At 47.8% G+C, this 69,288-nt stretch overlaps 6 protein-coding genes and 1 pseudogene across 11 annotated transcripts; 5 read left to right on the top strand and 2 right to left on the bottom strand.

Annotated features, from left to right (window-relative positions):
- Positions 1–11,937: 11,937 nt before the first annotated feature.
- On the top strand, positions 11,938–13,520 carry LOC100191765 (glyoxylate reductase). 3 transcript variants are annotated; one of them, XM_008652584.1, is made up of 3 exons: positions 11,938–12,059; positions 12,135–12,626; positions 12,724–13,520. In XM_008652584.1, the coding sequence occupies exons 1-3, from the start codon at positions 12,030–12,032 to the stop codon at positions 13,249–13,251; spliced, it is 1,050 nt and encodes a 349-aa protein (XP_008650806.1). In that variant the 5' UTR covers positions 11,938–12,029; the 3' UTR covers positions 13,252–13,520. The 3 variants fall into 3 exon arrangements, with proteins under 3 accessions (XP_008650806.1, XP_035816245.1, NP_001130662.1); XM_035960352.1 differs by having other exon boundaries at positions 12,027–12,043; NM_001137190.1 differs by lacking the exon at positions 11,938–12,059 and having other exon boundaries at positions 12,155–12,626; positions 12,724–13,518.
- A 3,210-nt stretch (positions 13,521–16,730) lies between these two features.
- Positions 16,731–20,830, top strand: LOC100383773 (uncharacterized). 2 transcript variants are annotated; one of them, XM_035960678.1, is made up of 2 exons: positions 16,731–17,556; positions 17,774–20,830. In XM_035960678.1, exon 2 carries the CDS (start codon positions 17,838–17,840, stop codon positions 20,493–20,495), a length of 2,658 nt encoding a protein of 885 aa, XP_035816571.1. In that variant the 5' UTR covers positions 16,731–17,556; positions 17,774–17,837; the 3' UTR covers positions 20,496–20,830. The 2 variants fall into 2 exon arrangements, with proteins under 2 accessions (XP_035816571.1, NP_001354173.1); NM_001367244.1 differs by having other exon boundaries at positions 17,254–17,556; positions 17,770–20,617.
- A 3,511-nt stretch (positions 20,831–24,341) lies between these two features.
- On the top strand, positions 24,342–26,622 carry LOC109940758 (patatin-like protein 3). Its single transcript, XM_020540928.3, has 3 exons — positions 24,342–25,384; positions 25,614–25,676; positions 25,766–26,622. The coding sequence occupies exons 1-3, from the start codon at positions 24,449–24,451 to the stop codon at positions 26,165–26,167; spliced, it is 1,401 nt and encodes a 466-aa protein (XP_020396517.1). The 5' UTR covers positions 24,342–24,448; the 3' UTR covers positions 26,168–26,622.
- Positions 26,623–28,002: 1,380 nt separating this feature from the next.
- On the top strand, positions 28,003–31,682 carry LOC100281387 (nucleolar RNA helicase 2). Its single transcript, NM_001154305.2, has 7 exons — positions 28,003–28,439; positions 29,306–29,433; positions 29,525–29,933; positions 30,218–30,316; positions 30,403–30,627; positions 30,750–30,911; positions 31,017–31,682. The coding sequence occupies exons 1-7, from the start codon at positions 28,086–28,088 to the stop codon at positions 31,467–31,469; spliced, it is 1,830 nt and encodes a 609-aa protein (NP_001147777.2). The 5' UTR covers positions 28,003–28,085; the 3' UTR covers positions 31,470–31,682.
- A 517-nt stretch (positions 31,683–32,199) lies between these two features.
- Positions 32,200–33,887, top strand: LOC100191251 (uncharacterized). Of its 2 annotated transcripts, NM_001363777.1 has the most exons (3): positions 32,375–32,535; positions 32,649–32,910; positions 33,350–33,861. In NM_001363777.1, the coding sequence occupies exons 1-3, from the start codon at positions 32,431–32,433 to the stop codon at positions 33,610–33,612; spliced, it is 630 nt and encodes a 209-aa protein (NP_001350706.1). In that variant the 5' UTR covers positions 32,375–32,430; the 3' UTR covers positions 33,613–33,861. The 2 variants fall into 2 exon arrangements, with proteins under 2 accessions (NP_001130157.1, NP_001350706.1); NM_001136685.1 differs by having other exon boundaries at positions 32,200–32,910; positions 33,350–33,887.
- An 8,690-nt stretch (positions 33,888–42,577) lies between these two features.
- LOC100304409 (LOC103652691-like pseudogene) lies at positions 42,578–43,766 on the bottom strand (annotated as a pseudogene). Its single transcript, NR_159410.1, has 2 exons — positions 43,161–43,766; positions 42,578–42,781 (listed from the first exon to the last, which is right to left on the bottom strand). The product of NR_159410.1 is annotated as a protein-like pseudogene (transcript).
- On the bottom strand, positions 43,462–49,230 carry LOC113465274 (uncharacterized). The gene is made up of 5 exons (NM_001366749.1): positions 49,127–49,230; positions 48,959–49,041; positions 47,903–48,155; positions 47,325–47,767; positions 43,462–45,239 (listed from the first exon to the last, which is right to left on the bottom strand). The coding sequence occupies exons 3-5, from the start codon at positions 48,116–48,118 to the stop codon at positions 43,706–43,708; spliced, it is 2,193 nt and encodes a 730-aa protein (NP_001353678.1). The 5' UTR covers positions 48,119–48,155; positions 48,959–49,041; positions 49,127–49,230; the 3' UTR covers positions 43,462–43,705.
- Positions 49,231–69,288: the final 20,058 nt, after the last annotated feature.

The following is a 69,288-nucleotide window of genomic DNA, read 5'->3' as shown; positions in this document are numbered from 1 at the left end:
AGTTGCCTAGAAAGAAAACTCCTAGTGCATCAAATAATAATAGCATTTCATTTAAAACTTTTGATGCATCATATGTGCTTACTAACAAATCCGGCAAGGTAGTTGCCAAGTTTGTTGGGGGCAAACACAAGGGCTCCAAGACTTGTGTTTGGGTACCCAAAGTTCTTGTTTCTAATGCCAAAGGACCCAAAACCGTTTGGGTACCTAAAGTCAAGAACTAAACTTGTTTTGTAGGTTTATGCATCCGGGGGCTCAAGTTGGATCATCGACAGCGGGTGCACAAACCACATGACAGGGGAGAAGAAGATGTTCTCCTCCTACGAGAAAAACCAAGGTCCCCAACGAGCTATTACATTCGGGGATGGAAACCAAGGTTTGGTCAAAGGTTTGGGTAAAATAGCTATATCTCCTGACCATTCCATTTCCAATGTTTTTCTTGTAGATTCTTTAGATTACAATTTGCTTTCCGTTTCACAATTATGTCAAATGGGCTACAACTGTCTATTTACTGATGTAGGTGTCACTGTCTTTAGAAGAAGTGATGATTCAATAGCATTTAAGGGAGTGTTAGAGGGTCAGCTATACTTGGTAGATTTTGATAGAGCTGAACTCGACACTTGCTTAATTGCTAAGACTAACATGGGTTGGCTCTGGCACCGCCGACTAGCTCATGTTGGAATGAAGAATCTTCATAAGCTTCCAAAGGGAGAGCACATTTTAGGACTAACAAATGTTCATTTTGAGAAAGACAGGATTTGTAGTGCATGCCAAGCCGGGAAGCAAGTTGGCACTCATCATCCACACAAAAACATCATGACAAGTGACAGGCCACTGGAGCTCCTACACATGGACCTATTCGGCCCGATCGCTTACATAAGCATCGACGGGAGTAAGTACTGTCTAGTTATTGTGGATGATTATTCTCGCTTCACTTGGGTGTTCTTTTTGCAGGAAAAATCTCATACCCAAGAGACCTTAAAGGGATTCTTGAGACGGGCTCAAAATGAGTTCGGCTTAAGGATCAAGAAAATTAGAAGCGACAATGGGACAGAGTTCAAGAACTCACAAATAGAAGGCTTCCTTGAGGAGGAGGGCATCAAGCATGAGTTCTCTTCTCCCTACACCCCACAACAAAATGGTGTAGTGGAGAGGAAGAATCGAACTTTACTGGACATGGCAAGAACCATGCTTGATGAGTACAAGACACCGGATCGGTTTTGGGCAGAGGCGGTCAACACCGCTTGCTACGCCAATAACCGGTTATATCTACACCGAATCCTCAAGAAGACATCATATGAACTCTTAACCGGTAAAAAGTCCAATATTTCATATTTTAGAGTTTTTGGTAGCAAATGCTTTATTCTTGTTAAAAGAGGTAGAAAATCTAAATTTGCTCCTAAAACTGTAGAAGGCTTTTTACTAGGATATGACTCAAACACAAGGGCATATAGAGTCTTTAATAAGTCCTCAGGATTTGTTGAAGTTTCTTGTGACGTTGTGTTTGATGAAACTAACGGCTCTCAAGTAGAGCAAGTTGATCTTGATGAGATAGGTGAAGAACAGGCTCCGTGCATCGCGCTAAGGAACATGTCCATTGGGGATGTGTGCCCTAAGGAATCCGAAGAGCCTCCACATGCACAAGATCAACCATCCTCCTCCACACAAGCATCTCCACCAACCCAAAATGAGGACGAGGCTCAAGTTGATGAAGGAGAAGATCAAAGAGATGAGCCACCTCAAGATGACGGCAATGATCAAGGGGGAGATGCAAACGATCAAGACAAGGAGGATGAAGAACCTAGGCCGCCACACCCAAGAGTCCACCAAGCAATCCAACGAGATCACCCCGTCGACACCATCCTCGGCGATATTCATAAGGGGGTAACTACTCGATCTCGTGTTGCACATTTTTGTGAGCATTACTCTTTTGTTTCCTCTATTGAGCCACACAGGGTAGAGGAAGCACTCCAAGATTCGGATTGGGTGATGGCGATGCAAGAGGAGCTCAACAACTTCACTCGGAATGAGGTATGGCATTTAGTTCCACGTCCTAATCAAAATGTTGTAGGAACCAAGTGGGTCTTCCGCAACAAGCAAGACGAGCATGGTGTGGTGACAAGGAACAAAGCTCGACTTGTGGCCAAGGGATACTCCCAAGTCGAAGGATTGGATTTCTGTGAAACCTATGCACCCGTAGCTAGGCTTGAATCAATTCGCATATTATTAGCCTATGCTACTTACCATGGCTTCAAGCTTTATCAAATGGATGTGAAGAGTGCCTTCCTCAATGGACCAATCAAGGAAGAGGTCTATGTTGAGCAATCTCCCGGCTTTGAAGATAGTGAGTACCCTAACCATGTATATAGGCTCTCTAAGGCGCTTTATGGGCTCAAGCAAGCCCCAAGAGCATGGTATGAATGCCTTAGAGACTTCCTTATTGCAAATGGCTTCAAAGTCGGCAAGGCCGATCCTACTTTATTTACTAAGACTCTTGGCAATGATTTGTTTGTATGCCAAATTTATGTTGATGATATCATATTTGGGTCTACTAACGAATCTACATGTGAAGAATTTAGTAGGATCATGACACAGAAATTCGAGATGTCTATGATGGGGGAGTTGAAGTATTTTCTAGGTTTCCAAGTCAAGCAACTCCAAGAGGGCACCTTCATTAGCCAAACAAAGTACACTCAAGACATTCTAACCAAGTTTGGAATGAAGGATGCCAAGCCCATCAAGACACCCATGGGAACCAATGGGCATCTCGACCTCGACACGGGAGGTAAATCCGTCGATCAAAAGGTATACCGGTCGATGATAGGTTCATTGCTTTATTTATGTGCATCTAGACCGGACATTATGCTTTCCGTATGCATGTGTGCAAGATTCCAAGCTGACCCTAAGGAATCTCACCTTACGGCCGTAAAACGAATCTTGAGATATTTGGCTTATAATCCTAAGTTTGGGCTTTGGTACCCTCAGGGATCCACATTTGATTTGATTGGTTATTCGGATGTCGATTGGGCGGGGTGTAAGATTAATAGAAAGAGCACATCGGGGACTTGCCAGTTCTTGGGAAGATCCTTGGTGTCTTGGGCTTCAAAGAAGCAAAATTCGGTCGCTCTTTCTACCGCCGAAGCCGAGTATATTGCCGCAGGCCATTGTTGCGCGCAATTGCTTTGGATGAGGCAAACCCTGTGGGACTATGGTTACAAATTAACCAAAGTTCCTCTTCTATGTGATAATGAGAGTGCAATCCGCATGGCGGATAATCCCGTTGAGCATAGCCGCACTAAACACATAGTCATTCGGTATCATTTTCTTAGGGATCACCAACAAAAGGGGGATATCGAGATTGCATATATTAATACTAAAGATCAATTAGCCAATATCTTTACCAAGCCACTAGATGAACAAACTTTTACCAAACTTAGGCATGAGCTCAATATTCTTGATTCTAGAAATTTCTTTTGCTAATTTGCACACATAGCTCATAAGTATACCTTTGATCATGTCTCTTTTATATATGCTATGACTAATGTGTTTTCAAGTGTATTTCAAACCAAGTCATAGGTATATTGAAAGGGAATTGGAGTCTTCGGCGAAGACAAAGGCTTCCACTCCACTCTACTACTCATCCTTCGCCGTCGCTCCGCATCACTCTCCGTCTTTGGTATAATCTTCACTCATATGTTTTATTTGCCAAAGGGGACATAGTAGTTAGAAAAGGGCTTATATCTCACTCAAAGTATCCGTTTTTGGCGATTCATGCCAAAGGGGGAGAAAGCATGAGCCCAAAGCAAAAGGACCGCACCACCACCCCAATTTTAAAATTACTGATTTTCAATTGGTAAATTTTAAATTAGTATCTCTTTGTGTTCTAAAGGGGGAGAAAGTAGTACTTTCAAAATTGATATCTTAAAACCCTCTTGAACACTAAGAGGAGAATTTATTTGAGGGGGAGTTTTGTTTAGTCAAAGGAAAGGCATTTGAAACAAGGGGAGAAAATTTCAAAACTTGAAAATGCTTCGCAAAATCTAACTCATTTACCTTTGACTATTTTGCAAAAGGACTTTGAAAAGGATTTACAAAAAGAATTTGCAAAAACAAAACATGTGGTGCAAGAGTGGTCCAAAATGTTAAAAATAAAGAAACAATCCATGCATATCTAGTAAGTGATAATTATTGGCTCAATTCTAAGTAACCTTTGCACTTACATTTTGCAAACTAGTTCAATTATGCACTTCTATACTTGCTTTGGTTTGTGTTGGCATCAATCACCAAAAAGGGGGAGATTGAAAGGGAATTAGGCTTACACCTATTTCCTAAACTATTTTTGGTGGTTGAATTGCCCAACACAAATAATTGGACTAACTAGTTTGCCCAAGTCTATAAGTTCTACAGGTACCAAAGGTTCACCATAAGCCAATAAAAATACCAAGAAAAAGGGTTCAAACAAAGGAGCAAAGGGACAATCGAAGGCACCCTGGTCTGGCGCACCGGACTGTCCGGTGCACCACCAATAGTGTCCGGTGCACCAGGGAAGACCGACTTCAAACTATTTACCTTCGGGAATTCTCAGAGCCGGCGCGCTATAATTCACCGGACTGTCCGGTGTTCCAAGAGGACACGACTCTGAACTCGCCAGTCTCGGGAATTCGCATCGGCTGCTCCGCTATAATTCACCGGACATGTCCGGTGTACACCGGACTGTCCGGTGTAACTGCGGGACAACGGCTACTTCAGGCGCCAACGGCTACCTGCAGCGCATTAAATGCGCGCCAGCGCGCGCAGAGGTCAGGCACGCCCATGCTGGCGCACCGGACACTCCACAGTGCATGTCCGGTGCACCACAGGACATCCAAGAGGGCCCAGCAGTCAGAGCTCCAACGGTCGGAACCCCCACGGCCTGGTGACGTGGCTGTCGCACCGGACTGTTCGGTGCACCATACGACAGACAGCCTCCACCAAACGGCTAGTTTGGTGGTTGGGGCTATAAATACCCCCAACCACCCCACATTCAAGTCATCCAAGTTTTCCACTTCTCAACCACTTACAAGAGCTAGCCATTCAATTCTAGACACACTCAAGTGATCAAATCCTCTCCAATTCCACACAAGGCTTTAGTGATTAGCGAGAGAGATTTGTCGTGTTCTTTTGAGCTCTTGCGCTTGGATTGCTTCTTTTCTTTCTCATTTGTTCTTGTGATCATAAACTCATCTGTAACCAAGGCAAGAGACACCAATCGTGTGGTGGTCCATTCGGGGAAGTTTTGTTCCCGGTTTGATTTGAGAAGAGAAGCTCACTCGGTCTGTGGGACCGTTTGAGAGAGGGTAAGGGTTGAAAGAGACCCGGCCTTTGTGGCCTCCTCAACGGGGAGTAGGTTTGCGAGAACCGAACCTCGATAAAACAAATCCACGTGTCACACTCTTCATTCACTTGCGATTTGTTTTGCGCCCTCCTTCGGACTCGCTATTATTTCTAATGCTAACCCGGCTTGTAGTTGTGATTTATTTTGTAAATTTCAGTTTCGCCCTATTCACCCCCACTCTAGGCGATTTTCAGTAACCCCCATCAGCACAAAGCTGCAAAGGCCTGATGGGTGCGATTAAGTCAAGGATCGGTCCATTCGAGAGACGCGATCACGCCTCGCCCGAGCTCAGCCTCGGGCAAGGGCAGCCGACCCCAGAGGACCTACGTCTCGCCCGAGGCCCCCCTCCAGCAACGGACACACCTTCGGCTCGCCCGAGGCCCAGTCTTCACCAATAAGGAACCTTGGCCATATCGCCACGCCGACCGACCAAATCGCAAGGGCATTTAATGCAAAGGTGGCCTGACACCTTTATCCTGACGCACGCCCTCCAGTCGACAGAGCCGAAGTGACCGCAGTCACTTCGCCGCTCCACTGACCGGTCTGACAAGAGGACAGCGTCGCCTGTGCCGCTCCGACTGCTGAGCCACTCGACAGAGTGAGGCTGACAGCAGCCAAGTCCGGCCTCAGGCGTCATAGGAAACTCCGCCTCGCCCGACCCCAGGGCTCGGACTCGGGCTCGGCCCGGGAAGACGACGAACTCCGCTCCGCCCGACCCAGGGCTCGGACTCGGGTTCAGCCTCGGAAGACGGCGAACTCCGCTCCGCCCGACCCCAGGGCTCGGACTCGGGCTCAGCCTCGGAAGACGACAAACTCCGCCTCGCCCGACCCTAGGGCTCGGACTCGGGCTCAGCCCCAGAAGACGACGAACTCCGCTTCGCCCGACCCCAGGGCTCGGACTCAGCCCTGGCCTCAGCCAACGGTCTCCGCCTCGTCCGACTCGGGGGCTCAGACTCGACCTCGACCTTGGAAGACAGACTCGACCTCGACCTCGACCTCGACCTCGGAGGAGCCTCCACCTCGCCCAACCTAGGGCGCGGACCAACCACGTCAACAGGAAGCGCCATCATTACCCTACCCGAGCTGACTCAGGCTACGGGGAACAAGACCGGCGTCCCATCTGGCTCGCTCCACTATACGAGTAATGATGGCGCCCCGCATGCCCTGTGACGACGGCGGCTCTCAGCCCCCTTACGGAAGCAAGAGGACGTCAGCAAGGACTCGACAGCCCCGACAGCTGTCCTTCCGCCAGGCTCCAGCGCTCCTCCGACGGCCACGACACCACACGAACTGGGTGCCAAAACCTCTCCAGCTGCCACGATGGCATGTACTTAGGGTGCTAGCTCTCCACCGCTAGACACGTTAGCACACTGCTACACCCCCATTGTACACCTGGATCCTCTCCTTACGCCTATAAAAGGGAGGTCCAGGGCCCTCTTACAGAGGGTTGGCCGCGCGGGGAAGGACGGGACGGCGCTCGCGCAAGGCCGCTCGCTCCCTCCCGCGTGGACGCTTGTAACCCCCTACTGCAAGCGCACCCGACCTGGGCGCGGGGCTAACACGAAGGCCGCAGGTTCCACCTCCCACGCATGTCTCCCTCCGGCTGCTTCACTCCCCCCTTCGTGTTCCGCCTCGCGCTGACCCATCTGGGCTGGGGCACGAGGCGACGATTTACTCGTCGGTCCAGGGACCCCCCCGGGTTTCGAAATACCGACAATACTTGACCGGATTAATAGGTTAGATAGCCATACTATTAAGAGGGGTCAATGACTTTGATATGTGTAAAACTTAGTCTCTCACACTCTTAGCTTGAGATTGCATTCCGGTGAGAGATTGAGTGTTCCTAGTGCATTTGCATCCATCGGTAATTCTTGAGGCACTAGGTGGTACACCGAGCAAGCATCATCGACATGTTACTCTTGGAGGTTGCCGTCTCCTAGACGGCTTGGTGATTGTCTCCGTCGAGCTCTCCAAGAAGATTATGGAGAAGCCGCGGTGTTGATTGTGAGGGGTTCGCGCCTACCTCGCCAGAGCGGCAAAGGTGACATTAGTGGAATCGACGTATTGAGTGATTTCTTGTCCACTTGGCTCAAAGATCAAGTCATGTCTTGATAGAGGAGCAAGTGAGAGCTTGAAGTCCACCTCAACGTGGATTAGGGGTCATCGGCAAATCACTGATACCACGGGATAAAATTCGGTGTCTTTACTTTCTTGCATTACTTATTGTTGTGCGTGTGATTACTATTTTGCACATTGTTCTTCAAGTATTCAATCTCCCTAGTTGATTCCCATAGATTGTTTACTTGTTATCACTAGAGAATTTATACCTCTTGTTATATTGATTAAATTTCCCTAGTGTTTTTTATTTTAGTCAAAACCGTCTATTCACCCCTCTCTAGTCGGTGTCCTTGATCCTACACAGGAGAATCATCCCAGGAAAGATTTCGGAAGGGATTGGACATAGTGAGGCTAGCACGTGGAATCTGTATCACCTCAAACACATACATAGATAGAACGTTGAGGCTACCCTCATCAATCAGGGCGTGCTTGAGTTTGAGGTTACTGATGGTGGGGGAGCACACAAGGAGAACCATAGCCCCAACCATGTTTTTTCAATCACCAGGGACTTGGGAACCTCTCCCGACCAGCTTGTAGCCACTACTATAAGCATCTAGGTGTATGTAATATAAGTCTCATCCCTCTCTAGTGGAAGTAGGGCTTTCTCTTGTCTGAACCAGGATAACGGCTTGCGTCTTCTTGCATCACCTATCTAGATTTGGGCACGCAGCACTAATTCACTAGTTGGTAGGACCCTCGGGTCAAAACACCAGCAATATTCAAATGAATACTCAAGATTTTATCAAACAATAAGTATATATATAGTGTATGATATATATCTTTACTACTTATTAAGGCGGTAAGGGGTAGGCTGCCATTCCGTGTTCTGCCATTCTCATTCCCCCCCTCCCCGCACTGTCTTTCTCATTCTCCCCTCCCCGTAAAGCCCATTCCCATTCTCGGCTGTCATTTCGTGTTCTGTCATTCTCATTCCCCCTCCCCGCACTGTCTTTCCCATTCCTCCCTCCCTGCAAAGCTCATTCTCATTCCCACGTGCATCCCACGCCTAGCTAAAATTAAATTAAAAAAACACAAATATAGCTCCAATGGGATTCAAACCTACGACCTCTCAAACAAATGTGCTCGTAGCTACCACTACACCACATGTGTGTTTATGTCAATATTTGTTACAGTAAAAATATCTACTACATCTCTCCCAAAGCCTACCTGCTACCTTTGCACAATGTGTAGTAGTAGATAATTATCAACGAGATTCCTAAATTATATTTTTGGATGGAGGGAGTAGTATTTAAAGAAGAGTCTTGCATGCAATTTCTTTTGTTTGAATAATGTTTTCAACTTAAATTCTTTTTTATATGTGTGACATTTATTCTCCGTAATTTTCCATAGATCTGACTTGTGAGTCGTTTTCATAAACCAACGCTAAAGATGAATCCTTGTTTCTTACTTGGAAATCCCGAACAAACACCACTGGCAGGAGGCGCTTGCGTTGGCGTCGCTCATCGACGACGAGAAGAAGCTTGGTGACTGCCAGTTCGACGTCTGGAAGCAGTACTACGTGGCCGCATGCGTCACTGTGTTCGGCAAGCTCCGCCGCAGCCGCCGCTTAGACACGGTCCAGAGCGGCTGCACCACGCTGTCCATCTCAAACAAGGGGACCTCATAGTCGTCACCAACGCTGACAACTCTTGGGTTGTTCTAGGCACCGCATCCGACAACGGCGCCGTCACACCATCCAGCTCATCATCACCTGAAGCTCAACCTGCCACGTAAGTCACTACTGACCGGCCATGAATCCTTGTGCGCTGGGACGACGGCTGTTGCTGACGTTGTGTGAGTGTTCTCGAATAAGATGTATGTAGAGGAGTAGCACATCCGGTGGTGCAACGACTAGGTGTACTACCTCGCTGATGAGATCGGGGTGTACTTCGTTTGGCAGCCCAACCAAGAATCATCGGTACTCACCATGTCGTGTGTGTTCGACGACTACTATATCAAGGACTATGACATCATCTTGGCGCTAGAGGTGACGCAGAGGAGGACCGATAGCAATGACCACTCGCCATCGTCGGGGTGGCTTTTTGTGTCGGCCTGCCTTTAATTCTCTTCGCAAACACATACACTTGCTTTTTTGTTTAAGCAAGCATATATAGTGGCGTGTACCTGATGACTGACAATGTACGAGGGAACTTCTACTGGTAGGTGTTAGGGGTGAAACGGGTCGGGTATACCCGTCGAGTACCGGATACAGGTAGTGCTAATACCCGTTTTTCGGATACGGATTCGGGTAATTTTATATTCGAGACGGATACGGATAATACCCGGATACTATAGCTTCGGATTCGGGTCGGATACGGAGCAAAAATTACCCGAAAATACCCGGATATTCGGGTCAGATACGGGTACCCGGAATTCGGGTACCCATTTTTCCTTTTTCTGCATAATATAGTTATAAAACCATAATTTTTACATATGAAATCAGATGAAGATAAAGTTTATACGAAAATTGTAGAGCTTGAAGAGATCTATAAGTTTGTAATACATCAATTTTTTGTTTAAACATATCTTTAGACCAAAATCATTGAAATAATGTCCAAATTTATATCAAATTAATAGACTTTACCATTTTTATGTGTGGGCTTAAAGTTATCTCCACATGGGAACTTAAGGTTATCTTTTTATTGACTATTTATTAGTATTGATAACTTATTTGTATTTTCGGTCGATACTACAATATTTTAAGGATTTAATTGTATTTTGATGATTTTCTATGACAAGAAATTAATAATACATAAATAGCCTCAAAAAATCGTGAAATTTTACGGAGACACAACATATGTCCATATATAACAATAAAAATGTTTGGATCATAAGATCTATAAGATGCCCGCGTTTATTCTATTTCACTTTCACTTATTTGTATGAGTTACATGTGAAATCAGTGTAAATATCCAAGTTTCAACATAATCAGTACTTTACTTTATCATTTTCATGAGGACTTGAGTTATCTTTGTATAAATTGTTTATTAGTTTTTGTAACTTATTTGCAAATTTTGAGTGAAATTAGAATATTTTATGAATTTTAAATATTGCGGTGTTGGTTCTACAATGTCCTTATGATAAGTAACTTTGAACTTTATGATGTCAATTTTATCGGTTTCCTTTCTTACATTTGATCCATCACATACATGATTATGTATTGCTTAACTTATGTGTTTGTTGGATGGTTGAACAATTAATATCATCGGACGAACTATCCGACAATTATCCGGTACCTACCTGAGTAGTGTCCGTTATCCGTTTCTTACCAGTCCGGATTATTACCCGGTCCTGTCATGTATCCGTCCCGAATCTTAACTACCCGTATCCGGTCCCGTATCCAAGAGAAATACATTAGGGTAGGATATGGGATGACCCTGTATCCGGCTGTATCCGTCCCGTTTTCATCCCTAGGCAGGTGTGGCACGTGCTCTTCAATGATGAGACCATGCAAATCGTGGCATATATCGAAGTCTGCATGATACCGATGGTTGCAATGTAGTAGTAAAACAGCTAAATTTAAATAACAAAAATTATGTATGGCTAGGATTACAAATGGATTATGAAACATTTTCTTATAACAATATAAGACACATTTTGTATATAAATTATTATATTATTATATGTTCCCGTTGCAACGCATGGGCACTCACCTAGTACTTTATTAATCACCTAGGTTGATGGACCACCTGGACCAAATGGCGTGCGCGCCTTGCCCGCTCGATCGCGTGCCCCTCCCGCGCAGCTCGTGCTCCGTGCAGCTTTGGCCCCGACCGACTGCCTTGCACGGCTTGCACCCCGCCACGGCTCCGCTCCTCGTGGCCCGCGCCCTACACGGCTCCGCCCCCCTGCCACATTAAGTCATTACAATCAACATTAAGTCATTCTAGTCAATATTAAGTCATTTTTTAGAAAACATTAGGTTATTTATAGTTTCCGGTCATTTTTGTGGGTTTTCTCAAACATTTCTTATGTTATTATTCAGTCATTCCAGATAATATTAAGTCATTTTACAAAACATTAAGTTATTATTGTTTAAGCCATTTTTCTGGGTTTTCTCATATATTTCTTATGTTATTGGTTCAGTCATCCCAGAAAATATTAAGTAATTTCAAGAAATATTAATTAATTCTTGTTTTCAGTCGTTCTTCGTGTTTTTTTCCAGACATTTTCTATTTTGGTTTAGTCATTGTAGACAACATTATGTCATTCCAACATATAGGCAACATCATGTTATTTTCATTTTCAAACACCGTTAATTTGTTGCATCCTGGATCGCATAAAGTTTCTCGCCTCCCCCTTAAGCTGGGCCCGTTTTCACTCTCGAACTAGGGCTTTAATTGGGCTGCGATTTGCATGTGGGTTGTCTATCTTTTCGAAGCCCAGACGAAGCCGTGCAGTTAAATGGTTCGTCGCAGCGACGCTGGCATAGTGCCATGCTGCCAGGGGCCAACACAGCACCGACACCTAAAAAAAATGGTCGTGCACAGGAGCGTTGCACTTGCAGCTGATCTCATCTGATCCGATCAATCAACGTGACATGATCTGCAGACGGTCGAATGATGCTTCAGTAAAATATTTTTATAAGTTTACGGTCGGTCCCTCAAATCATCATCATCACCAATATTATAATTGTTACCAACAGCTCGCCTGCCCACCAAATCGGCAAATCCTGGCGTACAGGAGGACGACCCAACCCAAGCGGCACACAAGATCCAAGAGGATGCCGCCGCCGCCGCCGCTCGTGCTGCTGGCGAAGCCGCTGTTCCCGAACTTCGCGGCGGCGCTGGAGGGCCGGTACCGCCTCGTCCTGGCCGGGGACGCCGACGCGGCCACGGCGGCGGAGGCCCGGGTCCTGCTCGTGCCGGGGCTCGTGGCCGTGACAGCCGAGCTCGTCGACCGGCTCCCGGCGCTGGAGCTCGTGGCCGCGACCTCCGTCGGGCTGGACCACGTGGACCTCCGTGCCTGCCGCCGCCGCGGGCTCGCCGTCACCAACGCCGGCGCGGCCTTCTCCGTCGACTCCGCCGACTACGCCGTCGGCCTCGTCGTCGCCGTGCTGCGCAGGGTCGCCGCCGCCGAGGCGCATCTCCGGCGCGGCGGGTGGGCTACCGATGGCGAGTACCCGCTCACCACCAAGGTATAGCAGCATACTGAGAATTGCCACCCAAAAAAAACAAACAAACAGAAGAACAGAATTCGACATGTCTCGGACTCTCGGTTGAATTAATTTGCAGGTGAGCGGCAAGCGGGTGGGGATCGTGGGGCTCGGCAGCATCGGCTCGCTGGTGGCGCGGCGCCTGGCCGCCATGGGGTGCCGCGTCGCCTACCACTCCCGCGCGCCGAAGCCGTCGTGCTCGTGCCCCTACGCCTTCTTCCCCACGGCGCGCGCCCTGGCCTTGGCCAGCGACGTGCTGGTGCTGTCGTGCGCGCTCACGGAGGAGACGCGGCGCGTGGTGGGCCGCGAGGTGCTGGAGGCGCTGGGACAGGGCGGCGTGCTGGTCAACGTCGGCCGCGGCGGCCTGGTCGACGAGCCGGAGCTGGTGCGGTGCCTGCGGGAGGGCGTCATCGGCGGCGCGGGGCTGGACGTGTTCGAGGACGAGCCCGACGTGCCCGCGGAGCTCCTCGCCATGGACAACGTCGTGCTGTCGCCCCACAGGGCCGTGCTCACGCCGGAGTCCATGCGCGGGTTGCTGGATGTCGTCGCGGGAAACCTCGACGCCTTCTTCGCCGGCAGGCCGCTGCTCAGCCCCGTGTCGCTGTGAATTCTGAACCACATGTAGGATAGATACGTCAAGTCGTCAAGTTCCATTCCATCCAAGAAGCATCAACCAGACAACCAGTGTGTGAGACTCACCACGAACAATACGGAAGAACACTCAGAATTGGTAGGGTGGTTCGGGTTTCTTACTTTCTGTTCCAAGTTCATCATCCAAAAGCCAAATTTCAAAATGACAACAGTTCGTCTTTTATACTTGCTACTGGAAAACCAAAACGAATTGGAATATATTACAGCCAGTTGGCTCCACCATAATTGGGATTCGCCTTCTTAGCTCTATCAGTCGGCTGGTTCCTGTAGTCGAATCGGCACGGTCCTTATGTAGTGCATTCTGTCTTGACAAGTTGCTGACATATTCCCCTCCTCGAGCTTGTCCCTAAACCCTAGTTGGTGCAAAAGAAAAGTGTTGTTTCACCGGTACTTCATCCTCCCATGTTGCTAGAGAATGATCACATACCGACCATTTGACCAAAACTTGAGACACCGCTTTACCCAACGCTAGATCAGACTTTTGTTTAGGATTAATCTGCACAAAAAACAGAGAATTCCAATCCACCCCCCTCCACTAGAGCATGTCAACCCTTTTCAATTTCGTATGAGATTTTAACCGTTTGTTGACTTACCTTAAATAGGTAGACTACGTGTCTGTGTCGGGCACCCTTGTTATTATCCACCTTTATCTACAACTCCTACTATTACACCCTTCCTTTATAGGAACATCTTACATGAACAAACGAACAAAAAACACACACACCTCTCTTCTCTATCGAATTGCATCTAAGTGACGGAGCTTTCCCGTCCTAATTATCTGTGTGCACGAAATATTGGGACAGCAGGCCTCTAAAAATATCATATGCATCTATGGCACCTGTTTGGGTGTGGGCGATGAAGTCTTGGAGAGTGTCTCTGCGGTTGCAGCTCGTCGATAGTCTTTTTCTCGGTCCTTTTGCTCACACTAGTACAGAGAAGCTATATAGGCGGTTGTGAATCCATTTGCACTAGGGTTTTTCAGAACCGCTAGTGCTAAGGGTCGGTAAAAAAAATTATTTATATAGACGGGTAACTGAGAACCGCCAACTAAAATCTTTTCCAGAAAACATAAAATATGTTTTAAAAATAACAAAAAAATATTTTAATTAGGGAAGGCCCTACCTGCCTCCATCAAAGTCACAAGTTGTGGTATTTGTCGCGTAAAAATTCGTAACTATGCGGGCGATGGAAATTGAACCCACAGCCACAAGTCCACAACCCTTCCTTCTCCCGCTAATCTATATACCGTACCAGTGCTCTCTCCAAACAAAACCACGCAACCCCAGCCCAAGCAACAGCAGTTCCACTTCAACCACGAGGCACGCGCGCGCACATGCATGTATTATGTATACGAGCCACATGCATGCGATGCGTGCATGGCATGGACGACCGTACCCGTGTTTTCTCTCCTCCCAGATCGCTTGTCGCGGCGCGTTGCCCATGCTCCGCTGCTAGGGGTGGGCAATCGGTTTAAACCGACTGTTCGGTTCGGTTTATACGGTGAGAGTGAAGTTCGGTTTTGAAAGTAGCACAAACCGATCGGTGCAAAGAAATAAGAGAAACCGGTGATTTTGGCGTGAGTTGATTCGGTTCGGTTTTCGGTTTCTACCGAATTACTAGAAGCAGGACCAATGTCATGACCTACACAGGAAGACAACGCCGCGCTGAGACCCAGGACGTGGTCGCGCAGGCGACGACGCACTGTGGCCGCGGGAGGCTGGGAGCGCCTCGACGTCCATGCGCAACGACGGGACGTGGTGGCAATGGTGCCATGGCGGCGGACGATGGCACAGTTGCACAGGTAGGGCTGTGCGTGTGGAGAAGGAGATGGCCTTAATGGGCTGCTGTAGTGTTGTGGGGGTTGTTGGGCTCAAGATTTAAGAATTGCTATAAGGATTTTGTGCTGAGCGTGTAGGTGACATTCATGGGCTGATTGGCCAGCGTACAGTGTCACATGGAATGAAGTGTTTGCTTCGGTGTTCGGTACTTCGGTGTCTTGAACATGTAAACCGAAGCCGAGTTTAGAATTTCAGCGTACAAAAAATGACAACCGATACCGCACCGAGAAACCGAAAAACCGACGCTTCGGTTCGATTTCGGCTCGGTTCGGTTCGGTTTTCGGTGGTCGGTATAAAAGTGCCCAGTCCTATCCGCTGCTATTATTGATGGCCCAAGGATTCCGCTCGTCACGTCACGCAACCAATTTCTAGCTGGACCTCCGATCCGTACACGCTGAGTGTGCTGGTGACACAGGTGCATGCAGTCGTGCAGCAGGTGCATCTCCCCTACCAAATCTTCTTTCAGTTTCGTCCCTCCCTCCCTGTCGACGATATACAATACTACAACCTCGCAAGCTTGGCTCCGAGTCCGACACTGACACACGAGCGCTTGATCGATCATGCATGAGCCGGCTAGATCACGGGACGCGCTCTCAGCAAGCACCTCTGTGTCCTCGATCTGGACGATCACCTCATAAACTTCAATCGAGTTCTTTGACATAGCGTCATTGCTCAGAGATATCTAGGTTGAGTAAGAAGCAAACATGCCGCCAATAGATCCCTATAGCGCCACTAATAAGTACAATCTATAAAAAAAACAAATATTTCGAATATCCGTATCTCATCCAAACGCGTTCTTGTTGCTGTGTTGCACAAATTGTATGCTGCATATTTTAAATGTGTCAAAAACACAAAACAAAACAAAAAACGCAAAAAAAAACCTAGCATGTTGTTTCCAAACCATTCTATTTCTTCGCCCCCCAGGCCCCAAATGGGAAAGCTAGCGGACCCTAGCGGCTACCGCCGTCAACGTTCGGAGGAAGGCGCCGCTGCGTGCGGGGCCCCCTCCCTCACCCTGAGACAGCGGCATGTGCTCACCTGCCCAGACATACGCTAGATCTTCCCGACAGCACAGTCATCCATACGTTCAGCTGCAATGGAGTAGATGCCGGAGCGTAGTGGTCAGTCAAGAATGAAGAATTTAGTTGTCGATCACAGTACCAGATAATATGGCTTTTCTCTCCGCTGCCTTCCATTTTGCCTGGTCCATTTAGCTGCTCCGTTGGAAGAAGGATTGCACTGCTACCCCAGTTTCAGGGCAGCTATTTTAGATTTGTCTGGCCGGATGGCTGCTCCGTTGGAGTGAGCCTTAGCAAACATGCAGCCAATAGATCCCTAGCGCCACTAATAAGCACAATCTATACAGAGCATATGTTCTTGGTGGGCTTAAGCTGATCAACGATCCCGTACAATCACTAGTTCGTCTTGGTGACGTCGTGACGATGATCACCCAGAGTAACATGTGCAGTAGAACCAGCCTAAACTCGTTCCAACAGTGGCACAAGATGCAAAAACACTACACGATGCATAAAATTCAGATTTCGAATATCCGTATCTCATCCAAACGCGCTCTTGTGGCTGTGTTGCACAAATTTTATGCCGAATATTTTAAATGTGTCAATAACACAAAACAGAAAAACGCAAATAAATAAATAAATAACCTAGCCTGTTGTTTCCAAACCATTCTATTTCTTCGCCCCCCAGGCCCCAAATGGGAAAGCGGACCCTAGCGGCTACCGCCGTCAACGTTCGGAGGAAGGCGCCGCTGCGTGCGGGGCCCCCTCCCTCACCCTGAGACAGCGGCATGTGCTCCCCCGCGGCCACGCTTTCCAGCTCCACCTTTTTCATCAATCGAACTAACAGCCTGCAACCAAACAGTACTGCCTCTCGGCGGCTAGCTAGAAATGACGACGACGACGACGACGACCACGAGGCATTGGCTGGAATCCCAGTTCCCACCGTCCCGTCCATGGTTCCGTCGTCCATCCAGCCAGCAACACCTCATGTGCGAACCCGGTTCAGCGGAATCGCCATCTCCAAATTCTCGATCCGCCGCGTGCGCTGCCTGCGGATATCTCCCTGTCCGTGTCCCGCTCCCGCCTTGCTTGCTGCTCCACCACCGCACTGTAGGTGCTGCCTGCCTGCCTCCTCCTGAATTATTCTTATTCGTTCGCTATTAATTATTAGCCACCGCTATATCCTTCCCTTCCTCGTCTTCCTCCTCGGAGTCGGAGAGGTCCGTCCATCTCGATCCGCGGCAAGTCTGAACGGACGACTCCGAAGCTTACTTGCCAGAGAGCCGCCGTTTAGGTGGCGGCGATCCTTCCGTGGTTCCTTCTCGGTTCTGCCTGCCTGCTGCTGCTTCTTCTTCTTCTGGCGGGGCCGAATCGAGAGCGTGTCCGCCGGAATCTCTCAGTCATCAGGTCAGTGAAACGAGGCTCCAAAAAAAAATCCCCTCTTTCTTCTTCACTCTCCCCCTATTCCATCCTTCCTGAGGATTTTCTTCTCTGCTTCATTTTCCGCCTCTTCGACGAGTCCTGTTCTTGTTCGTTCTTGCTCCTCAGTGAATGCGCTGCTTCCCATTTCTTCCCGAATCGCTTTCCCCTCAATGCTGATCCGATTACTCTCACTCACAGGCAGGCTGCAGCCTACGGCGGTCGATTCTACTGGGATTCTACACTACTCGCTCAAGAGTCGAGACTGCATGCGGCTCCAAGGGAAATTAATTAAGATGAGGTCTTTTCCCCACCTGCTGCTGATCCTGGCGCTCCTCTTGGTCCTGGAGAATGTCCGGGCGCAACCCAAGCCACTTCTCATCAACTGCGGCTCGGGTTCAAGCGCCGACGTCGACGGCAGGACGTGGGTCGGGGACGCCCATCCCGACGGCGGCGCCGGCTTCACGGTCACATTGGCAGGAGCCACTGCCACCCGAGCTCGAAAACCTGTCGACGAAGGAGGAGGAGGAGGGGACGCCGCGTACGGGGAGCTCTACAGGACCGCTCGCGTCTTCAACGCGTCGTCCGCCTACAGGTTCAGCGTCGCCGCCGGGAGCTACTTCCTCCGGCTCCACTTCAGCCGGCTCTTCAGCAGCAACCTCAGCGGCGACGCCACCGCCAAGGAAGCGGTCTTCGACGTCACGGCCAATGGCCTGAGGCTGCTGTCCAGGTTCAGCGTCGCCGGGGAGATCTACTGGAGGAACTCCAGGACCAACTCCACCAGCGATGTCGCCGTCAAGGAGTACCTCCTCAACGTCACCGCCGCGAGGCCGCTGGAGGTCGAGTTCGCGCCTGACGCCGGGTCGTTCGCCTTCGTCAACGCCATGGAGGTTGTCCCCGTCCCCGGCAACTCGATCTTCGGTTCGGTCAACAAGGTGGGCGGGGTGGGGCTGAAGGGCCCCTTCAGCCTCGGAGAGAGCGGGGTCGAGACCATGTACAGGGTGTGCGTGGGAGGCGGCAAGATCGAGAGGAAGGAGGACGACCCGCGCCTGTGGAGGAGGTGGGATTCCGACGAGCGCTACATCTTCTCCATGAACGCCGCTCACAGCATCCGGAACACGTCCAGCATCAGCTACGTGTCGCGCGACGGCGCCGACTCGGTCCCCGCGCCGCTGCGGCTGTACGAGACGGCCAGGGTGACGGAGGAGACCTTCGTGGTGGACAGGAAGTTCAACGTGTCCTGGCGGTTCGGCGTGGACCCCGGCTTCGAGTACCTGGTCAGGCTGCACTTCTGCGAGCTGGAGTACGGGAGCGCGGAGCAGCGCAGGTTCAAGATCTACATCAACGGCAAGACCGCCGCGGAGAACTACGACGTGGTCGCCAAGGCCGGGGGCAAGAACAAGGCGTTCCACGAGGACTTCCTTGACGACGACGACGCCGCCCCCGCGTCGGAGACCGACACGCTCTGGGTTCAGCTGGGCTCCGAGTCCTCCGCGACCAGCTCCGCGGCTAGCGACGCGCTCCTGAACGGCATGGAGATCTTCAAGGTCAGCCGGAACGGAAACCTTGGGCATCCGACGGTTAGGATCGGGGGCGTGAGTGGTGGCCTGGAGGACGACAGACGAAAGCGGAGCCCCAGGTGGGTGCTGGTCGGCGCTGCTGCGGGTGTGGTGATCTTCGTCTCGGTCGCTGCTGCTGTTTACCTCTGTTTCTATCTGCACCGGAAGAAAAACACAAACACTTCAGCTGCTAATAAGAAAACGAAGACGAAGACGAAGGACGACAACCTTCCGGCTACGACGACGGCCCCCGGTCTTCGCGCAGCTGGAACATTTGGCAGCTGCAGGATGGGCCGGCGGTTCAGCATCGCGGAGATCAAAGCGGCCACCATGGACTTCGACGAGTCCCTGGTGATCGGAGTCGGAGGCTTCGGCAAGGTGTACAGGGGCGAGACGGACACGGGCACTCCGGTGGCGGTGAAGCGGGGGCACGCAGAGTCTCAGCAGGGGGCGAAGGAGTTCGAGACGGAGATCGAGATGCTGTCGAGGCTGCGGCACCGGCACCTCGTCTCCCTGATCGGGTACTGCGACGAGCAGGACGAGATGATCCTGGTCTACGAGCACATGGCGAACGGCACGCTGCGAAGCCACCTCTACGGGAGCGAGAGCGAGAGCGACCACCTCCCCGCTCTGACGTGGAGGCAGAGGCTGGAGATCTGCATCGGCGCGGCGCGGGGGCTGCACTACCTCCACACGGGGCTGGACCGGGGCGGCGTCATCCACAGGGACGTGAAGACCACCAACATCCTGCTGGACGGCAGCCTCGTGGCGAAGGTGGCGGACTTCGGCATCTCGAAGCACGGCCCGCCGCTGGACCGCACCCACGTCAGCACCGCCGTGAAGGGCAGCTTCGGGTACCTGGACCCGGAGTACTTCATGAGGCAGCAGCTGACGCAGAGCTCCGACGTGTACTCGTTCGGCGTCGTCCTGCTGGAGGTCCTCTGCGCCCGGCCCGTCATCAACCCGGCCCTGCCGAGGGACCAGGTCAACCTCCCCGAGTGGGCTCTGGAGCGGAAGAGGCGGGGCCTGCTCGAGACCGTGGTCGACCGTCGGCTGGACGGAGGCTACGACCTGGAGTCCGTCAGGCAGTTGGCTGAGGTCGCCGAGAAGTGCGTCGCGGATGAGGGACGGGACCGGCCTTCCATCGGTCAGGTCCTGTGGCACCTCGAGACCGCTCTGCAGCTGCACCAAGCGCATCTGCAGAGCTCATCAGCCTCAGCTGCTGCGGGTGATCTGGAGCCCTCTGATGGCGCGTCTGCTAGCAACAGCATCAGGCGCGCCGAAGAGGCAGCAGAAACCGCTGGTGTGACCTATGGAGATGGACATGGAGATGGGGAAGCGGTGGAACTCAGAGTTGAGGTACTGTAAACGCTGTGTGTGTGTGGTTGCCCCAGCAAATATACTGAAATCCTTTTGGTTCTTCATTCCGTCGTACTCTGCAAAGAAAATGCAGTGTTGAGAGTTGCTATTCTTTCATCGATGTGCGAGAATTCACGCGTGTCGAAATTTTCCTGAGTTTTTAGTGTTTTTATACGGTCTTGGACTCTTGGTGCATCATCTACGTGGCACCACGGCCTTCGTAGCTGAAGCCACTAGCCGTAGGATAGGATTCTCTCGCTCGATCGCTGGATTTCTTCAGTCTGTCACACTGTACAGCACATAGCACAGCAACGTTGCTTATATATTATGGATTTTTTCGTTCACATATCCAACGGATCTGGGGACAGCTGGATACAGTGTACAGGTACATCTAAACTACGTGGCACTGCATGGTACATAGATTTCTTTTTCTTTTTTCCCTTGGAGCCAAGGCTTCAAGAATCAAGAAGGCCCGAGCTGGAATTCAGTTTATTGTCTATTTTAAGCAAAAATGATTAACAAATAATTATTATTATTTTGAATAAGTAACTTGGTTGATGATGTATTGTATGTTTTGTTGTCGCTTAATTGCTTATAGCTGAATTATTGTTTAACATAAACAGTAAGTTAAAGCTCAGGCAAGAAGTAAGATATCTAAATGTGCAACTAAGCTTTTTTATGTGGTACTCACTACCGAAATTTGGCTCTTTGCCGAGTGCCAAGTTCTTTGTGAGAGCACCTAGAGGGGGTGAATAGGCGATCCTGTAAAATTCAACAACTAATAGCCACAAAACTTGGTTATAAAGATCTTAGTGCTCAAAAGAACCAAGTGGCTATAAAGTGAGCTCTTGCGAATCACAATAGTCACAAAGAAATACAACACAAGAGACACAGTGATTTATCCCGTGGTTCGGCCAAGTATAACAATTGCCTACCTCCACGTTGTGGCGTCCCAATGGACGAGGGTTGCACTCAACCACTTTCAAGTGATCCAAAGATCAATTTGAATACCACGACTTTTCTTGCTTATATATTTTCCCGTTTGCAAGAAATCTCCACAAGTTGGAGCCTCTCGCTCTTACAACAAAAGATCACAATGAAAACACAAGAGTAAGGTTGGGAGCAACACACACAAATCCGCAGCACACACGCACACAAGCCAAGACTTGAGCTCAAATGAAGCACAGAGAGTTCACAGCTAGAATGGAGCTCAAATCACTAACACGATCGATCAAGTGCGTGGAGACGGAGTGTGGAGACTTAGAATTGCTTAGTGACTGCTTAGGTGACTCCTCCATGCGCCTAGGGGTCCCTTTTATAGCCCCAAGGCAGTTAGAAGCCGTTGGAGACCAACAAGGAAGGCAATTCTTGCCTTCTGTCGGGTGTCGCACCGGACAGTCTGGTGCACCACCGGACAGTCACTGTAGCATGTCTGATGCGGATCTCCTTCCTAATTTGGCGTAGCCGACCATTGCAACTCCGGGCTGGTTGGCGCACAGGACACTGTCCGATGCACACCGGACAGTCCGGTGCCCCAGCAGACCGTTGGCGCGGGCCACGCGTCGCCCGCGGATTGTGAGACACAATGTGTAGAAACCTAAGAGATCTACATTGAAACTCTATGATTTCATATGTAGTTCTCTTAGGTTTCTACACATTGTGTCTCACAACTTTCTCCAAACATTCTAAAATTTTTATCACAGTCTGTACATATGATATCATGACACGTGGACAAGTTTCATGATTTTCTGACTTTGTTTGTGTTTTATACAATTTTTAAACATGTGGATGACAAGTTCACGGCCATGTTTAGTGAGCATGTTGCTCGAAGTTTCCGGTACGCTCCTGGAATCGGTCGTAACTTATGGTAAGTAACATGAATATCATTTTTGCATGCACGGTTTTCCAAGTTTCGAGTGACCTACAGTTCAAATATGAATTTTCCGAAGAAATTCAAATAAACGAACTAAATCTACTAGATATTGCAAACACAGTTATAATTGTCCACAAATGATACATGTACGTCTACATAGTGTAGGAACATACCACAAAAAGTTTTGGAGACAAAATAAAAAAAATACAAATGTACTTTGCCTAGTGTCAGATGGTGACACTCGGTAAAGTATGCTTTGCCGAGTGCCGCCCAGGTAGGCACTCGGCAAAGAAGTGCAAAGTATACTTTGCCGAGTGTCACCTGGCCGACACTCGGCAAAGGAGTCTTTGTCGAGTGTCGCCGATCTCACACTCGGCAAAGCTTATTTTAAAAATAAAAAAAATCTTTGCCGAGTGCCAGATCGCGGGCACTCGGTAAAGAAGTAAAATATACTTCGCCCGAGTTCTTTCTTCTTCTTTCTCTCCTCTCACTCTCCCTGTTTAACCGCCGGCTCTCTTATGTGAGAGCTTGCGACGTTTGAGACTTATATTTGTGTTTGATACTTGTGTTGAACACTTATGTTTGTGATGGATATTTATGTTTGTGGTGACGGTTTTATGTTTGTGTTGGCTATTTATGTCTGTGATGATATCTGTGATGTATATATGTGATATCTTCTGTTTGTGTGGATGGAATACAAAAAACAAATAAAAAAGGTATATACTGGTCACTTTGCTGAGTGTAACACTCGGCAAAGAGGCACTTTGCCGAGTGTCAGGGTCATAACACTCGGCAAAGAGCTAAAACCTGGGCACCGGTTTAGGCGCTTTGCCGAGTGTTATGTCGCTGGCACTCGTCAAAGAGGCAGACTTTGCCGAGTGCCGCGCAGAGCACTCGGCAAAGAGCCTGACACAGGACCCTTCGTGGCGGGTTCTTTGCCGAGTGTCTCAGGTGGCACTCGGCAAAGGGGACGCCTTTGCCGAGTGTCGTCCTTGACACTCGGCAAAGAAACCGTCTCCGTTACCTCGTCGCCGTAACAACCACTTTTCTTTGCCGAGTGCTCCCTGACACTCGGCAAACCTTTTTGCCGAGTGCCCGAGAAAAGGTACTCGGCAAAGAAGGCTTTGCCGATGTACTGTTTGCCGATCCTTATTTGCCGAGTATCACAATCGGCAAAGCCTTTGCCGAGTGTTTCGGTTACTCGGCAAAAGGGCCCGTTTACGGTAGTGAGGCAACATAAACTGAGTCTGCGCCAGCTAATTGACAGGCCAGCCAGCATTGGCAGGCCGCCAGCATCCGATCAACACACGTCATCATGTTTTGTACAACAATAAATGGTGGTGGTGGATCAGTTGAGATCATCGTATTCACAGGATACCCAAAGGATCTCGATGCAAGATGCATGGCGAGAGACAGCCGGAGAGGGAGGGAGGACCGTACGACCACGCACGTGTGAGGGACCGTACGTCGTGCATCCTGCTCTGTTGTGCGCGACCGGCAGGCAGATCGGGATCGGGCCATGCCTGCCGCCGATGATCCCTAGTTGTGCCGTTTGCGCACGTGCCTGCAGCCATCTGCCGCGCATGCATGCACATACGCCACACGGGTCGGCCAACAGAGTCGATATTCATCGCGTCCCATGAAAATATGTTATTTCATCGAGGTAAACTGATAGATAGATAGATGCAAGAAAACCATCGTAAATTATGCGGGGGGAAAAAGTCCTCTAACTGCAGCGAAGCGCCGAAGCCTGTAATAAATAGAATTAAATTTCTGATGGAAACTTTTGACTCATCTGACGTTTCGCACGCTCACTAGACGGCGGTACACCTGCACGTACTGACGTGATCGATCGAACGGCACAATGCAAATTGCAAAGCTACCCACTCCCCCTACGGCCCTACGCGCGCGGGAGCGACGTGGCCGCTAACCTGCGCCGGCCGTTTTCTCTTCCTCCCTCCGTCGTCCGTCCGTCCTATAAAACGCGCGCTGTGGGCAGTCAGCTGTGGCGCCCAAAAGGTGAGCGCGCGCAAACGGCGCCCCAACGACCGGCCTGCCTAAGGCCTAAGCTAAGTGGATCGGAGCAGCCATGGAAGAAGCGGCGACGGACCGCGAGCAGGGCAAGGACGACGACGTCGACGCGGCGGCGGGCAGCCTGACCTACGAGATCTTCTCCCTGCTGGAGTCCAAGTTCCTGTTCGGCTGCGACGCCGTCCGCCCGAGCGGCCGCCGCCTCCTCCCTCCCGCCACCGCCTCCGCCAGCACGGGCAAGGTGTGCGTGCTGTCCATCGACGGCGGGGCGCGCGCGGCCGACGGGCTGCTGGCCGGCGCCGCGCTGGTGCGGCTGGAGGCCGCGCTGCGGCGGCGCTCCGGAAGCCCCGCCGCGCGGCTGGCCGACTTCTTCGACGTGGCGGCGGGGTCCGGCGCGGGAGGCGTGCTGGCGGCGCTGCTGTTCGCGCGCGGGCCGCCCATGTTCAGCGCCGACGACGCGCTGGCGTTCCTCCTCCGCCGCGCGCGCCGCCATCGTTTCGCGGGGGGGCTCGGGCTGCTGCGGCTGGCGCACCGCGGCCGCCCTTTCCCATCCTCCTCCTCCTCCTCCGCCGCGGCGGCTGCCTTCGGCAGGGCGCTCGGCGACCTCACGCTCCGCGACACGGTGCGGCCCGTGCTGGTCCCGTGCTACGACCTGGCGACGCGGGCGCCGTTCCTCTTCTCGCGCGCCGACGCCGCGGAGCGCGCCGCGCACGACTTCCGGCTGCGGGACGTGTGCGCCGCCACGTGCGCGGCCGGGGCCGGGCGCGTGGTGGAGGTCGCGTCCGTGGACGGCGCCACGCGGGTCCGCGCCGTCGGCGGCGGCGGCGCGCTGGGCAACCCCACGGCCGCCGCCATCACGCACGTGCTCAACAACCGGCGCGAGTTCCCCGGCGCGGCCAGCATCGACGACCTCCTCGTCTTGTCCATCGGCACGGGCGCCGGCGCCGGGGAGCCCGAGGCCGCCAGCATCGCCGCCGAGGGCGTCTCCGACATGGTACGTAACGTACGTACGTACGGCGGAACTAGTACAAACCGCGCGCGCGAGCGGCACCGAGCAAGCATAAATTTCCGTCATGTGACGCCGCGCCGCTGGCTGCGGTTACATTTCGTCGTACTAGGAACGCACCCGGCCGCGCACGTTTTGGTTAAATTTTCCTTGGATTCCGTAGCGTACGGTGCGTGATCCCATCTGGCGTGTGCGTGCTGCTTGCATTTTACTGTAGGTGGATCAAGCTGTCGCCATGGCGTTCGGACGAAGCAGGACGACCAATTACATCCGCATCCAGGTAAATAAAGGACATGCTATGCTATGCTATGCTAGTACTGGCAGTAGTCTCTTCAAGTCAAGATTAACAAATAACAACTGGGCACACAGGGCACGGGTGGGCGGTGCGGCGGCGGGCGAGCGCCGAGGGCGTGCGGCGGCGAGGCGAAGCAGCAGGCGGTGTGGAAGGCGGAGGCGATGCTGCTGCAGAGGGGCGTGGAGTCGGTGCTGTTCCAGGGCCGGAAGCTGTCCGGCGAGACCAACGCCGAGAAGGTGGAGCGGTTCGCGCGCGAGATGGCCAAGGAGCACGCCCGGAGGAAGAAGAAGAAGCAGCAGCAGCAGCAGATGGGCCCCTGCCTGCCCGTCGTCGCCGCCGCCACATCGGGCGCGGCAGCACCACCGAACAATGACAAGCAGCCGCCGCCGCCGCTGCCGACGACGACGACGGCGAATGCGGCGAAGAAGAAGCACACCCCAGCGACGTCGCGGCTGGACGGCGGCGGCACGCGGTAGACAGAGTGTGACACGCACACACACGCACGCGGGACGCCCGAGGCACGGTCTCGTCGGTCGCGGTGTCCGTGCAGCTGTGCAAGCTGCCAACAGCAAGCTATCGGACCGACGGATCATATATGTACTGTAAGGTTTACGTGTGCGAGCGAGTTTAAGATCATATATGCAGGCGTGCACGCACCACGCAGTGTGTGCGTGCAAGTGTGTTGTGTCATTCAAGGTGATGGATGCATCATGCATGCGTGATGGATAGATGGACATTTGGACAGACAGCAAACGCCTGATGAGGTGGACGACCGGACATGTGCACACACCGCATGCACCAGTAGCCGGCTCCCTCTCGGATCCGATCGGCCTCGGATTCTCCAATTCCATTCCATGCATGCAGGTCCAGGCGAGGTGGTAGTGAATGTCTACAGCAACAGCATCCAGAGCATTTTGCACTGATTATATTCCGTGCCTGCTTGTTGCCTTCTTGCTCTGCCCATCAACGTTCAGACGGAGACGTACGGAGTCAGCTGGTGTCACACGCGCAACAGTAACCATACTACGAGTAGGCTTCATATCTTTCTTTCTTTTTTGAAACGACTACACACATAGATAAACTTTATAGTAAAATTATAGGGTTCGACGAGATTCGGAACTTAATTTGTGTGGTTGCTGGATAAGTTTATTGTGTGGTGTGGCGGTAGGAGGATTTAATTGCTTGATGCAAGAGGTCTTGCTTCCTTATTAGCCCTTAAGGAACCCCTTGTACGACAGTCGACAGGGGAAAAAAAGGTTGAGGTTTGCAACACTGCAGCCAGAACCAGGCGATAGCCCAGTGGGCAAACAAAAAAATATATTTATATTGATAAAAGGTATGATGTTTGCTATCACCCCACAAAGCTTTTAACTGAAAACTCAAGAAACCAATAGGGCAGGTCTTATTAGATTGAACTAACAAAACTAATGAAGATGGATTGGGGGTGTATATGGAACAAAAGGCACACATGCCACAATTATGGGCTAGTAATTTGGACTTCTTGCCTTTTTATGCGCAAGAACATGAGGGGGGGGGGGGCGCAAATGCCCTTTAGAGGTTGTTTGGGAGTAAGAAAAATGAAAGAAGTTGGAGAGGCTAAAATTTATTTACTATTTAATTTTGAATAGTAAAAGGATTTTAGCCTCTTCAAGGGCTGATTAGTGACCAGAGAATTTGAGAGGATCATCTCTCATGGATCTCCTCTAATTCTCAACTCACCAAACCAGTCCTAAGGAAAGGTTAGGTGACAAGGGAATTCTCTCCAATTTTTTTGTCACTGAACCGGTCCCAATCATCTCCATTTTCCTTGCTCTCAAATATGCTCTTAGTGTTTAATACGTTACAATGTGTAACATCCTCTTGTGCTGAAGTAGTCTGACATCAGACAAACACCTTGTTTGGCGCGCGGCAACAAATAAATTGTGTTCTAATTAATTGCCACATGAACCAACTTAGTTGAATTTGTCAAGGATGGAATGATGACGAGCTTGTCTTTACCAAGTGGTAGGTGCAGTCCCCGTACGTGTGTTTAGCAGGCAGTTGGTGTATGTATACACCAGTCACGACAATTTGGTTGCTTGCATCTATCGATCGTCTGCCACCAGTTGCAACACCAAGGCACATGCATATGTTGCCGGTCGCATCTATGGGCCGACTACAGTGGTCGGTCTTCGGTAAACATAAACTCACTCTAGTCAATTCCGCTAAATTTTGTTGGGCCGATTTTGTGCCGGCCTTTCCGTAAATCCCAGCCCACGAGAAAATGGGAGGACGGGAAAGAAAAAAAAAATCGCACACCCTCTCCCTTCCTTCCAGGTCTCGCCGGGGGGCCCGACGTCGAGGGCTCGAGGCCTTAGTTCCACCACTTGCTGCCACCGACGCGCCATCGCCGCGATGATCTCCCTGCTCCGACGCGCCCTCGCCGCCTCCGCCTCGTCTCCGGCGGCCACGTACCGGAGACTCCTCGTCGTCGCGCCACTCTCTCCGCGCGCGGCCCCTCCAGGCCCATGCCAGGCGCCCGCGGCAGGGTCGCAGGAGCCGCCGAGGCGGGCGTTCCACTGTTCTACGGCCCCCCTGGGGTTTAGGTCCACTCCGGCGTCGTGGGCCGGTCCCTGTCCGGGGGAGGGCGAGGGCGAGGGCGTGGATACGGGGGCTGAGAAGGGGCTGGAGATCGCGAGGCTGGGGACCTCGCCTCGGATCGTGGAGAAGCTCGCCGCGCGGGGCATCACCAGGCTCTTCCCCATCCAGGTGCTGCCTCCCTCGTGGTAATTGGATGATGATGCAGTTTGCCCTCAGTTTGTGCCTGATTTTGAATGGAAATGGTACTCTCGTTCTTTCAAAAGCTTCCGAACTCCGAATTGTTACGATCCTGCGATGTGTGCTACCGTGAATGAGACTATTCGGTATTGGAACGCTAGTTTTAGCTGAGCTCCAAGGAATTGTTTCGTGGAACGGAGGAGAATGCATCTCTTAGTTTTGTAACATCAGGGTTGTCTAGTACGATGTAAACTGCGCTTCTGATACTGTGCCCTGCAACCTGTTCAAGCGCTTGCAATTTTTCAGCAGTGATTTTGGTTCGTAACCTGTGAGATTATATTTATAGCGTTGTTTGGAGTGTAGTGGTGTGAGCCGTCTGTCCGAGTGCACTGGCTGTCTGGATCTGCATTGTGCTGTATTCTTCCAGTGAGTCCACACCGTGTATAACTATTAGCTTCTTTTAGTAAAATGCTAAGTCAATATGATGTCTCAATTTTTTGCTTTTTTATAAACTGCTAAGTCAATATGTTGTCTCATTATGTTCTAACGTAAATGCTAATCAATTACTCCCTCCGTCCTAGTATATAAGGCATAACCACTTTTTATTCTAGTCTCATAATATAATATGTGATCTTTCTAGACATGCGTACATTGATGCAGTAGTATAGAGAGAATTAAATATATTTTTTTAGTTTTTGAACCAGAGCTGGTTACGCCTTATATACTGGGACGGAGGGAGTGGATTAATCAGATTGGATCTCCACCTATTTCCTGTTCCATCTTAATTGAAAAGGTACTATATGTGTAACTCTACTGGGTTCCCAATCTGATTCGGTTCATGCTATTTTGCTGTCCAGAGGGCTGTTCTTGAGCCAGCAATGCAAGGAAAAGACATGATTGGCCGTGCTCGAACAGGGACTGGGAAGACCCTGGCTTTTGGTATTCCTATCATGGACAAGATCCTAAGCTACAACGAGAAGACTGGGTTCGTTTCTCTTTCACATGTGGAATTCTTTTAATTTATCTACCAGGGAGATAGAATATATTGTAATAATTGCATAGTACGATGCATGCAGAAATGGCAGGAATCCTTTAGCCATAATCTTGGCACCAACAAGAGAACTTGCTCGGCAGGTTGAGAAGGAGTTTAGAGAATCTGCTCCCTTGGACACCCTCTGTGTATATGGAGGTGTTCCTATCAATCAGCAAATGAGAGCTCTTAACTATGGTGTTGACATAGTGGTCGGAACACCAGGTCGAGTTATTGACCTTCTGAGAAGGGGTGTTTTAAACCTTTCACAGATCCAGTTTGTGGTCCTAGATGAAGCTGATCAAATGCTGGCTGTGGGTTTCGATGAAGATGTTGAGGTGATCATGGAGCAATTGCCACAGAATCGTCAAAGCATGCTGTTCTCTGCAACAATGCCTAGTTGGATAAGAAAAATTTCGAACAAGTACTTAAAGGATCCAGTTATAATTGACCTTGTGAGTGACTTCTTTTATTATTTGCGTGTGATTTTTGTCTTACTTTCTCTAGCTTGTCTTGTGACAATCGTGCATTCTTTTGTATGCATGTATATATGAAGTCCTGCATTGAATAGATCTTCCTGGGTCTAGAAACATTGCTGAAGCATCTGATGAACACCAACACTTTCATTTATAAAAAGTATACCAAATCAGCACCTGGACATTATCTGGATTTCTTCTCAGCACAGCAATGGTACATTTTAAGGGGGCATTCCCTGACATTTGCTTCCCTTCTTTCTCAGGTTGGTGACTCAGATCAGAAATTACCTGAAGGAATCTCTCTCTATTCCATTGCCTCTGATAACTTCGGGAAGCCTTCAATTATTGGTCCCTTGATTAAAGTGAGTATCCCTCCTAAATGCACATGTGTTTTATGATTTACATGCCAAAAAACAGTACATAACCATTTCCCCACTCATGTCATTAGGAGCATGCCAATGGTGGAAAATGCATTGTGTTTACTCAAACTAAACGGGAAGCAGATAGATTGGCATATGTCATGGGAAGGAGTTATCAGTGCCAGGCACTGCATGGGGATATTTCACAGAATCAAAGAGAGAGGACACTTTCAGGATTTCGTGATGGTCGTTTTAATATCCTTGTGGCAACTGATGTCGCAGCTCGTGGATTGGACATACCCAACGTTGATCTAGTGAGTGACCTGGGGTATACTATGTGCAAATATTTATCACAAACTTTTTTTGTCGTCCAGAAAATATGTCTGCTGACTCTTTTTGTGAGCATAGTTTTGAGTTTCCCCCCTTATATATTCAGGTGGTACATTATGAGATCCCAAATACATCGGAGTTATTTGTTCACAGATCTGGGAGAACTGCACGAGCAGGGAAGAAAGGCAGTGCAATTCTAATATACACGTATGAACAGACTAGAGCTGTAAGGGTCATCGAGCAAGATATAGGATGCAGGTTCACAGAGGTAGAGTACTTCAGGAACCAAGCTATCGAATCCTCATGAAGTTGTTTTTGTAGTTGAGATGAAATGTGGAAAACTTATCCACTTCCTTTTTTTTGCCGCTTGCAGCTTCCGAAGATGCCAGTTTCAGACGAGGCTGCAGACATGTTTAATGTCATGAGAGATACTCGCTCTAGATCAGTTGGAAGCAGAAGAACAGGTGGACCTTTTAGCCGTGAAGGTTATGGTGACTTTGAAGACCATCGTTCCAGAGGCTTCGGTGATTTTGAGAGATTTGGTGGTTCCTCTGACCGCGGCGGTGGATTCCGTGACTCAGGTTCAAGGTACCACGGTGGATCTGGAGGTTTCAGACGATCTTCCAGTGACTTTGGCAGGCCTAGCTTCAGTCGTTCTGATAGATTTGGCGACTTTGGAGACAGTGATTTCAGCAGACGTGGTAACGCTGACTTTGGGCGTTCCCGGAGCTCTGATGATTCAGGCTCCTCACGTTATCCAAGAGGCTATGGTGGTTCTGGCACGTCAGATTCCGGCAACTTCGGTGGCTTCAAGGGTTCCAAGTGATGAATCGGATAGGGTTTTCTTGTACAGTTCTGAACCTTTTCTAACACCTGTTGTATGTTCCTTCCCTGACCAAACCAGTAGCACTTGATTCACCCGTTGTTTCACGAGTAGTTTGGTGTTGTAGGCCTGTAGGGTTCTTTCAGAACTTCTGCACTTCTGATACAAGGTTGTTTCAGAACCTGCATCACTGTATGCTCTGATTCTGTTCTCTTTAAGGGTTGATTTGGTGACAAGGAGATCCTGAGAGGATTGGAGGGGATTGAGGGGGAAATAAACTAATTTCCTCCTCAATTCCCTCCGATCCTCCCAGAATCCCGGGTCACCAAATCAGCCCTAATAATCCTACGAAAGGATGGCTTTTGGTTTCTGTTCATGTACATGGAAATATTTGCAATTTCGCCACTCCCAACTGTTGACACTTTGCTATTTTGCTATCTCTGTCTATGATTTGTGGGTCCATGTCTATGATTTATGGACCGGTGTCAAATTAGCAAAGACCACTGCCGATGGTGTATTGCTTGTAGATCTGTTCCATGATCTCAACTGTCACAGAACACAGAACTTCTGCGATATATGATTGATTTTCCTAAAAGAATGAATTTGTTCTCCATCTATTCATCTAACATGGAAATGTTCTGTTTCAGGTTAAATCTTAAATCCTCCCGGGGAGCCTGGAGGCCAGATATTTTTACCAACGACCACAAGCGCAGATGGGCTAGCCCAAAATCGTCCAGGGCCCAAGAAAACGAACAAAAGTGCACGGGCTTCCTCTTTCCTGCCAGGAGAGGCACCCACGACGGCGACGCATTGGATTGGCTTGGGACAGAACGAGCGACGGCGAGGAGACGGCGATAAGATTTGCTACACCTCGGACTGTAGCTGGGAGACTGCACGAACGGCGGCGTCCACGAGTCACGAGGAGCCCAGAGGCTTCTTCACAGCAGCAGCGGCAGGTCCGCTGATGCCAGACTCCCCCCAGCTCCACCAACCGCCTCCCCCTCCCGCGCCGCCGCCGGCCAGCGCAACACCAGCCGCGCCAGCGGCAGCAAATGCGCAACCCAAGCTGGTACTCCGCTGCCGCCCACCATTGCTTCTTCTATTCTCCTTTTCCGCGGGGGAAAAAAAAGTCGGATCTTTGATGAGGCTTTTGCTGCTGCTTGCATTGTTCCTTTTGTCCAGACTGCCGTGAAGCTGAGGATGATCATCAAGGGCGTGCTCGGGCGGTACCAGCGCTGGAACCCCGTGCACCCGACGGCCGGCACCTTCTGGGGTGTGGGGCTCGGCGTCGGCTGTGGCGTCGGCTGGGGCCCCGGCTTCGGGCCTGAGGTGATTGGGTACGTAGGCGCCGGGTGCGGCGTGGGGTTCAGCGTTGGGTTCACGCTCGCCGGCGTCGGCATCGGCCTGCCGCAGCACAGCCTCATCAGGAACCACGACCACGGTGGTAATTAGTCATGCTCTGTTATTGCGTCCCCTTCAATAAATAATCCATGTGCACCACGGTTGGTATTGGTGTACTAATTCTTGGATCCAGTGTGAGTTTCAGTTAGTGTAGTGCAGTAGTGCTTTTATTATCTCTACCTGATTGTTGTGAGAAATAGAATGGAAATATTTGGGCAAGTAGCAATCAATTAATTGGTGATTTGGTGGAAACAAATGTCTGTAGTTGGATATTCAGTCAACCATGCTTCACCTGTCCTTGCCAGTGTTAGTTGGTGCACATGATTTAGCAACCTGACAGTATGCTATCATTACTGATGCACAATTAGCAGGCCTCACCGCCTCAGTGCAGGCCCGATTATTTGTTGCTATTCCCGACCTTTGTGTACAAGCATCTGACACATGAATGACGGACAGATCTGCCTTCTGAATTTCACCTACAGGTTTTGCGAGCAGCGTCCCTGTTGATTCAGCGAGATTCTACGCCCTAACCATCATCAGAGGTCTGGTATGGGACGCCATCAGCTACGTGGGCAATGCAGCGGCTATGAGGAAAGAATCTCGACAGAAGCTTCCGAGGTTCCAGGACAGCCCTCAGGTTCCAGGAGGAGTTGATCTGCCGAAGCTGGGGAAGGGCGTGTCGAGTAGCATCCGGTCCACGGTAGAATGCATCAGGGCCTTCAAAGATCAGCGTTGGCCTCCTTAAAAGACTCGTTGGAAATCAAAGCTGGTTTCAAGTTGAATGGTACCGCCATGGGAACTTAAACATGGTGATATACAAGTTTTTGTTTTTTGTTTTGTTTTGTTTTGATATGGAAGGGGAAATTAGTTGTTCTAGCTGGAAATGTTAGTCTGCATTCTAGATATTATTTTTGTTATGTGGATGCATCTGTAAATATGACTGCTGCTCTTTTGCTCCCTCCTTATTCAAGCACTGTGAAACAGGGATTGTAGCACGAAATAGAATAGAATTCCCCTCTTAAATTAACCATGTAGCCCTACATCTGTGCTGGTCTGTGGATGCCATGGAAGTTTGAAAGCGTATAATTGAGGCATGCCTTCGGTGCAGCCGTCTTCTGATTGTTTGGACGTTTTAGCAGCTTCTGATTGTGTTTGGAGGCGAGCGAATGATGGAGATAGCTCTCAAGGATTTCGGAACTCTGAAGGCATGCATGCGTTCTGGCTCTCAAGGACCAGGAGTAGGCTGTAGGCTGCGTATGAGTGCACATGCTGACTGGTCCGTGTACAGGAGCAGGCTGCCGCAGCAAAACCAGCAAGATGGCTAGCACAGTAGGTTTGGTGCCGCATGGCCCCAGTGTCCCGTGCATTCATGGTATGGTGTGGTGTGTGGACTCTGGACTGTGGTGACATTCTTGCAAGAATGTCGACGTCGGATCACGGATGGTGGGCTGAGATTTAATATGTGCACATATGCACCGGGCATGTCATGTGCACCCAATATATGCTCCCATTTATATAACCCGGCCAACCAACTAGCCATTACATAAACTCTCTATTTTAAATTTAATTCATTAAGGTCATTTTAGACATAGTTTTTATTATACATCTAGCTGATACAGTCTATATCTAATTGTCTAGCTATAATGCTATATAGTAAAAGTAACATATCTAAAAATATAAAAATAACTTATACATTTACAAACGGAGGTAGTAATAATAGAGAACTAGACTTGAGAGGGAATCAATACATAAGTAGTCGGATTGATTTTCAGGAGAACGTAATCTATCTATATCTACAACACTATATAATTCACTAGTTTAAACTTTACAAAACTCATCCAATCAAATCACTCCAAACCCATAACCTCCACTAAATTCACCAAATAAATGGTACCCAGACAGAACACACCATCAAAAATCAACAGTTCAAATCGATGAATAACCCTATCTCATTTACTCACACAAACAATATTATATGGATAATAATCACTCATCCCTCCCACTCTCCCTTCTCCTTCCACGACCCCACCGCCCTCAGCCTCTCTCACTCATGCCGCCGCCAACCCATTCTATCCCTTCTGTGGATCACAACGTTAACATAGGCTATATACTAGTCTGTGATTACAATCGCACAAAGAAGAGTTGTGTATGATGTAGCTATTGCTTTGTGTTTGTGGCCAGGCTGGGCCAGGCCGGGCTGCAACAAGTGAAAAGCGCCAGGAGGAGGCGGGCCGGGCCTGGCGGGAACTATTTAAGCCCATGCTCCATCTATCATCCACGTACATCGATCCAGCTCGTGCTGCTGGCTGCTGCAGATCATCGTCAGGCAGCAGCCATCATGCTCACGGTCTCATGGATGCGTGCGGCCGGCGGGCAGCACGGGGCGCCGGCCAGCAACATGGATCCGGCCGGCCCCCCATGGCCATGCCCCATGCATGCATGTGCATACAGTTCAGCTCACACAGTGGTCATCTATCACGCGCCACCGCGCACCGGCCGGCCGGCCAGCAGCGTCGCAGGCGGTGGCAGAAGGCGAGCGGAGGACGACGACAAGCGCAAGCCGCCGCGGCGTACGTATAGTAGGCTAGTAGCTAGGGTGCCGGTGCCGGCCAGCCCGAGAGATCACCCACTCCGCGTGGACGCATGCAGTTAATCGGCATGCAGCAGCGGTGGTTCTGCAGCTAGCATCGTCTCTGCGTTTTTTTTGCTTTGCGTGGCTTGTTGGGTAGCGCCCACGCCGAATCTTCTCCGTCCCAGCTCAACCTCGGCATGCAGGTCGCGGTCGCCGTCGCCGTCCAGTCCACCACAGCTAAGCTAACCCTCGTCGTGCACTGCGCGCACGCAAGTGCGTACGTACACACGTGGCCTGTGTATGCGATATATTCTCTGTTGTTGTTCTATATATGCTATGGTATAGCTTTGGTATATGTATGGGATCGGATCTGAGGGTTTCATTTTGAATTCAAATCCGAGAGATCTAGAGAGAGGACTAGAATTTGTAAAACAGTCTCCCATTTGAGACACCCCATATGCATATGGTTGTTTTCGTGGTGTGTCAACAAATATCTTTGAACAGAGAAAAAAGCGATTCTTGGTGGGAAAAAGCGAGAATCCCACCAAATACTTTGGCTATTTCTGATTCTTTTGGCTTTTGGCTACCGCGCGCTTTGGAACTTTGAACTATCACAATCGATAATAAAAAAAAAATCTCTACGACGTATACTCTATAATCGAACCGATTATGAACGAAGATAATGAAAGTTGCTCTTGTGGCTATAATACTGTTAGGTCTTGGGAGGTGGATATATCGATCGCCACATGAACAAGCAGGAGTTGTGTTCCTCCTCTCGTGTGGCTAGCTAGCTAGCTAGATAATAAGCAATAGCAGTGTGCATGTCAGCATGTGGGGACTAAAGTGCAAGACGACCTGTAGTAGTGCCTAAGTGGGGGTGAGCAAGACACCGAGAGATGTAACGTTGGGATAATTGGATCTTGGATGGCTGGGGCGGGGGTTAATAACTTGTTTGTTTGAGATTATAATCTGCTCAGATTATATAATCTAACTTATTTTGAACCAAAATTTTCTTCGTGACGGTGAAAATGTTTTGGACACGAAACAAGGAAAAAAAATAATAAAATTTGGAGCATTATTAGCTGAAAGACACATCTGTATATATATGTGGGTATATATTATGTGGCATATGAGATATGCAAGTGTATGCGGGTATTATTATATATGTGACATTAATTAGAGCATCACAGTATATATCTACCATATTGATTGTGGAATAATAATCTATACATATAAAGTAGAAATATTCGCGCATCTACTACACTTTGAGACTTGTTCCTGTGCTCCTATACGTGCCAAGTACAAAATGTTAAGGAGAAGGACAACATGCATGAGATTCTTGCCAAAAAGCGCTTCCACCTACTACTATACCGTACGTCGTCTCAGTCAGATTTGCTCGCTAGCTGGAGTGGAGGAGGAGGAGGAGGAGGAGGGACGATTAGCTTTAGCTAGCTAGGGTTCGTCGTCGTCCAGGGCCTCGGGGGCACTGCTAGTGCTAGCTAGCTGTATTTGCTAGCTTTGCATGCATGGTCGTAGGAGTACATGCTAACACATGCATGCAATGGCAGTAAAAAAAAAAGACAGGAGGAGGCGGTGAAATGAAACAGTGGCTGGCTGGCTGCTTGACCCACTCAGGGTTTGGTCCATGCACGCACGCAGCAGACGACGCAGGCAGGGGGAATCCTACTTGCTGCCAAAGCCAAGCGCTGGGAGACAAAGCCCAGTCCAGGGAGGACAGCACTACACTGTGCAAAAGGAGAGAGAGAGAGAGAGAGAGAGAGAGAGAGAGAGAGAGAGAGACTGAGAGAGAGAGAGAGAGAGGTTGCATGCAATGCAAGCGTCCACACAAAAAGCTCAAAGGCGCGGGGCGTTGTTGTTCTTGCTTGCTTCTTGGTAGGTGTGTGTGTTTGTACTGCACCCTCAATTTAATCCCGTGGCCATGGCGTACATGATGTTGTTGTTGTTGTTGTTGTTGTGTTGGAGTATGTAGATGCATGCTGCGGCGGCATCACGCAGATCGGCAGATGCGTACAAGCACAAAGATCTCGCAGCCCGGCCGGCCCCACCGTCGTATGGGCCGGGTCACTCGATCAGGCACGCATGCAGTGCATGCGCAGGGGTAGGGGCAGAGGCAGCAGGGAGGACGAAGGAAATTAAAAAGGCCGGCGACAGTGCAGCGTGCCTGTCATGCATGTCGCCGGCCGGCGCTGGCTACCACCCTGCTAGTAGCTAGTGCTCCGGCGGTCCGGCCTCTCTCTCCGGTCCTAGCTATAGGGCTTTCTTTCCCGCATCTGCGCGCGCGCGGCAGGGCAGGTTGGTAGGTATACGTTTGTCCGCGCCTGCTTGCACGCGTATCATATCATCATGCGTGTGTGTGTTCTAGGGTTTGCATGTGTGGCCATGCTGCATGTGTGTGGGCATCCGTGGGTTATTGGTTACGTGGGATGGGATCATGCACGCATGCATGCATGTTGGCGGCCGGGGCTCATCCAGCTCCCCTCCACACCCTGGCGGCCTGGCGGGGAGGGTCGCGCGCGGGAGCTATATATATGCGCGCGCGTGCAACTCCTTGTCAAACACAAACCACACGCTATCTAATGCATCCTTCCTTCCTAGCTAGCTAGTCTCCGTTTTCCTTCGTCTCTCCCTGCCTCGCCGTACGTCTAGCTAGTTCTAGCTCTTCAGATGATCTTGTTGGTGTGCTGCTTTGCCCGTTCGTGGCCGTACATGCATGACATATATATATTGCAAGCCGAAGCAATGGCCGCGGCGGCGGTGGCGGCAGGCGAGGAAGAGGTGAAAGAAAGCTAGCTAGGGAATATGCCTGGCTCCCTGTATGCCACTCGCACGGCTACCACACCCCCGGTGGCCGCTGCGGCTGGCGTGCGAGGTGCCAAGCATGGCCCCCTCATACATCTCTCTCATTTCTCATTGTTTCAGACTCAAGCTAACTACATACTCGCCATTTTTCTTACATTTCATTCGTCACATGCAGAACCATATTGATTTCTGTACTCCTTTCCATCAGATTATAGTTGTAGAGATACTTGAGTCCCTGTCGATCAGTCAGGCTTTTTCGTTCAGTCGGATCTCCGCATAGTCGGATCTCCTACACGGGGAGCGCCATGGCCGGCCGCGGCGGGACTGCTGCTTCCTTTGGACGGAGCAGCAGCGCCGTGTCGATGATTCACTACTGAAAGACCAAGCAATGACGACGCAATGCGTACCTTACCGGCCTTTACTTCCATTCCACCACTGCACCCACTGTAGCCAAAACTCTACCGTCATTGGTGGTGTTCAGTAAGAGAGGCCAGCGATGATTTTTTTTTTAAAAAAAAGGTTCTTCCACCTCCATCCTAGCTTGTGTTGATTTGCACGATTTGTACTAACAGTAACAGGTTGGTTTGCACCTGATATGTTTCCTAATTAGACACATTTAAACACCACTAATAATACACTGTCTAGCTAGCGTTTGCATGTTTCATTCACCGCAAGTCTCTCATAATTTCTCCAACTTTTCAATCCCAGCTCTAGCAATGTAAGTGTTGGATTCCTAGGTCTATTAAACAGTGAGGAACGCAAGCAGAGAGTATTCATGATCTTCCTTGGTCATCAAAACTTCATGACAGGCAGGAACCCCGGCCGTTCTATATATATATGCCCTACTTTGGATACTTATTGCCTGTTGCAATATTATGAGTCGATCTGCATTCATTTCATAAGGATTAGATGCTTAGAAACTTAATCATGCTTCACTAATATTGAGTTTGTGATCCAAATTCTGAAGAAGGCGGACAAGTTGGCGAGCGAAAAACGGATACCTGTCACCGACGCCTTGTGGGGGTGCGGGATGCTCCGCCCCCGCGGTACGGATCGTTCCCTACCCACCTTAGGGTTTCGCCTCTATAAATACACTTGTAATACACATTAGATGTCACCTTATTGTAAATCTCCTGCGATCTATAACCACTCAAAAAATAGTGATATTGTTGCTGGTCGGCGCCCGTGATTTTTCCCTTTCACTTTGGAGGGGTTTTCCACGTTAAATCTCTGTCTTCTCTGTGTTTCATCTACTTTGTGTTATTGATTCATAACAACTAAATGTGGAGCTACCCGTCTAAAGATGATAAGTATGGCCATTACTTAATCACCGAGGTTTTTGACACATTAATATATGCTTAGTAATCTTAGAAGTTGAGTGTGAGAAGTGAGCTCACTCTCTCACACATGTAGGAGCTACATCGGGTTCAATAATTACTTCGAACCTATAAAGGTAACTTGGTCCACTTTGGTTAAACATGACTAATCAAAGATCTAACTCTGATTTGAGGTAATAAGAGTTGATTAATTAATTGTAGTTCTCTTACTCAAGCGAGAGGTAAGGTCACTATGAATGTGGGATCTCAAGAAAGTGACATATATAGCTTGTGTAGTAGTTAAGGACTACGCATGTGATATTAAGTTTGATTGACCACCCATATAGACCCACATTCTGGGGATAATATCGACAAGCCAAGTAGTTAGTGGTGATATGCTTTCTTGCAGATTTGGCACGAGGAATGACACGGGTAGATGAGATGTCATTCCATCGATACCCATTAGACTTTGTTTAGCTACTCTAGCATTGACCTCAATCCACATGTATTGAGGTGGATTATGGTGTAAATTAGTTAAGTTACACCCTAATCCACCTCAATACATGTAGATTGAGATCAATACTAGAGTACCCAAACTAGGCCTTAGATGACATAAGGGGATGACAAGCTAGTCATTACTTTGGTATCTTTCAAACTGTTTGTGAGCATATACAATTGGCCACACTAGTACGTAAAATGTTGAAATATTGAGGCAATCCTTATATCCAGGTGCGGGTATGAAGGTTCATCTTTTGTGTCCATATGGGTAAAGTTGTACACCTCTATAGACATCTTTTCGAAAACCTAATGCCTTCGAATAGAATATTTGGTTGCTCCTTCTTTAGAACGACCAATGTAGTGTATGAATGAAGATATTGATGAGATGATTCCAAATGATGACTATTCCCATCGGCTCTGGTAGGGGTGGGGATGGTACCCTATCCCCCATACTCGCTCCACGTGTGAAAGTAGCACAATGCACTGATTTGGTTAGCGTCTTGGCTTGTGGAGTTATCAAAAAAAGTTTAAAACCATGACCTTTAGTATGAATTAGTTATTTGTGATTCTAAGTTAATTATATCTTTAGTTCTGTTGAATGGAAGTGTTATGTAATTTAATTTGTCTATGTGGATTAGTATGTGTATGCATAATATGATGATACGTTGGATGTCAAGTGGAGATGGGGACCCCGAGGAGAAAATTTCCCCACGCGGGGACATGGAGGGGAAAAATTACTCGTTGCAATTGGCACGGACAGGGACAAGAACTTTTTCTCTTTAGGTTGTTCAGTTATTCTCAACTTAGGCTTTGTTAGGTTACATGAGATAAATTCCCACCATGGATTTAATCCGGGTATGGATAGAGTGAATCCATATCTTACACCCAATCCCATGGTGGGATTAAATCCATCAATTAATCCATGTGTCTCTCAAAGCTAGTTATTCTTTTGATCCATGGATTCTAATGTAAACTTGTGCAATATCTTCATGATTTGTTCCATGCCTAATGAGCTATGGATAGAATCTGTCTTCCATAGTTTAAAAAAATTCTCAAACCCTTGGGTTATATTCCATAATGGGTTTAACCGAATAAAAAATTTTAAGTAGTCTTGGATTATTTTGGGGAATAGATTGTGACATAGATTTAATTTTAATCCATGCTAATCTAGAGTTGGATTAGTGTAAACGAACAAAGTCTTATATGGATTGGAGGGATTAAAAATAACTAGGAAGGATTTTGATTTGCTTGATATTTAATCCAATCCACTCCAATATATATGGATTTGGTGCAAAACGAACGGACCCTGCTGGGAGAGATAGGGAGCATCTCCGAGTTTCTCGTTACCGTCCCTGCCTATTTATTGAAGAGGCAATGGGGCAGTGAAGGAACCCAACAAAATGCTCTGAGCCCCTGGCTTATGTCTTCTATATAACATACTTCTTCTGTTTTAAAATAGTTGTTGATGTGATATTGATTTCAGTCAAACTTTCAAATATTAGAAACATCTATATCTCCAGATACGTTTATTATAAAAATAAATTTAAGTATTTAATGACACTAATTATGTATTATAATTAATATTTTTTATTTATATTTAGCAAAGCCAAACCACAAAACCACTTCCCAATACCACTCCAGGGGGTTCTTTGTCCAGTTTCATAAACTTTGGTATGTGTGCAATATATGTTTTTCATAGTTCACGGGCTTATATAAACGTCGGGGATTATATAGATGCTGCTCAAGTGTCGCAAGAAGAGTTTTACTTGTAATGCCACTGTTATAACACAAATTAATCAAAACCACCATGGTCCTCACCATCGATCTGATCTACAATACAAGACTACAACCAGGATTTTGTGGCAAGAAATATCCAGCCTAAAAGTGCCAAAGGAAAGTTAATAAATAAAGGTACAGGTTGTTCAATCAACGATATTAGCAAGTACAGAATGTGGAGTCAGCAGAGAACTCGAGATAATAGATTAACAGTAGCAAGCTAGACGCAGTCAAATTCATCAGATCATGCATGTGCAACAGTTAGGTAAATCCACTCTTAACCTTGATTTTTTTTTGTAAGACTAAAAAAACTTCCTCCAGTAACTCTATACAAACAACGTGTTTGGTTTGAGGAACGAGGCCAACAATCATTTTCTCACTTTCACTTTCTTGTTTGGTTTGGAAAATGAAATGAGTGATTCATTTCTTATACACTAATAATTAGTAATAATATGATAAATGAGTTCATTACACTAAATTTTTAGAATATACTAATTTAGAATATACTCATGATGCATCAACTTATATAGAATGAATTAATTCTTCAAAACAAACACCACCTAACTCCCAATCTATTCACGCTTAGAAAAATGGAGAAATTCACATGCAAAGGATACATGGACTACTGGGCCAAACACGGAAACACCTCTTGCCCCTGTTTGGTTGGAGCACTGGAGCTGTTCCACGGTGTTCCTGGAACGATATCTTTTTCTTCTTCTTTTTTTTTTGCACAGGTAATCAACGTTTCTAGCACAGAGAGACATGATCCGGAGTTGTGTCAATTCTGATTCTAATTGGCTGACGCTTCAATCGCAGCAAGAGAATTTCCATCGCGTCATCTTCAAACCCCAAAAGCGGAAAGGTTCCTTGGATTCGTCTGTGCTGTGAATTGTGATCACACGCCATCTCTTATCAACTCACTGCATTGCTTCCTGTACGAAACACCCTTTGAGATTGTCAGATGTGCATATAGCTTTAAGACTCATACTGACCAGCCTCGCTCAACGTAAAGCACGTACTATGCCAAAAAAATGAGAATGTATGTCAAAAAGAAAATGACTGCAGCTTAACCTTTTTATTAATAACAGATCACACATCGGTGTACTTTTTAGTCAGTAACCATACTTTGTTAACCCAAAATGGATGGTGATCACTGATCAGAAACGTTAAAAACTGCACATGTATTGTTTCTTAAGAATTAAAAGTTAGAAAAAGTAAAACATGTACTACCGCCGATCTCGAATATTTGTTCATTTTTGAATTAAAAGGCGACAAATAAAAAAGAGTACTACAATATGGGTAAGCATGTACCTTTATCTGATGCTCACAAGTCCCAACTCGAAGTTCACCAGAGTTTCAGGTTTACTATCAGCCCATCCAGATTTTCCTTTTGCCTCTTCAACTTCGAGCCTTTTTTCTTATTATTTCCAGTGCAGGTCTATTGCGATGTATGCTGACTGATTTCCTGATGGCAACTTCATTTTCTTGGCTGCATCCCCGATTACTAAATCTAAGAGTAACTGTGGAGATGCAGGAGAGGTTATTGATGCCAAGATCAAAACCAAGTTTTTGAATCAAGTAATTCTCAACAGATGGAACCTCAAGGTCAAGTATTTCGAGCTTTGGCATCGATCCAGCTTCAAATATGAGACACATCCACTCCCAAGGGCCACATTCGAAGCGGAAGGAGTTCAAACTTTGAAACCCTTTTCTGATCCTAAGCCAATCCTCGGGTCTAGGATCTTCCCAGGGTGTAGTTTTGGTGCAGATTTCCATGTGGAAGGCAAGAGAGCGAAGAGCCGGTATATCTCCAAGTACATCAAGGTCATCTTGTGTCATTTTTGTAATGCGGAAGCTTAGTTCTTGGAGATTGACAAGTGATCCCACCCAGGTTGGAACTTTGGAAATTGTTCGTTGTTGTTCATGTCGAAGTGGAGTCTTCGAAGTGCAGAAGGAGCAGGATGCCAGGTATGAAGAGGGAAGCTCTGTTCGTCCATGATGTGAACAGTGAGAGACCGAAGGTTATGTGTGGCCAGTATGTGAAGTGAATGTATCAAAATACCCGCATAAGAAACTTTATCAACTCGTGTTCCGTAATGATCCCAACTTATCTCCAACTCTCTAAGTTTACTTAGCTGAGCCAGCTTTTTCAGGAAGTTCATATGGTACATACACGTATTGACATGTGTCAGCTCTTCCAAATTTTGCATTTTACCAATTTCATATGGTAATCTGGTGTCAAGATCAATGAACAGCCTAGCCAATTGCCGAAGTTGAATAATAGCCGGAGGTAACTCACTCACCCCAGTGTTTCTTATATCCAATGTATCCAAGTACTGGAGTTTTACCACTTGCTTTGGGAGCTCTGTGATTTCTGTTTCTCTAAGGTTCAAGTATTTCAGGTGGATTAGCCTCTCTATATTTTCCAGGTGGTGGTTTTCTAATCCCTTACAACCTTCTAGGTCAAGCACGCGAAGAGCCTTCATGTTTGAAAGAGATGGCAGTTGCTTCCCATGCCCAAAGATAGTCACTGATCTGACATGAGATAGCGATGTTGACTCTTCTAGCACCAAAGCTGGTGGTTCTCCGTCACCACATTGGATAGATAATCTTCGTATCTTGTTCTGTGGACTTGATGTAAGTTCTCGAGAGTCTAACAAAGTAACAAAGTTCTCCTCTACAGACTTTGTTATGATTAAATCAAGAATCATGTCATGAACTCGACAAGTCACCACACTCCCACTGTCATGATCGATAAACCATGGTTGGACCAGTCTTCTATTGATAAGCTCATTAAAGTAACTTTCACCTATATCATGTGCATTTTTCCCATATTCTTCTTGAACAAATCCTTCATTAATCCATCTAACTATCAAACTCTTTCTATTTATGATGTAATCTTCTGGGAAGATACTTATATAAAGAAGACAAGTTTTCAGATAATGTGGTAGATCAAAATAACTGATAGATAGAATCTTTCTCATGACCTCTATGTCTGGATTATTCTCGAGTGTAGACCCAATAGAATTTGCCACTCTGTTCCACTGATCCAATGTCAGATCTTTACTAGCTAGCAAGCTTGATACAGTAATGATAGCCAATGGTAGGCCACCACACTTCCTTAGAATTTTGATGGAGGCTTCTTTTAGGTGAGAAGGACATCTTTCTTCAGAACCAAAAATTCTCTTAAAAAATAATCTTTCTGAGGCAGCAACGCTAAGGGGTTGCATTTCATAAATATGATCACCAGAGGACAAGCAACATGCCTTAGCCACATCAATTTTGCGCGTTGTTATGATTATTCGACTCCCACGGTTATTCTGATGGAAAGCACATGTAATAAAGCTCCATGCTGAGACATCCCATAAATCATCAATTACTACAAAATACCTATTGAATAAAATAGTAAGCCATAAGTTAGCAAAACTAAGATATTTTCAAGGCACAAACAGAAGTGGGTAGCCTAAAACAAAACATGGCATATTAGGGTCCTATTTGAATAAGCTAAAATAAGCTGTTAGCTACTAAAAAAGCTCTACCTGATCCAAAAGGATCAGCTTATAGTAACACATTATGAACTCTTCAACCACCTAGCTTATAAAAAAGTTATTAGTTGACTCTCTCCAGCTATTTGCAGCTTACAAAAAAATTAGATGCATGACTCAAACAAAGCCTATGATTTATGAAACTTGAAGGCAGCTAAGCAAGATGCTCTACTCAAGTGCCAATAGGAAAGTCATTTACCTTAAAATCAGTTATCTAGATGACTACCAAAGAGACACTAGATATTTTCTTCCAAGATGACAACATTTATTTGTCTTCTGAACCTTGGATTTGTTTATGGTTCAAATGATTTTTTAGATAAATCATAAATCCCTTGTCTTTCAATATGCAGCTGAATGGTTGATATGTCAAAGCCACCCAAACAATTGATCGGGTGGCTCTCTATGGTTTTGGATGACCTGTGTCAACATATTTCCATAGCTGGCTACTTCCAAAATCCGCCTGTGGTAATCGAATTGCTAACATAGATGGATCATACTCCCTCCATTAGAAATTACAAGATGTTTGGCTTTATTGATACATAGTTTTTGTTATGTACTCAGTTAGTTATATACTATGTCTAGGTGTACATTATAAAAACAATGTATCTAGAAAAGCCAAAACGTCTTATAACTTAGAACAGAGGGAGTATAAGAAAAACTTACTGGTAATCATCTTATAGACCCAAACATTGATTCATTCTAGTTGTCCCCCACACGCGAGCCTTCTCATGCATTCATATCCATAAAATCCCTCCCTCTAGAAATGGAGGTTGTCTCTAGATGTTGTTAGTAACACCAGCCCCCCCCCCCCCCCCCCACCCCAAAAAAAAACATTTTTAGGGGTTGTCCAATTTGGTGGGGGCCTCTGAGTGTGTCTCTATGGCAGTTTTAGATTGAGGTGCCTCTAAAACGTGTTTCTATTTCCATGCCCAAAGGTCACAAGTGCATTGGGATATTAGCAAGCTAGGACTGTTTGGGAAAGGGTCCAGGCCACGGGCACGACTTCTTGCCCCTATGGAGTTGGGCCATGTCATGCATGTTGAGCGCTAGTGTGCTACTAATAAAGTGCAGCCTGATGACGTGGTTGTCAATAGGGGGTGGTTCCTCATAGGATGGGCACGATTGACTATTGGCGTCTAGTGGGCAGCCAAAACCCTACTTGCCACTACCATCACTTCCCTTTCACATCACCCCCGTCTACAGGTTCCTCGACTAAACAACCTTCCACAGCTGGCCTAGCATTCCTTTTGCCTCATATATGTGTTAAGTTGCATGCACCGACCAGTTCGACCCAAGTGCTTAAACTATTAAAAAAAGGTGGGCAATGCACTTATACACTTCAACACCTCCGCTCACGTGCAGCCAGAGAGGTGCAAACGTGGAAATGAAAGGGGCGGATGACTTAAGTTGCCTCTACGAGGGTTCGAACTCGAGACCCCTATCTTTGATACCATGTTAAGTTGCATGCACCGTCCAAGTGATCCAATTCAACCCAAGCTATTAGAAAGAGGTAGTCAATGACCCTTTCGGTGTGAGCCCAACCATGTCGCTGCCATTCCTCTAGCTTCCCTTGTTCCTCCACTTTGGACTTTTCTACATTCTCCTTGCCCTTATCCAGGACAAGACTTTACATTCATAGAGTAGCATGATATGATATGTTGCAAAACTGTTTTTGGTGGATCATTAGGTCAACCATAGTTGCACATATAGATAGAATTAGGGGCAGATTTAGGATCCAATCACATCTCGGGCCGGTCTATTTGATCTATTGGGCTTCCAATTTATTTTGGTCTAAACACTAGATTGGTTTTTAAAGTGATCCAATTCACCTCTCCTCTATAGGCTACGTGAGTCGTGACTCATATAGTTCCTTTTAGCAAAACAACATTTGGAGGAAACTTTTCACATATAATGATGATTGATTATTTACCTCTTTTTTGTGAGATGTCCTTTGAGTTTGTTGATGAGACGCATCTCATCATCTGTTGTGTCAATGGCAGCTCCCACATCTTTAAGTAAGTCCATCAAAACTTTCTTGATGTTGGGGCCTCTTGACACTGACACAAAAGCTGTGCAATCAAATTTGTCCTTGAATTTATTGTATACCTGCATTGCAAGGGTAGTTTTGCCTAAACCTCCGAAGCCCACTATGGCCATTATGTTTAGTTCTTGATCGTGTTTCCCATTTCCTGTAAGCCACTGTATGATTTGTTCCACTGGGCTATCAATGCCCTCAAGCTTGTTTGTGTCAACATAGAGCGCCTTGAGACGATGGTCGATTTCCATCATTTCAGGCCTGAAGGTTGAATCGTCCAGCTTGTATCTATAACGGCGATCGCTCTCCTCCACAACACGGGTTCTGAGTTCTTGGATCTGTTTGCCAATATCATGTTGAAACCATAACTTCTTTATCCTACCTATAGTCTTCCGAATAAGGCTTCTGTTGGGCCTATCATTAACCATAAAGTTATCAATGCAATCCTCGATATCATAGGCGAGCTCTCGTACCTTATTCCTCCACTCCTTTACTTGCACGTCGAGATCTTCTATGTCTGCCAGCTTGAAGAGGAGCAAGTTCATGCTAGCAAGCTCATTTCTTAAGAAGGTAATGTTGTGCTTCACATCTTTCAGTAGCATGTATTCCTTCTCCAGTAGAGTGGCAAGCTTGCGCAGCAGGGAATTCATCACCCCACAAGCAGCACTCACCATGATTGTCTCCATCATTATTTCCCTTCCGACACTTAAAATCTCTCAGTGTGTCCTGCGAATGAAGAAGATAGATGTGGGTTCTTTATACAAACATCTTGTAAGAAATTTAGTGACAGGGCCAGCATCCAGACCAATTAACAAGTCTGTCAGCGCCCCTCAGCAATAGCAACAACAATCAACACCGTAGCCAAGAGCACAAAACCAGAGAACTACATCACGATATGTATTTACAAGGTTCAGCCATCATGACCTACACCCCCAATACATGACTGGCAGACCTCCTAACCCCTACCTCCAAATCGGAGTTTGTGCTTTATGCAAGCACTTTGTTGCCTTAAGAGTTAAGAAGAGTTACAATCGGATGTCTCAAATTTCATTGTAGTCCCTAGTTAAAAAATGACCGATTTTAGTAAACGATTCTGTACACTTTTTTTGGCATAAACTCAACAAGTCTTGGTCTTTGCCATTTGAACATATCACCTACAAAATTTCTAATCTCTGAATCACCTAAAAAATTGATAAGCAGAAGTTTCACTCGTCATATATAATGGTATTATCCAGAGCACTTTTCCCGCAAGAGAGAGAGAGAGAGAGAGAGAGAGAGAGAGAGAGAGAGAGGAAGATCAAGATATCGCACATCAGACATGTCTTGCTTTAATTTGTATGACAACAAACATGGAGATCTTTGCTTGCCACGGTTAGAGAGATTGCTAAATGGCGTAGGCTTCATATTTTTAGTTGGCACTCAAGTTTGTTTGGAACTTTTTTCCTTTTTATGCTTGTATATTCCCTCGTCACAAAAAAAAAAACCTAAACTGCATCTATAAACTTCACTTGAAGAGTAACTGAAGTTACCTGCGAGCATCTGTTGGAACTGCTTAAGGGCAGATTTTGACTTGTACCCCTTCATCAATCCCTTCCAGTCCTCTTCAACCCCCCTTCAAAATCAAGAAATACCTTAGAGGTTAGGATGCATTCCCGGATCTGGACGGGGTCAAGCCGTTGTCAAGGGATGAACCGAACTTGTGGAGGATCGGTGGAGGCGTCAAGCTGTGAGACGGCACACAGCCCCCAAGCGAGAACGAGCAACAACCAGCTGCTCAAGAGAAGGACGCCGTGTGGTCAGGTACTACTGCTACTTAAGTCACGCCGGTCCAATTGGAGAAGAAGTACCCAACTGATGAGAATCCAAGGTTGTAGTATTGACTTCTTATGTTACGCGTTAGTTCCGAGAAACTTCGGAGCTACCACCAATGCCATGATTTTTTTTATACTTCAAAGAAACGCGTAAAGTAGACTACCACCACTACGGCACTACCAGAAAGTCAGTCTCCGAGAGCTAGTCTCCGAAGCTGCCTCACATCTCTCCAAAACCAGATTACTAGAAAGATAAATTTAAATATCAGATCCACTGAAGAAACTGTTTAACTACAAGAAAGTTCCAGATGCACGCAAGGACTTCTCAATAAGAATACCATAGTTTACCTCTGTGATGGGCCGCACATGATAATATCAGAGGGGAAATGGGAAAAAGACCCCACCGCTTCCTTCTTCTTCCTCCCCTTTCTACTTTCTACTGAGGAGAGCACATCGGATCGTGCAGCGTCTACGCAGCATGGGGTGCGCATGTCCGGCGTCGGGGCGGGAGCTCGCGAGCGCTGGGTGGTGTAGGTCGCCGACTCGTCGGCATCGGTGCCAGACTGCCAGCCCATGCGCGGCCGAATCTCGCGAGCACTGGGTGGCGGAGCTCGCCGGCATTTGTCAATATGCGGCCGGATCTCGCGAACAAGTCAGGAAGGCGGCGGCACCGAAATGGTTCTCGTACAAGAGACAATTAAAAATATTATAAAATGAAGTTTATATAAATATAGTTTATTAATAAATATATAAGTAAATACGTTTGTAATCGATAAAACAGACGACGAATTTGTACAGTAGAAAGAAGCGTCTGTTCCTACTTGAGTTATGAGCCAGAGTCGTCTCTTTACGGAGAGACGGCTCCATGTTTTTTTTGCAAATAGCTTATTTAAACATCTCAAGAGTCTCTATATTAATCAATATTGTACATGTCCTTAGGAGCTCGGCGGGACACGATCATCTAACTTACACTCTTCAAGGGACTCTTCATTAGCTTTCTATTTAACTCTCTATTTACCTTTTTATAAAGATTACATTTATAGCATCTCACTCTAAGAGACTATCTATCCACTCTGGCTAGTTAGAGCATCTCCAAGAGACTCTTTATTTTTTACTCTCTATTTGACTCTTTATTTGTCTTTCTATAAATATTAAACTCTATATATAACATATTATTCCAACAGACTCTCTAACATACAAGTTAGCTTGGCTAGCGAGAGTTGCTAGCCAAATTTGGCTAGTGAGAGAGTCAATTTAGAGAGCCGGATAGCTTGTCAAGTTAAATGACTAATCTGTTGGAAATCAATTTTGATATTAATTAGCTAAAATTTAGCTTGACAAGCTATTTAACTAGCCTCTTGGAGATGCTCTTAGAGTGACTAGCCAAGTTTAGGTAGCGAGTGAGTAAATTTAAAGAGTCGAATAGCTTGAGTCAGATATCTAATCTATTAAAAAGTTAGTCAAAATTTAGCTTGACGAGTCATTTGGCTAGCCTTTTAAAGAGTATATTTTTGGGTCTTATTTTCCTATTTATCTCAATCCACATATGTAGGATATTTAAAGTAAATTAAGAATATAAATTAGTTTCAATTTCACCCAAATTTTAGAAAGTAGCTCAATATTCCACGTGGTGCTATCCGGTAGGTGGATTGGAGTGAAATTAATCCTTTCTAGCAAAAGGGTTAACTGTATTGTGTCCCAACCGTGAAATTCGTTCCTTTTAGGTTTAATTACCTAATAACAATATTATATTATGATACTATAAATATTGTAGTATTTTTTTAAGTACTTTAAACAGTAATGTATACAAGTTAAATAGCTTAGACCGGGTCTAACAAAGAACTTAAAACCTGACTTAAACTCAAAATATGTCGTAAGTAGACACGGTTTGCGATCCATATCATCTCCAACAGGCCACCTAAAGTCAGACTTTATTCTGGGCTTCTACTTATGCGTGACCCAGATATGGGGACCTTACGAGCATAAATCAGTCACACAGAACCAACGCACGGTAACTTGGAACAAAAAGAGATGGAGCGAATGACAGAAGCGGCGGCAAGGGTGGAGGGAAGTTTCACGACGCCTTGACTAGAACCCATTTCAGGTCACCTGTTGGAGATTTAGATTTTTTTTTTCTTATCCACTTTAAGAGCATGTGGGTACCTATACACCATTTTAGATCTCTATATAGATTTTTTTTCTTATCCACTTTAAGAGCATGTGGGTACCTATACACCATTTTAGATCTCTATATTTTAGGTCCACTGTTGGAGTCGGCCTTAGCTGAGCTAATTGGGAGAATAGTTTGATAGAACCTTAATTGTGGGTCGACACCACATGTCCATGCCTCCCATTCTCCCAAGCCCATGTGTCGTGCCGTCAAAAGGGTCCGAACCCCGAGGCCTCGTGCATGCATTTCTTCTTATTAAGTCGTTGCGGCTTCGAGGCCAATCAATGTATCCACGTCGTTCCAAATATCACCGCCGTTCATTTAAAAAATCAAAGTTGTCCATGTGTCCTGTGTCACTCTAGCCTCCACTCTCGTTCTAAAGCACAGTGCCCGTTCTAAAGCACAGTGATGCTTCTGTGTGTGACCGCACATCCAAGAGCCAAGGGTGCAATAAAAAAATAAAAAATCTCGGCCACATCTGTAACACCGCCTTCGATTAAAAAAGGTGAAAGAACTCTCCACACTATTCCTTGCCGGTGTTAGCAGACCAAATACTGGAAGAGACGACGCTATCGAGGGCGACCAACGTGGAAGCTGCTTTCGCTGGCTCTACCTCCTCCGACCATCCCTTTCTCTTCATTTTCCCCTTTCCATAGCTCACTGCGTCTTCCGTACTCGACGTCGACAGCGATGGCGTAGCTGCTCCCGTCGGCATTTGTCTCCTCTGAGCGTACCGTTCTAGGGTCCGTGACTTACTTCAGCTTTCGTGCTTGGTTCATTCATCTTTTTCTAATTTTCTTTGCTTTGCAAAACCCTAATTTTTTACTTTGCAAAACCCTAATGTTAGTACAACTAAAAAGGTTCCAAACCCTAATTTTACAACAGCTAAAACAGATGTTACACAATGTTCCAAAACCCTTTCTGATGTTCTAGCTTTGCTTATGTGGTGGTTTGTAGTTAGGAGTAAAGGCGTATATCTGCTGGAATTGGATCATTGAGTTACCAGAATCACATAGGTAAACATTGTGTTATTTCTTACTGCACATGTAAATGTTTGTTAGTACATCTGAAAAAAATGTTCAAAGACTCTATTGTTACAACATTTGAAAAAATGTTACGCAGTGTTCCAAAACCCTTTGTGACGTTCTAGCTTTGCTTCCTTGGTGGTTTGTAGTTAAGAGTCAAGGCGTACATTTGCTGGAATTGGATCTTTGAGTGACCAGAATCATATAGGTAAACATTGTGTTATTTCTTACTGCACATGTAAATGTTTCATCCTTTCTTCTTTTATGCTGCTATTATCTTTTTATTTTATCTCATATTTTATTTTGTACGTGGTGTGCGTGTGTTCATCTAATATTATGTTACAACTCTCGAAAGATACTTATCTTTGCTTTTACAATTTTACACATTATATTATATAGGGGGGCATTACTCACATTTACTTTATAATTATGAGCATTATGTTACATGTGTGTCTAATAGGATGTATTGTTTCTCTAAAATAAGAGGTGGATCAGTACGCGCTAATACAAATCATGTTTAGTGGTCCAATGTTATTTTTCGAAGCTTCTGCAGGATATGTTACTTGGGGATGTATTCATAGAATATATTTAAGTTCATTTTATAGCATTGTCTTCGCTAATACAAATCATGTTTAGTGCTCTGATATGTCCTTCATAATTCTAATAAGGATTATGTTATGTATGGCCTTAATAGGACATGAGCAACGGGTCTAATATTAAGGCTATGACTAGCCAAGGTGAAAGGCGATCAGTAGTGCATGACACCTCCAATCATGCCCGCGCGGCCGCGCCTATGATTTAGTGCCCATAACCGATCATGGTCATAGACAGAGAATAATGCACGAGACTTCTACATCCACAATGTCATTGACAATGCCTACCTCTAACCTTGGAGTACCAATACATACTATGCCGTCTCATAGAAATACGAGCTTAGCATGACAATATCGTAAGCGAGTTCTAAATCAACACCGGTTGATTCTTAGAGGTAATAGCTGCTTACCTGCTTCAACAATAAACCATATTGGCTTATGAAAGGGAATTAGGCTTACACCTAGTCCCTAATTAATTTTGGTGGTTGAATTGACCAACACAAATAATTGGACTAACTAGTTTGCCCAAGTGCATAGATTATACAGGTGTAAAAGGTTCACACTCAGCCAATAAAAAGACCAAGTTTTGGATTCAACAAAGGAGCAAAGGGGCAACCGAAGGCAACCCTGGTCTGGCGCACCGGACTGTCCGGTGTGCCACCGGACATGTCCGGTGCACCAGGGGGACTCAGACTCAAACTCGCCACCTTCGGGAATTCCCAGAGGCGACTCGGCTATAATTCACCGGACTGTCCGGTGTACACCGGACAGTGTCTGGTGCGCCAAGGGAGGTCGGCCTCAGGAACTCGCCAGCTTCGGGAAAAGCCAACGGCTCGTCCACTAAAATTCACCGGACTGTCCGGTGTGCACCGGACTGTCCGGTGCGACTAAGGTGCAACGGCTACCTCCGCGCCAACGGCTCTCTGCCGCGCATTTAATGCGCGCTCTGCGCGCGCAGATGGCAGGCGTGCCCATACTGGCACACCGGACAAGGAACAGTAGGTGTCCGGTGTGCACCGGACACCCAGGCGGGCCCACAAGTCAGAAGCTCCAACGGTCAGAATCCAACCGCAGTGATGACGTGGCAGGGGGCACCGGACTGTCCGGTGTGCACCGGACTATCCGGTACGCCATCGAACAGACAGCCCAGCCAACGGTCAAGTTTGGTGGTTGGGGCTATAAATACCCCAACCACCCCACCATTCATTGCATCCAAGTTTTCCACTTCCCAACTACTACAAGAGCTCTAGCATTCAATTCTAGACACACCAAAGAGATCAAATCCTCTCCAAATTTCCACACGACACAATAGTGACTAGAGAGAGTGATTTGCTTGTGTTCTTTTGAGCTCTTGCGCTTGGATTGCTTTCTTCTTTCTTGATCCTTTCTTTGCAATCAAACTCACTTGTAATTGAGGCAAGAGACACCAATCTTGTGGTGGTCCTTGTGGGAACTTTGTGTTCCAAGTGATTGAGAAGAGAAAGCTCACTCGGTCCGTGGGATCGTTTGAGAGAGGGAAGGGTTGAAAGAGACCCGGCCTTTGTGGCCTCCTCAACGGGGAGTAGGTTTGCAAGAACCGAACCTCGGTAAAACAAATCTCCGTGTCTCACTTGCTTATTCGCTTGGGATTTGTTTTGCGCCCTCTCTCGCGGACCCGTTTCTTTATTACTAACGCTAACCCGGCTTGTAGTTGTGTTTATATTTGTAAATTTCAGTTTCGCCCTATTCACCCCCCCCTCTAGGCGACTATCAATTGGTATCAAAGCCCGGTGCTTCATTAGAGCCTAACCGCTCGAAGTGATGTCGGGAGATCACGCCAAAAAGGAGATGGAGACCGGCGAAAAGCCCACTACAAGCCACGGGAGCACTTCATCGGAAGAGTCCCGCACCAAGAGGAAGGAGAAGAAGAAGGACTCCTCCAAACGGAAGGAGAAAAAGTCTTCCTCTTCTCACCACAAAGAGAAGAAGGAGAAATCTTCTTCCCACAAGCCGCATCGGAAAGGCGACAAGCACAAGAGGATGAGGAAAGTGGTCTACTACGAGACCGACACTTCATCAACATCGACCTCCGACTCCGATGCACCCTCCGTCACTTCTAAGCGCCAAGAGCGCAAGAAGTATAGTAAGATCCCCCTACACTACCCTCGCATTTCCAAACATACACCTTTACTTTCCGTCCCATTAGGCAAACCACCAACTTTTGATGGTGAAGATTACGCTAGGTGGAGCGATTTAATGCGATTTCATCTAACCTCGCTCCACAAGAGTATATGGGATGTTGTTGAGTTTGGTGCACAGGTACCGTCGGTAGGGGATGAGGACTATGATGAGGATGAGGTGGCCCAAATCGAGCACTTCAACTCTCAAGCAACAACAATACTCCTCGCCTCTCTAAGTAGAGAGGAGTATAACAAAGTACAAGGGTTGAAGAGTGCTAAGGAGATTTGGGATGTGCTCAAAACCGCGCACGAGGGAGACGAGCTCACCAAGATCACCAAGCGGGAAACGATCGAGGGAGAGCTCGGTCGGTTCCGGCTTCGCAAAGGGGAGGAGCCACAACACATGTACAACCGGCTCAAGACCTTGGTGAATCAAGTGCGCAACCTCGGGAGCGTAAAGTGGGATGACCACGAGATGGTTAAGGTTTCTAAGATCTCTTATTTTCCTTAACCCTACTCAAGTTCAATTAATCCGTGGTAATCCTAGATATACTAAAATGACCCCCGAGGAAGTTATCGGGAATTTTGTGAGTTTTGAGTGCATGATCGAAGGCTCGAGGAAGATCAACGAGCTTGATGATGCCACCACATCCGAAGCTCAACCCGTTGCATTCAAAGCAACGGAGGAGAGGAAGGAGGAGGCTACACCAAGTCGACAACCAATAGACGCCTCCAAGCTCGACAATGAGGAAATGGCACTCGTCATCAAGAGCTTCCGCCAAATCCTCAAGCAAAGGAGAGGGAAAGACTACAAGTCCCGCTCCAAGAAGGTTTGCTACAAGTGTGGTAAGCCCGGTCACTTTATAGCTAAATGTCCATTGTCAAGTGACAGTGACTGGGATAACGACAAGAAGGGCAAGAGGAGAGAAAAGAAGAAGTACTACAAAAAGAAGGGCGGCGATGCCCATGTTTGTCGGGAATGGGATTCCGACGAAAGCTCAAGCGACTCCTCCGACGACGAGGACGCCGCCAACATCGCCGTCACCAAGGGACTCCTCTTCCCCAACGTCGGCCACAAGTGCCTCATGGCAAAGGACGACAAACGGAAAAAGGTTAAATCTAACTCCTCCACTAAATATGAATCTTCTAGTGATGATAATGCTAGTGATGAGGAGGATAAATTGCGTTCCCTTTTTGCTAACCTTAACATAGCTCAAAAGGAAAAATTAAATGAATTAGTTAGTGCTATTCTTGAAAAGGATGACCTTTTGGATTCCCAAGAGGATTGTCTAATTAAAGAAAACAAGAAACATGTTAAGGTTAAAAATGCTTATGCTCTAGAAATTGAGAAATGTGAAAAATTATCTAGTGAGCTAAGCACTTGCCGTGAGATGATTGACAACCTTAGACATGAAAATGCTAGTTTAAATGCTAAGGTTGTTTCACATGTTTGTAATGCTTCAATTCCCAATCCTAGAGATAATAATAATGATTTGCTTGCTAGGATTGAAGAATTAAACATTTCTCTTGCTAGCCTTAGATTAGAGAATGAAAATTTGATTGCTAAGGCTAAAGATTTTGATGTTTGCAAAATTACAATTGCCGATCTTAGAGATAAAAATGATATTCTTCATGCTAAGATTGTTGAACTTAATTCTTGCAAACCCTCTACATCTATTATTGAGCATGTATCTATTTGTACTAGATGTAGAGATGTTGATATTAATGCTATTCATGATCATATGGCTTTAATTAAACAACAAAATGATCATATAGCAAAACTAGATGCTAAAATTGCCGAGCACAACTTGGAAAATGAAAAATTTAAATTTGCTCGTAGCATGCTTTATAATGGGAGACGCCCGGGCATTAAGGATGGCATTGGCTTCCAAAGGGGAGACAATGTCAAAATTAGTGCCCCTCCTAAGAGATTGTCCAACTTTGTTAAGGGCAAGGCTCCCATGCCTCAGGATAACGAGGGTTACATTTTATACCCTGCCGGTTATCCCGAGAGCAAAATTAGGAGAATTCATTCTAGGAAGTCTCACTCTGGCCCTAATCATGCTTTCATGTATAAGGGTGAGACATCTAGCTCTAGGCAACCAACCCATGCTAAATTGCCTAGAAAGAAAACTCCTAGTGCATCAAATGATCATAACATTTCATTTAAAACTTTTGATGCATCTTATGTGTTGACTAACAAATCCGGCAAAGTAGTTGCCAAATATGTTGGGGGCAAGCACAAGGGCTCCAAGACTTGTGTTTGGGTACCCAAAGTTCTTGTGTCTAATGCCAAAGGACCCAAAACCATTTGGGTACCTAAAATCAAGAACTAAACTTGTTTTGTAGGTTTATGCATCCGGGGGCTCAAGTTGGATACTCGACAGCGGGTGCACAAACCACATGACAGGGGAGAAGAAGATGTTCTCCTCATATGAGAAAAACCAAGATCCCCAAAGAGCGATCACATTCGGGGATGGAAATCAAGGTTTGGTCAAAGGTTTGGGTAAAATTGCTATATCTCCTGACCATTCCATTTCCAATGTTTTTCTTGTTGATTCTTTAGATTACAACTTGCTTTCTGTATCTCAATTATGTCAAATGGGCTACAACTGTCTATTCACTGATATAGGTGTCACTGTCTTTAGAAGAAGTGATGATTCAATAGCATTTAAGGGAGTATTAGAGGGTCAGCTATACTTGGTAGATTTTGATAGAGCTGAACTCGACACTTGCTTAATTGCTAAGACTAACATGGGTTGGCTCTGGCACCGCCGACTAGCCCATGTTGGGATGAAGAATCTTCACAAGCTTCTAAAAGGAGAACACATTTTAGGATTAACAAATGTTCATTTTGAGAAAGACAGGATTTGTAGCGCATGCCAAGCAGGGAAGCAAGTTGGCACTCATCATCCACACAAGAACATAATGACGACCGACAGGCCACTGGAGCTCCTACACATGGATCTATTCGGCCCGATCGCTTACATAAGCATCGGCGGGAGTAAGTACTGTCTAGTTATTGTGGATGATTATTCTCGCTTCACTTGGGTATTCTTTCTACAGGAAAAATCTCAAACCCAAGAGACCTTAAAGGGATTCTTGAGACGGGCTCAAAATGAGTTCGGCTTAAGGATCAAGAAAATAAGAAGCGACAACGGAACGGAGTTCAAGAACTCTCAAATAGAAGGCTTCCTTGAGGAGGAGGGCATCAAGCATGAGTTCTCTTCTCCCTACACACCTCAACAAAATGGTGTAGTGGAGAGAAAGAATAGAACTCTATTGGACATGGCAAGGACCATGCTTGATGAATACAAAACTTCAGATCGGTTTTGGGCCGAGGCAGTCAACACCGCCTGCTACGCCATCAACCGATTATATCTTCACCGAATCCTCAAGAAGACATCCTATGAACTCCTAACCGGTAAAAAGCCAAATGTTTCATATTTTAGAGTTTTTGGTAGCAAATGCTTTATTCTTGTTAAGAGAGGTAGAAAATCTAAGTTTGCACCTAAAACTGTAGAAGGCTTTTTACTAGGATATGACTCAAACACAAGGGCATATAGAGTCTTTAACAAGTCCTCAGGACTTGTTGAAGTTTCTTGTGACGTTGTGTTTGATGAGACTAACGGCTCTCAAGTAGAGCAAGTTGATCTTGATGAAACAGGTGAAGAACAGGCTCCATGCATAGCACTAAGGAACATGTCCATTGGGGATGTGTGTCCTAAGGAATCCGAAGAGCCTCCACATGCACAAGATCAACCATCCTCCTCCACGCTAGCATCTCCACCAACTCAAAATGAGAATGAAGCTCAAGTTGATGAAGTAGAAGATCAAGCAAATGAGCCACCTCAAGATGACGGCAATGATCAAGGGGGAGATGCAAATGATCAAGACAAAGAGGATAAAGAGCAAAGACTGCCACACCCAAGAGTCCACCAAGCAATCCAAAGAGATCACCCCGTCGACACCATCCTCGGCGACATTCATAAGGGGGTAACTACTAGATCTCGGGTTGCTCATTTTTGTGAACATTACTCTTTTGTTTCCTCTATTGAGCCACACAGGGTAGAGGAAGCTCTCCAAGATTCGGATTGGGTGGTGGCAATGCAAGAGGAGCTCAACAACTTCACTAGAAATGAGGTATGGCATTTAGTTCCACGTCCTAACCAAAATGTTGTAGGAACCAAGTGGGTCTTCCGCAACAAGCAAGATGAGCATGGTGTGGTGACAAGGAACAAAGCTCGACTTGTGGCCAAGGGATACTCCCAAGTCGAAGGTTTGGATTTTGGAGAAACCTATGCACCCGTAGCTAGGCTTGAGTCAATTCGCATATTATTAGCCTATGCTACTTACCATGGCTTTAAGCTTTATCAAATGGACGTGAAAAGTGCCTTCCTCAATGGACCAATCAAGGAAGAGGTCTATGTTGAGCAACCTCCCGGCTTTGAAGACAGTAAGTATCCTAATCATGTCTATAAGCTCTCTAAGGCGCTTTATGGGCTCAAGCAAGCCCCAAGAGCATGGTATGAATGCCTTAGAGATTTTCTTATTGCAAATGGATTCAAAGTCGGTAAAGCCGATCCTACACTCTTTACTAAAACTCTTGAAAATGACTTGTTTGTATGCCAAATTTATGTTGATGATATTATATTTGGGTCTACTAACGAGTCTACATGTGAAGAGTTTAGTAGGATTATGACACAGAAATTCGAGATGTCTATGATGGGGGAGTTGAAGTATTTCTTAGGATTCCAAGTAAAACAACTCCAAGAGGGCACCTTCATTAGCCAAACGAAGTACACGCAAGACATCCTAAGCAAGTTTGGAATGAAGGATGCCAAGCCCATCAAGACACCCATGGGAACTAATGGGCATCTCGACCTCGACACGGGAGGTAAGTCCGTGGATCAAAAGGTATACCGGTCGATGATAGGTTCTTTACTCTACTTATGTGCATCTCGACCGGATATTATGCTTTCTGTATGCATGTGTGCAAGATTTCAAGCCGACCCTAAGGAAGCTCACCTTACGGCCGTGAAACGAATCTTGAGATATTTGGCTTATACTCCTAAGTTTGGGCTTTGGTATCCTAGGGGATCCACATTTGATTTGATTGGTTATTCGGATGCCGATTGGGCAGGGTGCAAAATCAATAGGAAGAGCACATCAGGGACTTGCCAGTTCTTGGGAAGATCCTTGGTGTCTTGGGCTTCAAAGAAGCAAAATTCGGTCGCTCTTTCCACCGCCGAGGCTGAGTACATTGCCGCAGGCCATTGTTGCGCGCAATTGCTTTGGATGAGGCAAACCCTGCGGGACTACGGTTACAAATTGACCAAAGTTCCCCTGCTATGTGATAATGAGAGTGCAATCAAAATGGCCGACAATCCCGTCGAGCATAGCCGCACTAAACACATAGCCATCCGGTATCATTTTCTTAGGGATCACCAACAAAAGGGGGATATCGAGATTTCTTATATTAACACTAAAGATCAATTAGCCGATATCTTTACCAAGCCTCTTGATGAACAATCTTTTAACAAACTTAGGCATGAGCTCAATATTCTTGATTCGCGCAATTTCTTTTGTTAGATTGCACACATAGCTCATTTATATATCTTTGATCGTATCCTCTTCCTATGCTATGACTAATGTGTTTTCAAGTCTATTTCAAACCAAGTCATAGGTATATTGAAAGGGAATTGGAGTCTTCGGCGAAGACAAAAAGGCTTCCACTCCGTAACTCAACCTTCGCCGTCGCTACATACCACTCTCCATCCTTGGGGGAGACAGCAAAAGGACTTCGTCTTTGGTATAATCCTAACTCATTTGTTTATGACCAAAGGGGAAGAAACTACTTCGCGGGCTCTAATGATTCCGTTTTTGGCGATTCATGCCAAAAAGGGGGAGAAAGGAGCCCCAAAGCAAAAGGACCGTACCACCACCGATTTCAAAAACTTAGTGTTGAATATTTATCAATTGATTTTCCTATTGTGTTCAAAAAGGGGAGAAAGTAGTATTTCAAAATGATATATCAAAACCCTCTTGAACACTAAGAGGAGGATCTCCTTTAGGGGGAGTTTTGTTTAGTCAAAGGAAAAGCATTTGAAACAGGGGGAGAAAATTTCAAAATTTGAAAATGCTTTGCAAAATCCTATTCATTTACCTTTGACCATTTGCAAAAGAACTTTGAAAAGGATTTACAAAAGAGTTTGCAAAAACAAAACATGTGGTGCAAGCGTGGTCCAAAATGTTAAATAAGAAAGAAACAATCCATGCATATCTTGTAAGTATTAATATTGGCTCAATTCCAAGCAACCTTTATACTTACATTATGCAAACTAGTTCAATTATGCACTTCTATATTTGCTTTGGTTTGTGTTGGCATCAATCACCAAAAAGGGGGAGATTGAAAGGGAATTAGGCTTACACCTAGTCCCTAATTAATTTTGGTGGTTGAATTGACCAACACAAATAATTGGACTAACTAGTTTGCCCAAGTGCATAGATTATACAGGTGTAAAAGGTTCACACTCAGCCAATAAAAAGACCAAGTTTTGGATTCAACAAAGGAGCAAAGGGGCAACCGAAGGCAACCCTGGTCTGGCGCACCGGACTGTCCGGTGTGCCACCGGACATGTCCGGTGCACCAGGGGGACTCAGACTCAAACTCGCCACCTTCGGGAATTCCCAGAGGCGACTCGGCTATAATTCACCGGACTGTCCGGTGTACACCGGACAGTGTCCGGTGCGCCAAGGGAGGTCGGCCTCAGGAACTCGCCAGCTTCGGGAAAAGCCAACGGCTCGTCCACTAAAATTCACCGGACTGTCCGGTGTGCACCGGACTGTCCGGTGCGACTAAGGTGCAACGGCTACCTCCGCGCCAACGGCTCTCTGCCGCGCATTTAATGCGCGCTCTGCGCGCGCAGATGGCAGGCGTGCCCATACTGGCACACCGGACAAGGAACAGTAGGTGTCCGGTGTGCACCGGACACCCAGGCGGGCCCACAAGTCAGAAGCTCCAACGGTCAGAATCCAACCGCAGTGATGACGTGGCAGGGGGCACCGGACTGTCCGGTGTGCACCGGACTGTCCGGTGCGCCATCGAACAGACAGCCCAGCCAACGGTCAAGTTTGGTGGTTGGGGCTATAAATACCCCAACCACCCCACCATTCATTGCATCCAAGTTTTCCACTTCCCAACTACTACAAGAGCTCTAGCATTCAATTCTAGACACACCAAAGAGATCAAATCCTCTCCAAATTTCCACACGACACAATAGTGACTAGAGAGAGTGATTTGCTTGTGTTCTTTTGAGCTCTTGCGCTTGGATTGCTTTCTTCTTTCTTGATCCTTTCTTTGCAATCAAACTCACTTGTAATTGAGGCAAGAGACACCAATCTTGTGGTGGTCCTTGTGGGAACTTTGTGTTCCAAGTGATTGAGAAGAGAAAGCTCACTCGGTCCGTGGGATCGTTTGAGAGAGGGAAGGGTTGAAAGAGACCCGGCCTTTGTGGCCTCCTCAACGGGGAGTAGGTTTGCAAGAACCGAACCTCGGTAAAACAAATCTCCGTGTCTCACTTGCTTATTCGCTTGGGATTTGTTTTGCGCCCTCTCTCGCGGACCCGTTTCTTAATTACTAACGCTAACCCGGCTTGTAGTTGTGTTTATATTTGTAAATTTCAGTTTCGCCCTATTCACCCCCCTCTAGGCGACTATCAGCTTAGAACTGCTAATTAAATTCATATTATTCTATGTCTTCCTCACACAATTAGTTTCCAATACATTTTTTCTACTGTTACGAGGAAAATGAAAAACCATAATTTCCCTTCAAAGGAAACACATAAAAACTTTTTTATATATAGGCCCTCCACGTAATATTGAAGTTCACGTGCAATGTAGATTTTTTTCTGATGAATATGTTGCAGCCCTGAAAGGTACAGACCATAAGGATTTGACTGTTTTGTACCTGATGCAATATTAAAAATACACATGAACATAAGAAAAATCTATTAACTCACAGACTTCTTTTTTCCATGAAAACTATAGCTTCGTATCCTATGAGGTCAGACCACGGAACTCCAGATTACACTTGCCAAATGTGTGGTGCATTATTTTGGTACGGGGAAAGAACACGTGGCACCGTGAGAAATAGGGCCATCCAATACTACAATTGATGTAAAGGAGGCAAAGTGTACCTCCATATAGGGAAAGACCACGTGACACCGTGAGAAATAGGGCCATCCAATACTACAATTGATGTAAAGGAGGCAAAGGGTACACTAAACAACGTAACTTTTCGCTGCTAAAAAGGATATATATTGATTGTTATTACTTGCTATTTACAGTCTTGGTTTGGATAGCTCCAAGTCTAGAAGATGAGATCGAGACCACTAGATACATCCTGTAGCACTCCTAACTTAGACCTGGGATCTTACCCATGCTAAAAAACGATTGGAAGACCTCTAAGGTAAATAAAGAGAACAATTGCATTTATGCCAATTTAGGAATGGGAGATTTATCTTTTTTTGGATGCTATATGTGGATGATATTTTATTAGCAAGCAGTGATAAGAATATGTTATTACACATTAAAAGGTTTCCACCATCATATTTTGTTACAGAAGATCTCCAGGAGATATCTTATGTCTCATGAATTGGGATTCACTGAGATAGAGCGAAAGAGTTATTAGGTTTATCATAAAAGGCATACTTACAAAAAAATCTTAAAATCACTATACAAGTGTGTATCGCACCCTGCTCCAGTAGTTAGGATGATAAGTTGGAGAATGATCAGTGCCCTACGAACTAATGTGAGATTGATCGAATGAAATCAATTTTGGATGCTTCAGGTGTCAAAAGCATAGTGTATGAAATCATCAGTTAGGTTGTGACCACCGTGCATATGGTCATGCAGAACACTGTTTTGCACTGTAGGCGACACTGTTTATAGAGCGAAGTTTTAAATAGAAGCTGAGATAGAAGATGTGATATATGAGCTACTGAAGATAGCCTTATATAGGCTTCTGCCACCACTGTCATGCTATCATCTCCACACATCCTTGAGCATCTCTATGACGCAAGGACGCTTCTCCCCATCCCTTGGTGCTCTACAATCTACACATATGTGGTCTTCCTTCTCCAACCTTAAGGCAACTTATTTGTGAGCCAAAAGAATGAAGGGGCTAAAATCCTCTTACTATTCAAAATTGAATTGAATAGTAAGAAAATTTTAGCTCCCCTAATCCCTTCATTCCCCTTGCTCCCAAACATGCTCTAAGGATATATAGCCTTAGTTTGATGTTCCAGCTAGTGGCTAAGATTACAAGATAAAGTTCAACAACATAGGTGGACTATATCCTTTGGTGGTTTCACTACCGGAATCGACGGCTTTGCCGAGTGCCTAAAGCACTCGGCAAAGCCTTAAAAACACTCGGCAAAGGCTTTGCCGAGTGTCGCACTCGGTAAAGAGGGCTCGGCACACAGTGCATCGGCAAAGCCTTCTTTGCCGAGTACTTTTTCTCAGGCACTCGGCAAATAGGTTTGCCGAGTGCCAGGGGGCACTCGGCAAAGAAAAGCAGCCGTTACGGCGCCGGATGATGGAGACGACGTCTTTGCTGAGTGTCCCAGGTGACACTCGACAAAGGAGTTACCTTTGCCGAGTGTCTGCCTGACAGCACTCGTCAAAGAATCCGCCAGAGGGATCCCCATGTCAGGTACTTTGCCGAGTGCCAGTGCCATTAAACTCGGTAAAGAACCTATACCGGTGCCCAGGTCTTGGTTCTTTGCCGAGTGCTATGTCCCTGACACTCGGCAAAGCACCTCTTTGCCGAGTGTCACACTCGGCAAAGTGACCAGTATACACCTTTTTTATTTGTTTTTATATTCCATCCAAACAAACAAAAGATACCACATATACATCACATATATACATCACAGATATCATCACAAACATAAATATCCAACACAAACATAAATATCCAAGTACTCAACGCAAACATAAGTATCAAGAACATAAGTCTCATAAGTCTCAAGCTCTGACATAAGTATTGTCGGGGACCATAATTAGGGGTACCCCCAAGACTCCTAATCTCAGCTGGTAACCCCCATCAGCACAAAGCTGCAAAGGCCTTATGGGTGCGATTAAGTCAAGGCTCGGTCCACTCAAGGGACACAATCTCGCCTCGCCCGAGCCCAGCCTCGGGCAAGGGCAGCCGACCCCGGAGGATTTACGTCTCGCCCGAGGGCCCCCTCAAGCAACGGACACACCTTCGGCTCGCCCGAGGCCCAGCCTTCACCAAGAAGCAACCTTGGCCAAATCGCCACGCCGACCGACCGTATCGCAGGAGCATTCAATGCAAGGATGGCCTGACACCTTATCCTGACGCGCGCTTGTCAGTCGATAGAGCCGAAGTGACCGCAGTCACTTCGCCGCTCCACTGACCGACCTGACAAGAAGACAACGCCGCCTACGCCACTCCGACTGTTGTGCCACTCGACAGAGTGAGGCTGACAGCAGCCAAGTCCGGCTTCGGGCGCCATAGGAAGCTCCGCCTCGCCCGACCCCAGGGCTCGGACTCGGCCTCGGCCCCGGAAGAAGACGAACACCGCCTCGCCCGACCCCAGGGCTCGGACTCGGCCTCGGCCCCGGAAGACGACGAACTCCGCCTCGCCCGACCCCAGGGCTTGGACTCAGCCTCGGCCCCGGAAGACGACGAACTCCGCCTCGCCCGACCCCAGGGCTCGGACTCGGCCCTGGCCTCAGCCGACGGTCTCCGCCTCGCCCGACCTAGGGGCTCGGACTCGACCTCGACCTCGGAAGACAGACTCGACCTCGACCTCGGAGGAGCCTCCGCCTCACCCGACCCAGGGCTCGGACCGACCACGTCACAGGAGGGACCATCATTACCCTACCCCTAGCTAGCTCTGGCTACGGGGAACAAGACCGACGTCCCATCTGGCTCGCCCCGGTAAAACAAATAATGATGGCGCCCCGCGTGCTCCATGACGACGACGGCCCTCAGCCCCCCTTAAGGAAGCAAGGAGACGTTAGCAAGGACTCGACAGCCCCGACAGCTGTCCTTCCGCCAGGCTCCAGCACTCCTCCGACGGCCACGACATCTCATGAACAGGGTGCCAAAACCTCTCCGGCTGCCACGACGGCATGTACTTAGGGCACTAGCTCCTCTCTGCTAGACACGTTAGCACACTGCTACATCTCCCATTGTACACCTGGACCCTCTCCTTACGCCTATAAAAGGAAGGTCCAGGGCCCTCTTACGGAAGGTGGGCTGCGCGGGGAGGATGGGACGGCGCGTGCAGGCCTCTCGCTCCCTCCCACGCGGACACTTGTAACCCCCTACTGCAAGCGCACCCGACCTGGGCACGGGACAAACACGAAGGCCGCGGGTTTCCCCTTTTACGCCTGACTCCCTCCGGTTTTTCCCCCCTTCGCGCTACGTCTCGCGCCGACCCATCTGGGCTGGGTCACGCGGCGACAATTTACTCGTCGGTCCAGGGACCCCCCAGGGTCGAAACGCCGACAGTTGGCGCGCCAGGTAGGGGCCTGCTGCGTGTTGACGAACAGCTTCTCGTCAAGCTCCAGATGGGTAGTCTCCAGCAACCTTTCCAGTCCGGGACGGTGCTCCGTTTTGGGAGTCTTGAGTTCATGTCCCTCGACGACAGCTACGACATGATACTTCTTCCCCCGCCGTGCGACAGCGACAATGGCGGCCGACAACCCGCCCGCCGGCGGTGGAATCGACGACGTCTTCCCCACGTGGCGGAAGAACAACATTCGGGTTTGTCCCGTCGCCTCCCCCACCGACGGAGGAGGAGGCGGGGCAACCAAGGCCAAGCAAGAGGCGGCACCTCGTCGGCTGTCGAGCGAGTCGACGGCGCCGGCGCCCCAACGGGGGACACGTCGGGCATCGACCTCGCGTCTGAGACGAAGACGAGCTCCGTTTCCCCGCAACACGCCAACTCCAAGCGGACGGACGACGCCAGCACGCTCGCAAAGGACTTGCTGAGCGTCACCCTCGTACCTGAGACGACGGTGCAGTCTACCCCTGACGTGACTTCGTCACCGCCCATCGACCAAGAGGTACCGACCGATTCCCATCTCGTGCCTTTTGGGTTCAGCCTCGACCCGCCAAGCGACTTCGCTTCGGTGGACGCTTTCATAGAGGCGAGTCCAAACCCTCCGGGGTACAGTATGCGGTCACCCTGGGACCGGCTGACAGCCGTCTCGACCTACGGGCCCTCGGGTTCCGAGGAAGATGACGAGCCCGACTTTTGTTGGGATTTCTCCGGACTTGGTAACCCCAGTGTCATGCGGGACTTCATGACCGCATGAGACTACTGCCTTTCCGATTGTTCTGACGGTAGCCGCAGCTTCGGCGACGAGGACTGCGGCCCGAGTCGTGAATGTTTCCACGTCGATCTAGGGGGTCCCGGCGAAGGCAACCATCTTGGTATACCGGAAAACAGTGATCCCCCTAGGCCTGCGCCTCGCGTTGACATCCTTCGGGAGCTAGCTGTGGTCCCAGTCCCTGTGGGGGGTCAGGACACACAGCTCGAGCAAATCCACGAGATGCAGGCCAGGCCCGACGAGGGAGCAGGAACACTTGAGCCGTTCCGCCGGGACATCAGGCAGGAATGGGCAGGCCAACCTCCGACCGGAGAAGCGCGTCATCTACCCCAGGGCATCCAGCACCGCATCGCCAACGATGTCAGGGCTAGGCCGCCACCGGCTTCCAGTGGGGTCGGCCAGAACCTGGCTGCAGCGGCAATACTTCTCCGCGCGATGCCGGAGCCATCAACCACCGAAGGGCGGCGTATCCAGGGAGAGCTCAAAAATCTCCTGGAGGATGCCGCGGTCCGACGGGCCGAAAGCTCTGCCTCCCGAAGGCAGGGGTACCCCTCGGAGCATTGCGCCGTGACTTCCCGATTCATGTGGGAAGCCTCGGTCCACACCGGACGCATGCGCAACACAGCGCCTGTGGCCCCGGGTCGCCTCGGCAACGAGCACCATCACCGCAAACGTCGAGCCCACCTCGATGAGAAGGTGCGCCGAGGCTACCACCCCAGGCGTGGGGGACGCTACGACAGTGGAGAGGATCGGAGTCCCTCGCCCGAACCACCCGGTCCGCAGGCTTTCAGCCGGGCCATACGACGGGCGCCGTTCCCGACCCGGTTCCGAACCCCGACTACTATCACAAAGTACTCAGGGGAGATGAGGCCGGAACTGTGGCTCACGGACTACCGGCTGGCCTGCCACCTGGGTGGAATGAACGATGACAACCTCATCATCCGCAACCTCCCCCTGTTCCTCTCCGACATCGCTCGAGCCTGGCTAGAGCATTTGCCTCTAGGGCAGATCTCCAACTGGGACGACCTGGTCCAAGCCTTCGCCGGCAATTTCCAGGGCACGTACGTGCGCCCTGGGAACTCCTAGGATCTCCGAAGCTGCCGCCAGCAGCCGGGAGAGTCTCTCCGGGACTACATCCGGCGATTCTTGAAGCAGCGCACCGAGCTGCCCAACGTCACCGACTCGGATGTCATCGGCGCGTTCCTCGCCGGCACCACCTGCCGCGACCTGGTGAGCAAGCTAGGTCGCAAGACCCCCACCAGGGCGAGCGAGCTGATGGACATCGCCACCAAGTTCGCCTCTGGCCAGGAGGCAGTTGAGGCCATCTTCCGGAAGGACAAGCAGCCCCAGGGCCGCCAGTCGGAAGATGTCCCCGAGGCGTCCACTCAGCGCGGCACCAAGAAGAAAGGCAAGAAGAAGTCGCAAGCGAAACGCGACGCCGCCGACGCGGACCTTGTCGCCGCCGTTGAGTACAAGAACCCTCAGAAACCTCCCGGAGGCACCAATCTCTTCGACAAAATGCTCAAGGAGCCGTGCCCCTATCATCAGGGGCCCGTCAAGCACACCCTTGAGGAATGCGCCATGCTTCGGCGCCACTTTCACAAGGCCGGGCCACCTGCGGAAGGTGGCAGGGCCCACGACGACGATAAGAAGGAGGATCGCAAGACAGGAGAGTTCCCCGAGGTCCACGACTGCTTCATGATCTACGGTGGGCAAGTGGCGAATGCCTCGG

The sequence above is a fragment of the Zea mays genome, chromosome 7 (assembly GCF_902167145.1).
Source record: "Zea mays cultivar B73 chromosome 7, Zm-B73-REFERENCE-NAM-5.0, whole genome shotgun sequence".
Classification (NCBI taxonomy): domain Eukaryota; kingdom Viridiplantae; phylum Streptophyta; class Magnoliopsida; order Poales; family Poaceae; genus Zea; species Zea mays.
The sequence above is the reverse complement of the archived record's forward strand: the minus strand, read 5'-3'. Positions and strand labels throughout refer to the sequence as shown.

Bases quoted from the DNA above. Each gene is read 5' to 3' on its own strand.
- LOC100383773 (XM_035960678.1), top strand. From the start codon at position 17,838: ATGCGGCTCCAAGGGAAATTAATTAAGATGAGGTCTTTTCCCCACCTG.
- LOC100191251 (NM_001363777.1), top strand. From the start codon at position 32,431: ATGCCAGACTCCCCCCAGCTCCACCAACCGCCTCCCCCTCCCGCGCCG. The intron at 32,536-32,648 runs GTACTCCGCTGC...CCTTTTGTCCAG, and splicing joins CAAATGCGCAACCCAAGCTG to ACTGCCGTGAAGCTGAGGAT. The intron at 32,911-33,349 runs GTAATTAGTCAT...TTTCACCTACAG, and splicing joins CAGGAACCACGACCACGGTG to GTTTTGCGAGCAGCGTCCCT.
- LOC113465274 (NM_001366749.1), bottom strand. From the start codon at position 48,118: ATGATGGAGACAATCATGGTGAGTGCTGCTTGTGGGGTGATGAATTCC. The intron at 47,768-47,902 runs GTACGAGAGCTC...ATTGGCAAACAG, and splicing joins TAAAGGAGTGGAGGAATAAG to ATCCAAGAACTCAGAACCCG. The intron at 45,240-47,324 runs GTAAATAATCAA...TTTATTCAATAG, and splicing joins GGACATCTCACAAAAAAGAG to GTATTTTGTAGTAATTGATG.
- LOC109940758 (XM_020540928.3), top strand. From the start codon at position 24,449: ATGGAAGAAGCGGCGACGGACCGCGAGCAGGGCAAGGACGACGACGTC. The intron at 25,385-25,613 runs GTACGTAACGTA...ATTTTACTGTAG, and splicing joins CCGAGGGCGTCTCCGACATG to GTGGATCAAGCTGTCGCCAT. The intron at 25,677-25,765 runs GTAAATAAAGGA...CTGGGCACACAG, and splicing joins CCAATTACATCCGCATCCAG to GGCACGGGTGGGCGGTGCGG.
- LOC100281387 (NM_001154305.2), top strand. From the start codon at position 28,086: ATGATCTCCCTGCTCCGACGCGCCCTCGCCGCCTCCGCCTCGTCTCCG. The intron at 30,317-30,402 runs GTGAGTATCCCT...TCATGTCATTAG, and splicing joins TTATTGGTCCCTTGATTAAA to GAGCATGCCAATGGTGGAAA. The intron at 30,912-31,016 runs GTAGAGTACTTC...TGCCGCTTGCAG, and splicing joins TAGGATGCAGGTTCACAGAG to CTTCCGAAGATGCCAGTTTC.
- LOC100191765 (XM_008652584.1), top strand. From the start codon at position 12,030: ATGATCTGCAGACGGTCGAATGATGCTTCA. The intron at 12,060-12,134 runs GTAAAATATTTT...TGTTACCAACAG, and splicing joins GACGGTCGAATGATGCTTCA to CTCGCCTGCCCACCAAATCG. The intron at 12,627-12,723 runs GTATAGCAGCAT...ATTAATTTGCAG, and splicing joins AGTACCCGCTCACCACCAAG to GTGAGCGGCAAGCGGGTGGG.